The following is a 72,089-nucleotide window of genomic DNA, read 5'->3' as shown; positions in this document are numbered from 1 at the left end:
GCCTAGTAAAAGTAAAGAGCCACTTAATCAGATTACTCTTTAAACTGCAGTTACGTAGGCCTGTAGGTTTAAAGATCATTGTGTCTAATACACTTCAGCAAGTCTTGTGTTCTGACTAATATATCAAGATGAAAGTTTAATGGAATTAACTGCAGCATTTTCTGATCTGAAACTGCAGTTTTTTATCAAGTGCCCTCCCCATTGCACTGCCTTCACTGGCCAATTTGTGCCGATTAGCCTGCTCATATTTACATTTTATAGCAGAATTTAGCTTTATCGTGAGTTTCAACAGACAAAATGAATATTTAATCAGCTGGACTGTTCAGATTGAGATGCTATAAAATCTACTAACTAAATACCATCTCATGTTTGGAATATTATTAAAGTGGTAGTAGAGAGTAGATTGTACATTGAAATTCTGAATTGTGTGTCCAACCGACATGTGACCTCACAGAAGAACATAACAAGCTAGACAATGCACATATGGGATAACATTCAGGAGTCTTCACCGATTAAGTTAATGGATATGAAAGTTGGAGAATTTCACAATATTTTTATTTCATCCAAAGTCAGTTATCACATTTCTACTTATGAGATAGTTTTGCAATAATGAGTCATATTCAAAAGTAATAGCAATAACATAATGCAATTACATGTGTTAGTAGACTACTGTATATTACACAGCTTTAAATTTGAACAGCTCTGCGTAGCAATTAAAATAACTAAAGAGATTATCTATTTCAAAATGAGAAGGGCATACATGTAGTTATACATTATGAAGTTAATCTGGGTAATGGTACCCTTACTGATCACAGCAGGGGGTCACTCAAGACCCATCCTGTTGCAGGGTTTGAGGTTTCCTGGGCCACTGGAGTGTAACATGTTGTGGCTTCACAATGGTACTGGCAAGGACAACCAATCTGGCCCTCTCCAGTATACCTCTGCAGTGAGACTAACTTGTAATGACACCTGGTGCCACTAGGGGTGTTCTACCATTACAACACTAGAGATCGATGTCAGCTGAGATCCTGGAAGTGCTTACAGAGGTATTCTGGGCCTTGATTCCTTTGGTCTATGGAGCACAGAGGTGGGAGGCAGCTGGTGACAAGGGATCAGCTGACCAAAGGGAGGAAAGAACGAGAGATAGAGAGTGTGTTGGACATTAGAAACATTACAAAAAGTACCCAAGAACAGGCCGTTCAGCCCAACAAAGCTCACCAGTCCTATTCACTTAATTTCTCCAAAATAACATTAAGTCTAGTTTGGAGGGTCCCTAAAGAACTCCTGCTGTCTACCCCACTACTTGGTGGTAGCTTATTCCATGTGTCTGTTGTTTCCTATCCTATCCTATTTTTCACATCCATGAGTCCGTTATTACATTTCTGTTTATAAAATAATTTTGTAACAATGAGTCATAATCAAAATAATCTATACTAATAAAAGGCAAAGCCCTCACTGACTGACTGACTCATTCATCACTAATTATCCAACTTCCCGTGTAGGTAGAAGGCTGAAATTTGGCAGGCTCCTTCCTTACAGCTTACTTACAAAAGTTAAGCAGGTTTCATTTCGAAATTCTATGTGTAACTATCATAACAGTCGACAATGTCTTCCATTTTAAACTTTCTTATTTATGACCCCATCTTCACGAAATTTGGTAGGCGGCTTCCCTGCGCTAACCGAAACCGACGTACGTACTTATTTTGGTGGTATGACTCCACTGTCGGCTGCCATATTGAACTTTTCAACGGTCTTTGTTACCTATGGGCCCATCTTCAAGAAATTTGGTACGCGGGTTCCTAACGCTAACTGAATCCTACTTACATACATATATACGTCCATAGCCTGCAGCTCCGTTGCCGTGTGAGGTGGCGTTGGGTTCCCCATCCCAACGCCTCCCCCGTTGTTGGCTGCCTGCCTAAATAAGGCCGTCCGTCGCTCCGGTCTCTACATTCCCTTCCTTGCTTCGCCACGGGATTCACGTCTCCCTGCTGATAACTACAGCCTTTTTATTTAATCCACGGCTTCTCCTTTATTTAATCCAGGTTCAAGGTGTGGACTGATGACGGTACAGGAGATAATTCTACTACACAGGAGCACTAGAAGAGTGAAATGCTTAAGCCCTTCACCTATGGTTCTGCATGTGAGTTGATGGCTGCCGCTGAATTTTTCGGTTGTCGCTTTCAAGTGTACCGAAATGGTCAAATATTTTACACCTTTGGACAACCGCCAATGCCTCTTAAACATCTTAGACTCACAGGTGACGATTTCAGTAGTGGACACTTTGATGTTTATGAATGTTTGAACTCTCAAAAGCTAGATGTGAAGTTATCAATGAAACTGGTTGTATACTTACAACGCTTGACAGATGCCGAATGTCACTTCAACACAAGTCCTACAAATACTGTCGTAATTGAAACAAACCATGAAACTCAAACCGATTATGACAGCAGCAATCCAAGCTGTGAGATTTGAAACAAGATTACTGTTCACATGGCCAACTGTAAGTTGCATGCTCAAGAGTAAGCTCAGCGCACAGCTTGGTCATATTACAACCGGAGGGCCGAACTGACAATGTGGTATACAAAGAGATCCTTAACAAATAATTATTGGTATATTTTCCCTCAGTTTAAAAAGGTTTACTTTTCTTCTTAATAAAAATTTTAAGGCAGTACTTTGCCGCTGCGAAGCGCGGGTATTTTGCTAGTAGTCATAATAAAACACAATTACATGTGTTAGTAGCCTACATTAAACATGTGCTTTTTAACAGCACTTTACAATGGCATTAAAAATGAAACATAAATAGGCTTGTAGAGGCTAAACAGATTTCATACACAGCAGATTTCCAGTTCTAGTAAGGTGAAAATATTATCGACTTATGTGTGTTAGTGATGTAGTGTCTTGTGACTAATTGTACAGTTTTCTTAAACATAAGATTTTAAAAAGTATACCCTGTTAATAAAACTATTAATACAAAATTACCAATATTGATGTAAAATTTATATCAATATTACACTATGGACAAAAGGAATTAAAATAAGTTAATAACTTAAAACATAATAATTCATTAAAATTCTATAAATACAGTATGTAAGAACTTGGAAAGGAACCAATTTTTTGTAAACTGTGAATACCAAGTCTTTAGAGTTCTGGTGCTTCCTGTCTTGCTATGTGGTTAGGAGACATGGACGCTATCCAGTGACTTGAGATGAAGACTGGACTCCTTTGGTACTGTGTCTCTCCAGAAAATCCTTGGGTACCGTTGGTTTGACTTTGTGTCGAATGAGCAGTTGCTCATGGAGTCCCAAATGAGGCACATTACCTGCATTGTGAGGGAGCGTCAGTTATGGCACTACTACTATGTGGTGCATTTCCCAAAGGGTGATCCAGCTCGTAAGATCCTCATTGTTGGGGACCCAAGTGGTTGGATCAGGCCAAGGGGTCACCCACATAACACCTGGCTTTGGCAGATGGAAGGTCATTTCTGGCATCCTAAGTTGTTTCGCCGTGTAGTGGGTGTGGCAGCGCACTGTACCAGTCCATGCTCCCCAACTTGACTTGTGAATACGAATGGCACACAAGCATTCAGGTCTAGGACTTGCTTTGATTGTTTTTGTATATCTGGGACTGTGTGATCCAGAAGCTTCTGTAGCTTTCCACCTCCGAACACCACCGTCAATCTTTAAACCCATCCTATGTTTATATCACTTAGGGCTGCTGTGCCTTTCCCGTGTTGTTAATTAGTTTAAACACCATTTAGCAATAGTTTAACAATGTTGGCTCTTTATAATAATAATCTGCAGATAATACTAATCAATCAACTCAGTCTTCTGTATCTTTACATAGTTGCTTTCTCCTTCTATTTATTTGCAGGAAAGTGACTTTTTTATGTTCTTGTTAGTTAACTTACAGGAGCGGCACGGTGGCGCAGTAGTAGCGCTGCTGCCTCGCAGTTAGGAGACCCGGGTTCGCTTCCCGGGTCCTCCCTGTGTGGAGTTTGCATGTTCTCCCCGTGTCTGCGTGGGTATCCTCCGGGCGCTCCGGTTTCCTCCCACAATCCAAAGACATGCAGGTTAGGTGGATTGGTGATTCTAAATTGGCCCTAGTGTGTGCTGTGTGTGTCCTGCGGTGGGTTGGCACCCTGCCCAGGATTGATTCCTGCCTTGTGCCCTGTGTTGGCTGGGATTGGCTCCAGCAGACCCCCGTGACCCTGTGTTCGGATTCAGAGGGTTAGAAAATGGATGGATATATATATATTGTGATAATAATACACAAAAGACATCATCAAGATTTGGGGCAGCCACCCATATATTGTGTTTCCCGGTGGCAAAAGTTTAAAGTTTTTGAAGCACGATGTGCATAAAACAGAGTCCACAACAAACCTCACTATAGTAGCCCAAGATGGAGGCTTTAAAGGCCCGTAGAGGAACTGATGTGACGTCATCAAAGGGCCCGGCTCTGGAAGCAACGTCATCAAAGGGCCCGGCTCCGGAAGTGATGTCTTCTGAGGCGCCGGAACCTTGCAGGATTTCCTGGGAAAGGTCTGTAGGGAACTGAGAAAGACAGTCAGTGCACTCCGCCGCCCCCTGGTCGGATGTTCTATTACACTTACTCAGGCCCTTTAGCTGTCTCCTACTCGCATGTGTGTGACAATATATATATATATATATATACAGTGGAACCTTGAGATACGATCACCTCTGTATACGAGAAATTCAAGATAAGAGGAAAGTATGAGCGAAAAATTGGGATCTAAATATGAGCATTGGCTCACGTAAAGAGCCACGAGCCAGGCTGTGGGTGTGCGTGACACGTTTCCCGATCCGCCTCGACTCAGGGATTCATCCAAGCTGACGCTGCCCGCATTTAACGTGAAAATAATTATTCCACGATGCCTCTCAAGAAGATTGTTGCCTCAAAGAAAAAAAGGAAGCCATGGCCGTTGAAATTAAGAAAGAAACCATAGATAAACATGAGCGTGGTGTAAGAGTGACGGAACTGCCGAAGACTTACGGCCGTTCGACATCGACGATCTGCACTATTCTGAAGAAGAAGGAAGAAATTAAGAAACTTGATGTGGCCAAAGGAGTCACTTCCAAGCACCGTCCAAAACTCCTAGAAGATGTTGAGAAGCTGTTGTTGGTGTGGATTAACGAGAAGTAGTTAAAAGGTGATTCGGTGTCGGAAGCTATCACTTGCGCTAAGGCTAAGAAGCTGTACTTGGACCCTCTCCGAAAAACACCAAGTACGTCGGCTAAAGATGAGGAGGCATTTAAGGCAAGCCATGGATGGTTTGCAAAATTTAAAAAGAGAACCGGTATTCACAGTGTTGTGCGACATGGGGAGGCTGCCAGCTCTGATACAGCTGCTGCTGATAAATTTGGGCAAGAGTTCCAACAATTTATTACTAGTGAGGGGTTTATTCCCCAGCAAGTGTTTAATTTTGATGAAACAGGTCTTTTTTGGAAGAAAATGCCTAAGAGGACCTACATCACGCTAGAGGAGAAATCTTTGCCTGGCCACAAGCCAATGAAAGATAGGCTTACCCTCTTGTTCTGCGCCAATGCAAGTGGAGACTGTAAAATCAAGCCATTGCTCGTCTACGAGTTTTCAAGAGGGGGAAGGTGTAGAAAAAACAACTGAATGTGATGTGGCGGGCCAACAGCCCCCCTGGGCAACACGGCAATTTTTCATCGAGTGGGTCAATGAAGTTTTTGGCCCCTCAGTGAAGAAATATCTTCACGAAAATAAGTTGCCACTCAAGGTTTTGCTCGTCTTTGATAATGCTCCTGCACATCCTCCAGGGCTTGAAGACGATTTGCTGGAGGAATTTCAGTTCATCAAAGTCAAGTTTCTTCCTCTCAACACCACTCCACTTCTCCAAACCATGGACCAGCAAGTAATTTCCAACTTTAAAAAAAAAGCTGTACACGAAGACCTTGTTTCAAAGGTGTTTTGAAGTGACCGAAAATACAAGCCTGATCCTCAGAGAATTTTGGAAGGCTCACTTCAACATCTTAAATTGTTTAAACCTTATTGATAAGGCCTGGAAAGAAGTCTCAGTGAGGACCCTGAATTTGGCATGGAAAAAACTGTGGCCTCAGAGTGTTCCTAACTTTGGTTTCCTCAACCTGTGGACAAAACAGTGCAGCTAGTCGAAGCAATTGTAACTCTGGGGAAAACTATGGGTCTGGATATGGATGGTGCTGATCTGGATGAGTTAGTGGAGGAGCATAGTGAAGAACTTACAATGGACGAACTTAAGGAACTTCACAAGGAGCAGCAGCAAGAGGTGGTAGAAGAGCTTTCGTTAGGGGAGGAGGGAGCAGGGGATGAGGCCCTCTCTTCCAGTAAGATTAAAGAAGTGTTGGCAAAGTGGGAAGAAGTAAAAACTTTCTTTGAAGAAAATCACCCTAATAAAGCAGTGTGTGGGCGCACCATGAACTTCTGTAATGACAATGTAGTGTTACATTTTAGAGGCATCTTAAAAAGAAGACAGAAGCAAGTGTCATTAGATAGGTTTTTGGTAAAGCAACCTGCAACTAAAAGAAAGTTAAGTGATTCTGACCCAGAACCTGCTTTCAGTGGGGTAAAATTCCCAAGAAGAGAGAGCCTTCCTGAATCTGAGGGGGACTCTCCTTCCCCACAGTAACCCGTTTTATTTACCAGTGTTATTTCTTAAAGGTAAACTTTAATTACTTTAATTAAAAGTAAACTACAGTATATATTATTTATCAGTATTATTTGTTAGGAAAATTGATTTTTATGTTGATATTTTTGGGGTGCGGAACGGATTAACTGGATTTCCATTATTTTCAATGGGGAAGTTTTGTTCTAGATACAAGAAATTCGCTATACGAGTTCAGAGCTGGAACGAATTAAACTCGTAGAGGTTTCTAGAGGTTCTAGAGGTTCCACTGTATATATATATATATATATATATATATTTATATATATATTTTATATATATAGACCGAAACACATTTATACTTGTTGCAGCCTGTTCGATCAGTGCTTTGATATTCTCCTAGTTTGCTCGATGTTGCATAGCTAATAATGTCATAGCAGATGACGTGAGACTCTATCGACAGAAGAAGTGCTATTACTGAATTAAAGGGAAAGAAAAGAAGAAGGGGGAGTGTCAGACCTATAGACCAAAAGCGGTGAGGGAAAGGCAAGTGAAACATTCTCATGACTGGTGTGACCTACAGTACATGATGAACAGATGCACTTCAAATGTTTTTGCACGTCTTCCTCACATTTTGCTGACCTGTTGTATCTTATTCAGCACTTCCTTCACCATTCTGGCACCTACGTAACCAACTTCTCCTTGAAATTCACTATTTTACTTAGGAACAGCGGCATGCACTGAAAACACTCCACACAGATCTGTGTCTCCAAATCTGACGTCAGTTTTTCTGCGTGGCCCTTGCACCTTTACAGATGCGGCAAGTATAAACTAAGTTTAAGATGACTTGTGGTATTAAAATCGACATGAAAGTGATACTGGCTAGTGCGGGCATCACGTTTTGTTTTGGAGGACAGCAAACAGTTCATCAGCTGTACACGATTAGGTCAAGAAGGTGAAAAAAAACAGACGATTGACTAGCTTTTGTTGTTTTCATGCTGGCACTGCTACACCAAGAGATGTGTGGATACTAGAGAGGAGCACACAATGGTGGGAGCGTGACTGTTGTCACAGCTGTAGCTCTCCTTCACTGGGGTGTTGCTATGCTGCCGGTGCTGGTTGATGACAGCAGCACTAAGCTCATGCTTACCGGCAAACACACATGAATTCCAATCTGATTGTTGTCATTCAAGTTGCATGGCTGCAAATCGGATACATATCTCATCTAGGACCACTGTAATGAAACAAGAATCTTCCACGACGAGAAAAACACTTTGGGCTCATCCCTGTATAATGTCCAATGGACAATGAATGCAAAGAAGGCAAAAAAAAGTGATCAAAGTACTTTACAGCAATCGACAAATGTACATGACAAATGGCATTTTTATACAGTGAAAAATGGCTGGTGGAAGTGAGTTGGCAGGAGATGATGTCATAACTGTCAAACGGATGTGACGTCATCAGAGGGAGCCAGAAGTGACGTCACTGAGATGGAGCCGGAAGTGACTTCATGGTGAGGGGACCGGAAATGATGTCATCATTGGGAGTCAGAAACGGAAGTGACGTTTGGAAGCCATCTTGGGAACCCAGAAGTGTAGAAGGTGAGTTACTTTTCTTCTTTTTGTCTGATGAAAGAGAGAGAGAGGCATTGGTACCACATATCAACCCCTTGTCTTGCGATATTTCACTCACCTCAGGGCTTGTTGACTGCCTCCTAAACGCACGTGTGTGACATCACATGTGAAGGCGACTCAAGTCTGATTTGAAAAGATCACATTTTTGTGTCCAAACAGCCCTGAAAACATCAGATTTGGGGCACATTGAGGCAAAAAATTGGATTTGAGTCACTTCAGCTTGGTAATGTGAACGTAGCCTTAGTGTATTGTTATATATGGATTTTTGGTAAACTTATTCTGTGGGCGTAAACCCTTAGGCTTCTTTGTTTAGCTGGGAAATGTTCAGTGTTAACCTGAACCAGTTTTTTTTTATGTGACTGTAAGATAAGGTTAGTGTTTTATTGTGGTATTAGATCCCATGTGATGTACACCTCTGAAATTTCTTTCATAATGGAGGAAGAAATGTCAGAACCAGCTATGTAACTCACCTGTAACTACTTACCTGTCTCACTGTCCTTATTGTACCCTCTGTATTCAACCCTAGGGCTCTCTAATGGCAGGCTTCTCCCTGAGTGGGACTGTCTTTAAATTTCATTGCTCTGCTTCAACACAGTTTACCACCAATCGAGGACTTCACAAAGTATCCTTCATCTGAGGACTGGTCAATCGTAGCCCCAAGCTGGTAAGCTGGTCCACCTTAATACAAGGAAGCGTGTCTCTGTGTTTCCATGTCTGTCTGTCTGGTTGCTGTGTCTCTGTCATTTGAAAAGAAAGCACATCACAAACATTACCACTGCTTTTACAAATCCCATACCAAATGGTTTATTTTGGAAAAGAGGATGGTGACAAAATTGGAGGACATAATGAAAAAGCTCCTCTATCACCCCCAGGAGGCTCTCTCTTGAAGCACTTATAGCCATGGACTTACTCCACTACGGTGTTCTAAGAAGCACCACTGGGGGTCTTTTTGCCCACTGCTATCAGGCAAGTCAGTGTTTCATCGGAATGTACTCTTTAAGTTCAATCTGAAATATCTGCAAAAATACATTTATTGATTGATTGGCTGTATTATTTTGAGACCGTGTCCTTGTTTTTATGTTCCTGCTGCTGTATGCATCTGATTTTCCTCTTGGAATTAATAAAGTTTATCTAATCTAATCTAACAGAGACATATGCATTGCGTGGTTGTGACGATGTGGGTTCTGGCTCCACACTCCCATTGCTATACAGGAGCACTTGAACCCACCACCGTCGATAACGTAACCGAGTGAGCTAGTCAGTGAAGGCAATAATTGAGCATCTGAGCAAGGGGATGGTTAAAAGTGAAACAGTGCTTTTATTAAAAACAATCCATCAAAACAAAAGTGTCCACAAATAAATAGTGCAGTGCTTTCAAGTTCAAATAAATAAATAATCCTTAAAATGAAAACGTGGAGGTTAAAACACTAGAAAAAAAACACAATCCTTTAAAACCAGAGGTTAAAATCTTCTTTAGGAAGCAGCCTTTTAAAAAACCAACAAATCCGGTGCTCTTCTATGTTAGCGTCTCACCTGCTTCTCCCAATTGGGTTTTGCAGCAGGCGAGATGCTCTCTGCAGCTGCCCTCCTGTAACACTCACATGAGACTGGAGACCTCCTGATCCCTGGCTTCAGCTGGCACTCATTCCAGTCTCGGAGAACTTGGTTTCCCACAACGGCCAGGTCGCCCACGTTGGGGATTCCAGCACCAAGTCTCCTGACTTCCGCTGCCTTTCCATGGCCTCTCTGCGGCCAGTCGCCTTCCCTTGGTCACTCCCGCTACCTGATCGCTCAGCGGGAGCGACATCTAACTCAACCGCCTGGGTGTAGGCCCAACACCCCAGGCCCTCGCAGCTGCCCGTGAGCGCTCGTTCGCTTGCTCGCCCTTCGCGGCTCTCTCTCTCACCGACCTGCTTCCTCGATCGCTCCCAGTAACCTCCGTCCTCTTTCCTTTCGTTCTTTCCAATCTCCTGATCTCTGATTCTTTGATCTCCCTTTTTCCCCCACAACCGACTCGCGCTTCTTTTAAAATGACGAGGGCCACAGTAGCTGCAGCATTAGCCACGGGACAATCACGAATGTGGGCAGTTCCTCACCTGTGCACTCGGTGAGAAACGCCCACCCTATGGATCGCCCCGCGGCCCACTATGGCCCAACGTCTCCCTCGCTAAGCGCGCGAGCGCGGCAATCATTTATTTAAAACGAATGGCTTTTGCTCAACAAGCTGTGGACCCATAACACCACATTCCACCCCCCATAAAACTCCGGTTGCATGGGAAGGCTCCACACCACTGCCAACCCAATGCAACTGGAGCTCCACAGCTCGGCCTCTCTGCGGCCAGTCGCCTTCCCTTGGTCACTCCCGCTACCTGATCGCTCAGCGGGAGCGACATCCAACTCAACCACCTGGGTGTAGGCCCAACACCCCAGGCCCTCGCAGCTGCCCGGAGCGCCATTCGCCGCCGCCTTCGCTCTCTCTCTCACCGACCTGCTTCCTCGATCGCTCCCAGTAACCTCTGTACTCTTTCCTTTCGTTCTTTTCTTTCGATCCCCCTTTTTTTCCCACAACCGACTTGCGCTTCTTTTAAATAACGTGAGGGGCCATCACAGCTGTAGCATTAGCCACGGGAGCAATCACGGATGTGGGCAGTTCCTCACCTGTGCACTCGGTGAGAAACGGCCACATTGCCGACTTCCCCGCGGCCCGCTATAACAACGCCTCACGGCCGCTCGGTGCGGTGATTATTTATTTAAAATGGCCTTTACTCAATGAGCTGTGGACCCATAACACCACAGTGGTGCACTGTAAACGTTAATGCTGAGGTCTACGTTGATTACTTGGATCAAGTAGCACAGCAGGTAACTTATAATCGGACTGAGACTTAAAATGATGTTTATTAGTATAATAACCTATAGCAGCAAATATAAGCAATTTAAAGAATTATACAACCTGGATGGGTTCATGCAGTCTTCATTCAGTTCCAGATGGCCCAGTTCCTTAGTTACAAATGATATATGCTTAACTGAAAATTGAAAAAGGAAAAAAAAAAAAGATTTCTTGCAGAAGACAGAGCTCCTTGAAAAGTGTCCTGCAGCTAAGCAGATAGCAAGCACCGTTTAAATGTTGGTGGCTCCTGTTAGAAAGGCAGCAAATGAATCAAACACTAAACTTTCTATTATTGCAACAAAGTGCAAAATGAAACTAAAACCAAATTCAAAAATGAACTGAACGCTGAACTGAGACTATTTTCAATTTTTTTTCATAAAAGGCAGCCACTCTCTCCTCCTTTTCGTTCTCATTAAGCACACACACTTGGCTTGTGCGATCTGTGAGCTTGTGCAATAACTTTTCTGTGTTTTGAGAAAATGAAACAATGTCAGCCGCTGTGCTAACTTTGGAACTTGGAAACATCTAATAACTGTCAACTGCATTGATACAAAATGGCACCTGTGATATCAGGCTGTCGCCTGTGTGTGCATTATTGTGCATGTTGGCAACACAGCACAGCAACGCCAAGATGTGTGGCATGCTCGGTAATGCCATCCACACACAAAAGCAAACAAAAGCAAAGGGAAACAAATGAACAAAAAAAAAAAAAACAACCTCACCCAGGCGAAAAGCCCACCCAATCTAATTTTAAATGAGCATGTGACATGAGGATTAAGATTTACAACATGCTCACAATAAAGAGAAATCAATTATATGCTTTGTCTATAAAATATATTCATTCCCTTGAAAGTTTCCACATTTTATTGTTATGTAAAGTTTGAATTGCAGTTTGTCTGGCATTTTTGACACTTAACGTCAAAGTGAAAACAGACCTCTGCCAAGTGGTCCAAATTAATTTCAAAAATAAAACACATCCTAATTGATTGTATAAGTATTCAAGTCAGTATTTAGTGGAGGCACCTTTGAGTCCATGTTAGATCTCCATCAGCTTTGCACATCTGGACACAGCAATGTTCCTTATTCTTCTTAATAAAACTGCTCACCTCTGTCAGGTCGCATGGCAATTGTGAGCGAACAGCACTTCTTAAGTCCAGCTATAAATATCCATTTGGACTCTGACTTGGCATTTACATTGTTGTTTTTAAGCCATTCCTGTCTAGCTTTGGCTTTATCCTTGGGGTCATTGTCTTCCTGGAAAACAAATCTACTAGAATGCAGATTTCTTACACACCGCATGAGATTTTCCTCCAGGGCTATGCCTTATTCATTTTCCCCTCTGCCCTAACAAGTCTTCTAAGGCCTGCTGCTGAGAAGCATCCCCAGAGCATGACACTGCCACTGCCATACTTCACTGTGGGCGATGAAATGTTGTAATAATATGCGGTGCTCAGTCTGATGGCCAAAATGCTCGATTTTGGAATCATCAGACCACAGAACCTTCTTCCAGCTGACTTTAGAGTCTCCTGGGTACCTTCTGGCAAACTGTAGCTGAGATGTCATGTGCTTCTCTTTGAAGCTTTCCCATAAAGCTGCTGGTGAAGTGCCCGGGGAACAGTTGTTGTCTGTGTAGTCTCTCCTCCAATCTGAACCCCTATAGTTTGTAACTCCCTCAGAGTTCTCATAGGTCTTTTGATGGCCTACCTCATCTTTTTGCATAATTACTCAGTTTTAGTTGACAGTCTGCCCAAGTCAGGTTTATGGCTGTGCCAAACTCTTAAAATGTCTTAATGACTGATTTAGCTGAACTCCAAGGCATATTTAATTACTTGGACATTTTCTCCATCATCCCAATTTGATTGGAATGTTCTTTTTCTTCTTTGTGTAAGTTAGGCCACCACACTGACACACCACAAGCTGGCTCTTCTGTTTTCACTTTGACATTAGAGTGTTTTGTTTTTTTTGTTACTCATTGTCAAAAAAGCCAAATTAAATATTCACTTTGCAAATACTTTTTATAGGCACTGTGAGCCCAACACTTTTTAAAATCATATTACTTTTATAAGCAATATTAGAGGGTTCCCCCCTGCTTGCTCCTCTCGCCAACCTAAACCAGCATGTGCTATGCGCCAGCCACTTCGCGTGTCTGCCACTCGTGTTGTGAAGAGGGGGGCTGAACGCACCCTAAGGAGATGTGGTCGCTCCTCCGAAACCCCCTGCTAAATGGTGATACAATGGGAATCAAATTGTTTTTTTTTTATCCTCCTCTTTGCTCAGTCAGCTGCTGGTTGGCTTGCTGCTGCTGCCCTTTGAACATTTAAAAGCCTGTACAGTAGCTGTCCTACTCTTTGTCTTTTATTTCTGTGGTTACATCTCTTGGCACAAAGTCTTCTCTAGCGGGAAGCGAGTTATTGATATTTTTTAGTTTATAATTTAAAAACGGAATAAGAATCTGAAAATCTAACAACATCACATTAAATTTCAATAAACTCTGAAGAGAATGATACCCAACATATACGGTGATCCCTGCTATATCGCGGTTCAGCTATCGCGCCCCCGATACATCGCAGATTTATTAATACTATTAATATTACTAGGGGGCTACGCCTCTTGATTGCTTCGCTCACCCACCCCCGGGTTTGGTTTACCGGATAAACAATTTAAAAAGATTGTTATTTTCATGGGAATTGTTACATATGCATTTTTTTCATTTTTAATTTAAAACTATCGCTGCTGCTGGCAAGCTGTGTGTTCTGCTTCTCGTTGTTTTAAGAGCTGGGAGCACCTGAAGTTTTTCTGTCAAAAGCATTTTACCGACTGCTAGGTTAGATGTCAGTGAACTTGTTTTACATTGTTTGTAAGCAGGGTGTGATGTGCAAAAGTCACCGTATCACAGGTTTTGCTTCCTAAGGTTGTAATGTCTAGTATTGCGTGTTGTCAAAGCATCTCTCTGAGATGATCTGGTCTCGATCGCTCCGCTCAAACCCCATGGAGATGCGCTACGCTCCTGCTACTTCGCGTTGTGAGGGGGGGAGCTGAATGCACGCTAAGGAGAAGAGGACTTTGTGCTGGCTTTGTGTTGCTTCTGCCAAGATGCCTGTTCTGCTTGTCGCTCATTTAAAAGCCTGTACAGCAGCTGTCCTTCTGTCACACTGCCTTGTCTTACGTGACGTTAAAATGTTTTATAACAGAGAGATGTTACTCATATCCTTAGCCCGACATCCACATATCATATCATATGTGTTTAAAGTGTGTGGGATGGGTATTTTAAGGCTTAAACTATAAAAAAAATGTTTATTGTTAATGTATATGGTCTTTCTATAATGCGGATTTTCACTTATCGCTGATGGGTCTGGAACGTAACTTCCGTGATAGGCGGGGGATCACTGTATACGTAATATATGTAAAATAAGCCCAATTTAAAGTGTGACAAAAAATGTAAATCATTGCACTTTTAGGCTTAGAATTTTATATATACAGAGTAGATGTCATACATTAACAACAAATATTTCCAGCTCTTTTAATTCATGAGAAGATCTGCCTGCTATACAAACATGAGTAGCACTGGATGTTGGGGACAACTGTACTTCATGCCATGGATGGGTAGTCTTAGAATTTATTATGCAGTCTGAGAGTAGTCACCCCCTTCTAATGGGCATGCTGGGTTGTCGTTTACCCACATTGCTTCACCTTTTTTGTAGAAGTAAAATTCTCTCCAGCTGATTTTCTTAGATAAAATTTTGCTTACTGTGTTTAACACAATGTCTTGAAAAAGTATTATCATCTTACTTATTTGCTCTTTTGTTGCACATATTTGAATGGCTTCAACAAACATATAGCATTAGGTAATAGACACTTGATTAAACAAATATTTTTTTAGTTTCATATAATGAATGAAGAAAGTTTTATAGCACCAACTGGCACTTTCACATCTAAATAAACCAAACCATTAAAGAGAGTCAGCCAGCCCTGCTGAATGTAAACTTCAGTGAAACTTTCTGTCCAAATCAAGTTGCTAGCATATAATGCCACCATCCAAGGAAAGTCCTGAGGAGATCAGATCTGTCTGGAAAGTGTCATTTGTGAGACTCTGGGACCCCAATAGTCCAGAACCAGTCAAGGAAAGCACTTGGCACAGCAGTAACAATTCCTGGCGAAGGCTAGCCTCCCAATATCACTCTAATCATCCAGGAAGTCACAAAGGATACTACCAACATCCAAAGAACTATAGGCCTCTCTTGTCTTATAGGAAACGACAGAGATATGGCTACTCAGTTAGAAAGACACTGGCCATAAATAGGTTTGATCCGGAAAGAAACATAGCAGAGACAGCCCCTAACCAAGAAGGATACAAAACAGACCACAAGGCGCTGCAGAGAGTTGTGAGCTCAGCTGAGCACATCATGGACATATCACTACCATCCTTACAGGACCCAGAGCCGGACGAAGTTCATTTGGATCCCTACGAGGTGGTCAGTATTATTACACTTTGATGAAGTGTTGGCCTCAACTTCTGATTTCCCCCTTGGTGTCCGGAGTGTGTGCCTGTTCAATAGCACAAACTGTGCTCCTTTGTGTAAATACCATGGAGCATGCAGCCCTGGGTGTACAAAGAGTGTGCACTGTCACTTTCATAAACGGCACCCATTCAGTATCATCAGAGTTTGACAACCGGGTTGATATGTGTCGTTGGTGTCTGAGGTGCACGCCCCTTCTTTCATAAATGCTGTGCCTTCAGAGACATAGATGGTGTCCATACCACAGGTATTATTATCATACTTTGAGGGTCCCCCATGGTGTCGGGAGTGGATGACCACTTTAACTTTCATACAGGTGGCCATGTCACCTAATGGATTGACCAGCTCTGATAGGACCTACATACATAAAGGTGCACTACCAAAAGAACCAGGATCATGAAGGACTCCTCTCACCCTTTCTACAGCCAGTTTTGATGGTTAAGATCTAGCAGGCACCTGCATTGCCTCATATCAAGAACAGAAAGACTGAGAAAGAGATTAATTTCATTTAAAAATAGCAAATGGTTATCTTGCCAGGCATTTATCAATATTAAAGAAATAGTAAATTAAAGTTACAGGCTCGACTAGTCGAAGACCAGACCTAAACCCAACAATGGTGCTATAGTGGGACCTGAGACAGTCTGGCTAGCCTCAAAAATCTACCAATGTTTCTGAATTAACGGTAGAGTGGCCATGTGGAAGACAGATATTGAGTTATGAGTATATATTGAGTATGTGTATGTGAATTATGAGCAAATATTGAGCATTTGGTTGCACATTGCAGTTAAACGTGGACAAGCAGTAAGAGTACAAAGCTGTATACTGGAGTTGAAAGTAAAGCTCTGCATTTCTTCAATTTTTTCCTAAAATTTTTACTTCGTAATCACAACCTTTTTTATTTGCAATTACAGAATTATTACAGTATTCCATTATTAGTATATAATGTTTGCTATAAATTTAGAATAAAAAAACGTGTATATTGTAAAAAGTGCCGAATATGAACAAAGGGGCGTTATGCTCAGATTATATAATGCAGTAGTAGTGAGGCCACATCTGCAGTATTGTGTGCAGCTCTGGGCGCCACGCTAGAAGAAAGACACAGCAGCACTTGAAGCTGTGCAGAGAAGAGCAACCAGGTGCATCTTCGGACTTAAGGACATGTCCTACTCATGACAGACTCTGAGAATTAAACCAATTTAGTCGTGAGCAGAAGAGACTCTGTGGGGACCTCATCCAGGTCTTCCAAATCCTGAAAGGCGTTCATAAAGTAAACTCAAGTTCTTTCAGCTCAATTTATAATTGCATACTCAAGGACACCAGTGGAAATTAAGCAGAATCGCATTTCAGACTGAAGCCAGGAAGTACTTCTTTGTACAAAGTGTTGAAGGACTCTGGAACAAATTACGGAGACAACTTCTGGTTTGAGTGAACACTGGCGGGACTGGACGCTGCTGCTCATCGGTAACTAGACAATTGATTTTTGCTATGACTGGCGATTTTGATGGTATTTTTGCCGTTATTGCTGATATATCTGCGTGGCTATGTATGCTGTGTATGCATTAGCTTCAGCCTAACTCCTGTTTCGTTTCGAAACTTACCAGGCTTGTTCTCTGGACGCCTAAGCTGCCTGTGGCCTCACCTACAATGTGGACTGGTAGGATATTCACCTGGTTAATGTTTGTTTGGTGTCTTCTGTCACTCGCTATCCAACCTGTGATGGGCCTCCTCCAGTACTTAGCTGCTGAGTTTCTTCGATTGCGTCTCCTCCAGTCTGTGCCGCATTTTGACCCAGATGTCATATTTCTCTCTCATCGGAGACACATCCATCGTGGGTCCAGCCGGAGATTCTGAATGGACGCCTCAAAAGGAATTAACTCTTTCTGGTCCAACTCTCGGCACCCTCCACGTAACACAGATAGGAATGCTGACCACAGCGTGTTGGCCAGCTTGGCTAAGTCGACTACCACCACTGTCAAATGCGACAGCAACATTGTCAGTTTCGGTCTACTGAACATCTGCTCACTCACGAGCAAGTAACATCTCATTCAGGATCTCCTCATTGACCGTAAATTTGACTTCTCCATTTAACCGAGACTTGGCAGCAACCTCAAGACTTTTCTCAACCTAATGAATCCACCCCTCCGGGGTTTGTTTACACTTGTCAACCCCGTGCCTCTGGCCGTAGAGGAGGTGTCACAATAATTTATCACGAGAAGTGAAAAGTTCTGCCGTTGCCTGCTCCTGCTGTTCGCTCTTTTGAATCAACTGTGTGTCAATTGTCTCAGCCTATTCCTACCATCATTGCAACTGTTTACCGCCCTCCTAAATTAAACAATGATTTTTTGAACAATCTTGCTACCTTTCTTGCCTATTTATCTACAATTACTTCAAATATAATTCTGCTGTGGGATTTTACTATACATCTGGACAATATCAATATCCCTCTCACTAGAGACTTTTTATCTTGCCTGGAGAGTTTTGGATACCAGCAGCACACTGATTTTCCTACCCACTGTAAAGGACATATCTTGGACCTGATCTGCTGCTCTGGTGTTGTTCCTCTCGATTTTACAGCAGATGAACTCACCATAACCGATAATTTTTTCTTTCATTCAATGCTAAACCTAGTTTTTCTATTACTAAACTTCCCCATCTCATAACTTTTCGTAATATTAAGAATATTAACTTGAATTTTCTGTTTTCTAGAATTGATTCCCAAATAGACTTTTATAATTTATCCACTCCAGTAGAATTGGTCTCATATTATAACACTTGTCTCAATGGTATTCTTAATTCTCTTGCTCCGCTAAAAGCCAGATGTTTCTTTTTCCTTTTTTGCCCCCTGGTTTACGCCTGAACTTCGGCTTCTGAAAGCTAAGGGCAGGCAACTTGAAAGGTTATATAAAAAATCTGGACTCTTTGTCCACAAAGAGAAGCATAAAAATCATGTACTCTATTACAAGGATTATATAGCTCAAACCAAATCTATTACACTCAGTTAATTACTTGTAATACAGGTAACACCAAGTCTTTGTTTTCATTACTTAATAATGTTACACAACCTCCAGACTCTTTGCCATCTCACCTTTACTCAACTGCTTTCTGTAATTCTCTTATATCTTTTTAATGAGAAAATCCAGACGATACATTGGCACCTCGGTCCAGATCCTCTCTGTATTTTTTCTGAACTATACTCGCCTATTCACTCTTTTTCTTCTTTCCAGCTTCCCACTTCCTCAGAAATCTCAGATCTCATCTGCAAATCTAAGTCATCTACTTGTCAACTGGACCCCCTGCCTACAGTTCTAGTTAAAGCCTGCCTCCCCTCTTTGGTCCCTCTCATTTCTGCCATAATTCACTCTTCTCTTACTACTGGTATTATTCCCTCATCTTTTAAAACAGCTGCAATAACCCCAATACTGAAAAACCCTGGTGCCTACTACTACCTACTAACGTCAATAATTTTGCCCTATTTCTAATTTGCCCTTTATCTCCAAACTTCTTGAAAAAATAGTAGCTATCCAAACAAATGGGAATTCAGATCAACAGTGCAAAATACCAACAGATATTAGCAGTACAGACTTTATGAACTTCAATGAGAAAATTAAAAATATAAGATCCCAGATCTCTGCATCACAGTACAAACCAAATACTAGCTTAGCAGGCCCTGTCTCACATTGCATTCAGCACTTTAGTAATTTTAATCCTGTAACTGAGCAGGAAGTCTTAACTTTAATTTCTAAAATGAAGCCCGCTACTTGTTCCCTAGATCCAGTTCCAACAAAACTAGTAAAACGTGCAATGGATGTTCTTGTAGCGTCTGTTCTAAACATTATCAATAGTTCATTACTGCATGGCACCGTACCTGATGCACTAAAAGTCATTAAATCATTACTTAAAAAGTCAGACCTAGACACACACATACTAAATAACTATAGGCCTATTTCAAATTTACGGTTTCTCTCTAAAATACTAGAGAAAGTAGTCGCCAGTCAGCTTCAGTCACACCTTACGCATTACAATTTATTTGAGAAATTCCAGTCTGGTTTTGGCACTGGTCATAGTACAGAAACAGCACTAACACGGGTTGTAAATGATATTCTGATATCCTCGGATGAAGGAAACTCCACTGTAATTATGTTGTTGGACTTAAGTGCAGCATTTGACACCATTTACCATTCTATTTTACTGCACAGGCTAGAAAATGATGTTGGGCTTACAGGTACCATGCTCGCTTGGTTTAGTTCTTATTTATCAAATCGATTCCAATATGTACAGAAATGTGCTGACAGTACTCCTTCATTATACACAGAAGTTCAATATGGTGTCCCGCAGGGCCTCAGTACTGGGACCTTTACTGTTTTCACTTTACATGCTTCCACTGGGATCTGTCATTGGAAAACATAATGTTAATTTTCACTCGTATGCAGATGACACCCAGTTATACCTTTCATTTAAATCAAATGAAGTTTCTCAAATGTCGTCTTTAATTGTGTTAGTGAATTAAAGGTGTGGATGGATGAGAACTACTTGTCTTTAAATACCGATAAAAAAGAGATGTTAATTGTTGGAGGGAATGACGCTGATCACAACAATATTTTGTCATTATTTAGTTCAGTTGGAATCCCAATTAATTTTACTGAATCAGCCCGCAATCTAGGAGTTATTTTTGACTCTAGCAGGTCATTTAAAGCGCATATTACAAAGTCGTCCAAAACATGTTTTTTCCATCTTAAAAATGTTAGGGAAATTAAGGTGCTTTCTAAATAAACAGGATTCTGAGAAATTAATTCATGCATTTATCTCTAGTAGGATTGACTACTGCAATGCGGTGTTCACTGGCTGTTCAAACTGTTCTTTATACAGCCTCCAGTTAATCCAAAATGTGGCTGCAAGAATTATTACAAGAACAAGAAAATATGAACACATACCTCCAGTTCTTAAATTCTTACACTGGCTCCCGGTTAAGTTCAGGGCAGATTTCAAAATCCTCCTTTTAACATATAAAGCATTAAATGGCCAAGGTCTGGCTTACTTGTCTGAACTTATCATGACTTACAAACCTGAGCGCACATTAAGATCTCAAGATGCCGGTCTGCTTAGGATTCCAAGGATTAATAAAATAACAGTGGGGGGTCGAGCTTTTAGTTACGGGGCCCCTAAACTGTGAAATGGTCTTCCTGCTTTTATAAGAGATGTCCCTTCGGTCTCAGTTTTTAAATCCCGGCTGAAGACTCACTACTTCAGTTTAGCATATCCTGACTAGAGCTGCTGATTAACTGTACAGACTGCATCTCTATTGTCAGTCATTAGCACTAAAACATAAGTAACATGATAATTATATTTGAATACTAACCCTCACCTATTCTGTTTCTGTTCTTGGTACTCAAATGTGGCAATTGGTGCCACGGCCCACCTGCCAAGTTGTTTTGCCTGCCTATAATAAAGTCATCCCTGATGGAGGATCGCAGGAATCGTGGGGTAGAGGGGTCCTTTCATCGGATTGGCTGGCCCAGCACTGTTTCAGCCATGGAATGGCCAAATTGGGGGGGGGGCAGCTTGATGGATGAAGTCTCCAGGGCTCTTTATGATTACGGTGGCTTTGTTTGGTTTTAATTTTTATATTTTCTGATGTTTGCCTTGTACAAATAAAATGTATTATTATTATTATGTAACTGAAGTAGAAACTTTGACAAGCTTTAAGAAGTATCTGGATGTGAACTGGGACAGCTTAGCTGTTAGCTAAACAAATGAGACTGATGGCATTGTTTGAGTATGTTCACATGCACAAACTTAATCAGGTTAAGGTGAATAACCCAGTTATGGCATCTGGTTTCTTAAAAATTTACATTTACAAGGGCAAGTAATTCTCTGGGGTTCTCCTTTGTCAGAATGCTCCATTACTAAACTGCACAAAAAAAAAAAAGAGTAAAACATCATCATCGGCCAACCGTGAATCTGAAATTAATCCTGACACCTAATTTACTTGTGCTTTATAAATAAGTTTAGTCAAATTGATGCTTTTTTTATAGGTTTCTATTACCAGATTGCATACAGTGAACTCTTTTCTGCTTGGCTGTTTATTTGAGTCCTGCGAAGGACTGTCATACCGGTATGTGGGCTTCTTGCCTTACACTCTGTTGGAATAATAATTACCAGGTATTTTTATTTCAGTGAGGTAAGTATTGTGTTAGGTTACTCGTTACTTAAAATGTAATCAGACTACATAATGCAATTTACTTTTACCTTGTTTCCCTTCTGTTCTCACGATTGTGTTGCTAAGTTTAGCACTGCACATTCAGCTCATCAACACAAACTTAGCCATTTCTGAAATAGTGAAATATTTCAGACAGAAGGAATAATGTGAACATGAAGGAAAAATGTCCCCTGAACATTTGCTTCTAGAAATGTATTTTGTGGACGCTTCTACCCTTTTCTGCTGAAAGTGAGTGTGAAGCAAACACATGTGCAGCTGATAGAGTGTAACAGACATGTGTAGACTACAAGAACCTTAACAGTAACCCCGTCATGGGTTTACATGGCCATATAATCGGATTATTCACGGAGAAATCTACCTCTGGTAATCAGGGTTTCTCAGAGGTCAATCACCCAAATTCTCTAACAAGAATAAGGGGTTAGATGGCATTTTAGAAATTAAGCTTATGTGAATATCCATGTTATTGAAGCACATGTAAACCCACCGTTTGTCAGATTCTTATGATCTTAAGCCTATGAAGGCACAAATTTGATATAAAGTTGAACACCTTACTGCCACGATGAACTTGAAAAAAATGTATAACCAGTAACAAAATATGTTCATCTTGAATCTATAATCTTTACCCAAAATAAAACAATAACAAAAAATAGGCAAACCAGGCATGCATTATATTGTGCTATTAGTGTATTATTGCATTGTTGTAGCCATCACACATTTAATTTCCCATTAACAGTACAGAATATAAAATGAGTCTCTGAGGATAAGAGAAAATAAAACAAAACACCCATATATTAAGTCAAACATATTTTTGTTGGATTCGGATACCTGCATATTTTGGAATTGTGACATTTTAGAGCACTGACATGTGCTGTGAAGTTCAATCTGCTCACCTTTGCCGTTCCTTCCTTTTCTGCATGCTAACATTGCAACTGCAAAACTGTAAAGATACACAAGGCATACATACAGAGCAGACATAAAAAAGGCAGTTGCTTCTTCAAGACCCTCAAAATGCAGGAAACCAACAGCAATGAAGCTTTTCTTTCGTTTATAAATGATCTTTTAATTTCTTTGAAGTTTCAGTGCTTCAGCAAAGCACAGTATTCATTCAATGGAAATATAAAACATGATAAGTATTGGGCAGCGCTTAGGCATGGGCATTCAGAAAATAAACATGCACAAAAAACTGCTTCACCTCATTATGAAAACAACTTATGGGTGGAAAATCTTGACTAATATACCTGGCATGGTTCTGTATTAGAAAAGCTATTGCTGTTTCTGTCAATTGTATTGTATTGCAAAAATTTTAACTGTTGACGAAAGCTCCTTTTTTAAGTTCTTCCTCAATATTTCATAAATACAAGATGAATAGTTAAGATTTTCCAGAACTATAGACTACTGTGATGTTGCATGTTGCATGTTTTATATCCACACACGAATATAAAGTTGTATGTATATATGTCCATGTCTAATATCTCTGCATCACTCTTTATATATCAGTCACAGCTTGCTCAGGCTCACCTGCCTCCTACTAAACATTCAGAGAGCACTGGGAGAACCACGGAAAAGGGTCTGAGAACCCTGTGTGCCTCAGAGCCTGGGCTGCTTTCTTTTCAGGAAGGAACTGGAAGCATACAACTGAGAACAAGCCCTGGTAGGGAGACTGGAAGCCCAGAAAGTCCAACATGGCACAGGAAGGCCAGACAGGAGGCTGGCTAACTTCCCTTTTCATATATGCCCCCAAAGAGTGGGAATATAAAATGAGGGGAGACAAAGATAATTGAAGGATTGGGTTTATGTTCTTCAGAGTAGGAACTGCTGTTGAGAGGCTCCTCCAGGAATACCATAAGGGACCTCAAACTGGGCACATTGCTTACTTAAGGGTGCACCTCTCTTGCCTACCAAGCATTAACAAACACAACCACCATGTCTAGATTAAACAATCTTTTCTGTTGTCTCATATATTAGGTTGCCGGTGCCCCTAGGCTCGTAGCAATACATAATATTGTGTGTATATTGAGTATATGCCTTTTCTATGTATGTGTGTGTGTAAGTGCATAAAAAAGCTAAACAGAGTGCTATATTGCCTACTGTACACTTTGCAGACATTCACAAAAAACATTACATGCAATTTATGAATGAATTTTACACAGCCAATATATCATTGAAATCATACTGAATACAAAAAATAGTGTAGGAATGAAGTCACCTTCATACTAAGTGAGAACAAGAAAAAGAGAAATCCGTCCAGCCAATATACCTGAACAATGTTCTCTCAGTTTTCACAGTAAGAAGATGAACACATGATTTCTTTATGTCAAAATATGGATATTTTTAAAACCAGTAAAATCCTAATATAAGTCTGAATGAAAATATGTAGTTATCTTGAGGTTCTGCTAAACATCATCATAAATACACAGAACATTCTCTTTGAAGTCTCTCATGATTTTTTCCCTTCCTTATTCACTATATTCATTTGTAAAAAGAGTTCAGTGTTTGCATGTTTGGCAGTCTTCCACTATTGCTGGCAAACCCGGGATTGCATGTAGAGGCCTTGAGGACAATTGTTCTGCACTCTGACTCCCACACGTTCTTCTACTGTCTTCTGTGCTAATACTAGTTAAAATGATTTCTCCTCCAGTGTTTTCCAGGTTTTCTGCTCCCTCCGTGTCTTGAATGTGACTCTGTGGATTGGTCAATTTAAATGAAATACCTGGACCTCGTTTGATGACCTCCACGTTAGCTCTACTGGTTTCCCAGGTACGAGCCTCGAGTCCTTCAGCAACACTTACATCTTCAGGTGCTAAAATATCATTTCCTGGATTGGAATAGTCTTTATTGGGAATAGTGAGGTCTACAGTTTCTTGCAGATCTTCAATGCCGTGAACTCCTTGTGCCATTTGTTGAGGCTCTTCACCTTGGCTGTGACAATTTGTATTGGGCATCACACTCATCACAGTGTCTTCTGATATCATAATTTCAATGAAATTAGTTACTTGTTGATGTTTAGGCTCAAGTTCTTGGGGCCCCACTCCACTTACTGACAATGCCCTTTGGATTACACTTTGTGTAGATTCTACTGTTTGCTTTTCTTGCTCTGCATCTTTTGGTCTAGATTTCCTGGGCCTTCCTCTCTTCCTTTTTGTGGTAGTAGTTTCAGATGTGGGCTCTGCATGTCGTTTGGAATTATTGTTGTTTCGTGGAAACGCTACTGATGATGCAGAAGGATTTGTATTTTTTTCATTGGATGCAGCAGATACAGAATTTTCTGGAAAAGGGACACTTACATTGCCTGTGGGCATGATTACTTTGATGACTGAAAACTGCCCTTGCTGTTGAGTGCCTACTCCTGGAGAAATAGTGAGGGGTGCGGTTGTAACAGGAATGGGCAGAGTTATTTTGACACTTGCATCCTTTGGCGCTAGAACAGGTGGAGAAGAGCAGAGGGAACCATGTGGATCCACCCGAGGCATTAATGGAGGGTAGCGTTTCAAAACCGCTTCTACCTTTTCTTCTGCATTGTCCATGGACTTCTGAGATTTATCAGGGAATGTCTGCTTCCCTGTTATCATTCTTTCTTTTTCAGTCTTATTTTGGGAGACAAGAAAAGAAAAACAAATTACAAAACCTTTAGCAATTTTCATTGTCTTTTTGGCAATGCTGAGAATGCATTCTTAGGGCTGGTTTGTACTTCACACTCAGAATGCGTATGCACATGCATCATGGCTGCCACGCGTTCCCAGCTTTCACTTGACATGTCCTCTGGGAACATCCTCAGAAATTAACAAGACACATGCATGAGTTGCAGTACCAGCAGAAAGTTGGGGGATATGCAGTGTGATCAAACCGGAACTTGACGTCAGAGTCTCTGTTTACTATCTACATGTGATAGAAAGCCACTCTGCAGATCCTACAGCATCGATGTGCATGCTTCGATGTTTGATGAATGGTTCAATGTGGTGAAGGAAAATGCCAACATACAAATGCATTTGTGGTGCTTTTATATTCAAGTTCGCATATTCCCCATCTTAATGACACAACACATTTTAAAGGTCTCACATACCATCTTCTGTGCTGTCTCTTTTTTTCTTTCGACCTTCACAACAGCATCAGAATGTACGGCAGCGTATTTGAGCCGCAGAGAAACAAATTAGGAACGCAGTGAAAAGGTCTATTTTGTGATTAAAGTGGAAATTTTGGCTTTAATCTCGAAATGTCCACTTTAATCTCATAGTTTATTTTATCATTACTGTAGGCAGTCGTAAATGTCATCTTAAAATCGACTCAGTTGTTAATCGCTATGTGCTTCTGGGGTTTCCTCCTGAACTCACAGGAGCGGCAAGCAGCAATTGCCACACAGAACATATTAAATTTATGATATTTCAGCTCTCCGCACATTTAGAATCCTTAGATTTATACTTGATATCACTTTCATGATGAAATTCATTAAATTAAGTATATTATATTTTACAGTTAAATCGTTAATTTCAATTAAATAATGAATACTGTTATAATAATAATTGTAATAATAATACTGTAATAATAATAATTACACATGTGGGGGCAGCATGGTGGTGGAGTGGTAGCACTGCTGCCTCACAGGGAATCATGTCCCTGGTGTTGCCTGCCTGGAGTTTGCATGCTTTCCTGGTGGGTTTCCACAGTGTGCTCTGGTTTCCTTCCAAAGACATGAAGGTTTGGGGATTTGGTGATGCTAAAATGACACTAGTTTATGTGTGTGCTTGTATTTTTTGAGTGTTTTTGCATCCTGCCTGATGTTTGCTGGAATGAGAACATCCTTGCATTGATGAGTGTAATCATTAAACATTCATCCTTTTCAAAGATATTCTTGCAAGGTGTTCTCGGAATCTAATGGATGTTTCAGGCAATTCACAACACTGCAAAGTCAACGTTTTCTCACCGTGATGATATCTTACACTGCCACCTGCTGGAATCTTCCAGATTTACGTAAAGTATGCACGTAAGTATAAACAGTACACCGCTTGCATAGCAGTAGCGTCTGCAGGAGCATGCGTCGCGTTGCGTGAAGTATGAAAACCAGCCTTAAAAGTGCATAATGTTCATTGCATTTGCTATAATAAACTCAACCATAAATTCCAAAACAATACCTATGAGCCTTGTGTATGATGCAGGACCAACTCTCTATAAACTGCTTTGTTAAAGCAAAAAATTCAGCAAACATCCATCTGTCCCTGCATTACTTCTATATAGTAGTTGTAAGCACACCAGACAAAAAAAATAGTCACCTCTGACTAAATTTAAATCTTATCTAACATCATGTAACTTCTCCATGAGACTAAAGAACAGCTGCAATTCTGCCTGGCATGGATGTCATCAGTTTGCGGATGCAGACAACATTATTTTTATCCACTCTTCCAGTTTTAAATGAGTCCATCACTCTACAAGCTCCATTCAGGTACTGTTCCTGCCTTGTGCCCAATGCTTGCTTGGATGGGTCCCAGCTTCCCTGCTCTGGTCAAGCAAGTTTGAAAAATGGATAGATGGATTACATTAAGCTTGACAATATATTGATAGGATATAAAAATTAAAATCAAATTGTAATGATTTAGTTATGATATGAATTTATGGTTGCTTTCTGTCATTTATGAATTGGTTTACATTTTATTCCTTGATTTTTCTCATTATTCATTTTTAATATTTTGTTGGGTCCTCACAGATGGCGCAGTGGTAGTGCTGCTGCTTTGTAGTAAGGAGACTGTGGACGATTGTGGGTTCGCTTACCGGTTCCTCTCTGTGTGGATAGCGCTTTGAGTACTGAGAAAAGCGTTATATAAATTTAATGAATTATTATGGTGCGGTGGCGCAGTGGGTAGCGCTGCTGCCTCGCAGTTAGTTCGCTTCCTGGGTCCTCCCTGCGTGGAGTTTGCATGTTCTCCCCGTGTCTGTGTGGGTTTCCTCCGGGTACTCCGGTTTCCTCCCACAGTCCAAAGACATGCAGATTAGGTGCATTGGTGATCCTAAATTGTCCCAAGTGTGTGCTTGGTGTGTGTGTGTGTGTGGTGCCCTGCCCGGGGTTTGTTTCCTGCCTTGCGCCCTGTGTTGGCTGGGATTGGCTCCAGCAGACTCCCGTGACCCTGTAGTTAGGATATAGCGGGTTAGATAATGGATGGATGGATGGATATTTTGATGGTGATGTTATTGCATCACCACATTGCAATGAGTTTTATTTGTGAAAACCTGCAGTTGATACATCTTTTGCCCAACCAGTGAGTATAGCAACTGCATATCAAACTACTGCATGAGGTTTTACGAGTTACCATTCTTGAATTAAATACCTGTGTTACTGGAGTGCATTCCTCTTCATCTTTGGTTGAATTTCTCTGATATGGTGGAGTCTTCTTTATAACCCTATGTGATTTTGCAGGGCCTGCTGTATTGAAAAAAAAAAAAAACAGACACATGTTTTGAGTCTTTTCTAAACAGCAAAATATGACTTGTATATTAAAAATACTAATACATATTTTTTAAATTTCAGAATAAATAAAACTCAATAAAACAATAAGAGAAGCAAAATCAGTGAAGAAATGTAAAAAAAAATTACTAATGACAATTTGTTGCATCTGGGCTTTGTGCCCTTATGAAGAACAGATACTCAGCTATTATATACTCTAAATATAAAAGTCTGAACCCTAGTTCTCAGAAGATAACTAAAGATGAGCAGTAAATGCATGTTCTTAAATTAAGGTAGCAATAAACCTACATTGTATGGTAAAGGTACAGGTTTTACTGGTTTTCTTTGACCTTCTTTAAGTTTGAGTGCTCTCTCAAGACCCTTTACTTTACTGACATATAAAAATGTACAAACATATTTCAGAGGTACTAAGTGGGCAGCTGAGTCATCTGGATTTTAGAAACGAGAGTAAGGAAAAAACAATGTAACAAAGCTGGGTCCAAAAATGGATTAGCCCTAGCCTAATAATCGATGTCTAAAATTGTAGTCAACCTGTGATCCTACTTAAAATGTCTACACTTTAACAAGAAGAATGCAGCCATTTGCTGGAAAAAGTGTACACAATTCAGAGTATAAAAATGTGTAAAATGCACATGCAAAAGAGGCTAATATTGTTGTAAATATGTAATGTAGAAATGTCAAAATTGGTGGTGTATATCTTTTGCAAACAGCAGTGTGTTCAAGAGAAAAGGAGTGAACATGAAAGAACAGAGAAGGATCAGGAAAAATCTTAGCCAAGGAACAGACGAGAAGTCAAAATACCAATAGACAGAAAGGGAGTGAAAACTACATTAGCATGTCATTTCCAGGCTTCACTTGTAGATGAGGATGGCCACTGTGGCATCAGATGATGAGGCCCATATCCACAAACACTGCGTTACATGATTACAGATAACTGTGTGTGTCACAACACCCTAACTGTCTTTAAATCAGTGATACTAAATATCATAGCATGGATAATAAGTAGAATTATGAAGTACAACTAACTCTTTAAAAAAGATTATTTTTCTACAGTGAAAAAAATCCAAGGGAGCTTTACACCTACAGTGCTATAGTACAATTATTTGAGTACAGTTTTTACAGTTGGCGTGCAGGTGGGTTAAATGACTTATTCAATGTTAGACAATGAGTTAAAAACAGACTGAATGAGGAACCTTCTGGTTTACGGTCCAATGCACTTGAGAAAATTGTAACAGGGTAGTTACAGTTCTTAAATTACTATACTGGCTTCCAGATAAATTTAGACATGATTCAAAATTCTTCCTTCTAACAAAGAAAGTTTTTAATGGCTTAGCCTTACTTTGCCTTAAAGAAGTTATCAGTGCCTGTACAGCAAATCACATTCTATAGTCACAAAGTGCAAGTCTTCTTAAAATACCTGGGATAAACCAAAATGCTGTGTGGTATACTGCAGAATGGCAAAAGCAAATGTCATCTGCATAAACTGAATTTTTTTTTGGTCTTCTCTGTAGTTAGCTGATCTTACCAAAACTACTTTGTTAATATTTATTCTCTTTAAGAACCTAGCTAAAATATATGGATGAATTAGTGCATCTTTCTGTATACATTTTGAATGCCACTAACATTTTCAGTACTGCATATTATTTTCAGTTCCATTTAACTTTATTATAAATTAATACAATTAGGGGTGGAAGGGGGGTTCCCAGACTAAAAGTTTTGCTTGGGCCCACCTAGCTGTGCCTAGGGAACTACAGAAAAACTAGCAGGTAATGTCAAAGCTTTGGAGTCACCTAAACTTGAATAGCCACTACAATGGCAATAGGTAAATGAACAGATACAAAAAGATGACAAGCAATATATAAAGAGAACAAGAGTATAAAATGTCAGAGCTTAAAATGATACTTGATAGGCTTAGAACACAACACATAAACAGCAAGTGATCCCTCAGATGAGACAGTATACTGTGTCAGGTACAGTATTAAAAAAGTCTGATCCTTCAACTATCAGATTTAAGAGAGAGTGAAAGAGACAAGAGGGAGGAAAAATTTTTAACAGCATTATTCGGGCAACAAATTCTTTTCACTAAATCACATTATTTCAGCAGTGAAGGTGAAACTAAGTTCAGTAATTATAAGAGGCTTATATTACTTCATTGCCCAATAAGTTTAAGTTACTATTTATTCATTACATATTTTTATAATCTTCTTACATAATATGCAACTGTGGCTGTCCATTTGTCTGTCCAGGATTTTAAATCACCTGTAGCTTGCAAACCGTTTGACCTATTGACCTGAAATTTGGTACACATATACTACGTGACATCTAATATTCGTGACATCTACTATTCGCTTTTGGGGTGTTGATTGACCTCCAAGGTTTTTGCTCTTTTTATTTTATTTTATTTTACTGTAGAATCAACTCATGGCAGTGACCAGCATGACGGCCGTGCGGCGCATCCGTATGGGCGCTATTCTCATTCCCTACAACCTTTGCCATCACATCCCTACCCCTTCATATCTTAAATCGTTCTTGAGGCAAATTAAAGACTTACTAAGTAATTGCAACACAAACACTGGCTTAATCAGTTTTATCGAGAAAAGATGTTGACGAAAGAAGAAAAGAAGCAGGCCGCTAGGGTGGAGTACAGAAGAGCTGCTCAGGAAGCGCATGAACCTCTGAGCAAACGAATTCTAAATGTACAGAGAAGGAATATGAAAACTATGAATACTCAAGTCAAGTTTATTCACTGCACGTTATTGTACAGTGCGCCATTACTGGTTTTAATATAATTCACACTATTACTAATCATTTTCATTGTTATTTAGAACTGGTTGTTATGTGCATGTTACAGAGAGTTTAGCAGTCTTATTTCCTGTAGAAATAAGCTATTGCACACTATGGCTGTTCTTGATTTTATGGAGCAATATCTCTTACCAGATGGCAAGAGATTGAACAGTCCATGACAGGGATGTAAGGAGTCAATCACAATGCAGATGGCTTTCTTCTTGCATCCTCTCAGCCATCCTCAACACATGCTGCAGAGTCTTCCTGTCAGACACATTAAAGTTTCTAAACCAAGATGTGACGCAGCTCATCAGGCCACTCTCAATAGTGCCCCAATAGAAAGTGGTGAGGATGGAAGGAGGAATTCTTACTTGCTTCAGCCTCCTAAGGAAGTGCAACCTTTGCTGAGCTTTCTTGACCTGGTGTGTGGTATTAAGAGTCCAGGGTTCCTCATGTATAATGGGGTGCGTAGAATTCACACTCACGCTATAACATGGCGTACGGACAAAAGCAGAAATGTGCTTACGCACAAAAAAATCCAGATGCATAAATCTGTGCAAACAGCTAACTTCCACGTTCTCCCGCTACATAAATCCCGGTCAGCGTGAAAAGTAACGTACGTGCACGCGCCTTCTGTCCCACCCCAACTCCTCCCAGAATTACACCTCTTTGAATATGCAACTCAACATAAATAGCCCTTAAGCTCAGTGTTCTGTGAAAAGGCAACGGCAAAAACAAAAATAGAAGAATTTCAGCGAATACCAAGTGGAGGCAAAGATATTTGTTGGTTTAAACAGTGGTATAAACAACAAAAGGAGGTTGATTGAGTGACATAGAGTGTCGAAGAAACTCGAAAGCTCAAGTTCATAAAGTCGCACAGTGCCCGAAATAAAAAAGAAGTTGTCAGATATCAAAGTCGCCGTGAAAAGGCGAGTCGTGGCCCACCGTCTGAGTGTCATATGAAAGCTTATTAGGGTACAGAGAAAAAAAATAGGCACACAGTGGGAAAAAAGCACGAAATGTCAACTTTAATTTTGAAATTTCCACTTTAATCACATAGTTTATTTTGTCATTAAAGTAGAACATCATAAACTTCATCTTTAAATCGTTTAATGTACTAGTTTCTGAAATCTCATCATAATTAAAGTAATATGTTAAATGCTTTGTTTTGTATATGTTTTTCTATGCGCTCAATGTGTGTGAATCACTATGTACTTCTTAAACAGGCTTTCTCTTCCTCCGACAGAGAACAGAATCCATTACATTCATGATATTACAGCTCTCTGAATAATTAAAATACTGAGATGTATATTTGATTTTTTCATGATAATAGGAGTTAAAGCATGTTATTAAACATGAAAACACGGTGGCGCAATGATTCTTCACGCCTCATGCAAGATGCCTGCTGCGCCGTGTACAACCTTCAATGAAATAACTTATTGTAGCAGTACTGTCTCTTTTCAAACGTACTAACTCCCAATTCCTGTCCTTACTTTTCTTTCTCCAAGTAACCAATCACCACACAATCAGCTCTGTAAGCCATCTGTAAGCTTAGAACGCAGATTCTTCAAAACTTTTAAGGAACATTGAAATATCTTCGTAGTACATGTTTAATTATTCCATCCAGCTATCCTACCAGTGTCGCGCCAGCCCCAGCAAGAATACAGCGTGAGGCAGGAACAAACCGTGAACAGAGCATCAGTTCCTAGCTAGTGCTGCGGCACCGTGTCCTCAAATGTTTAATTATTAACAATATACATTATTTAAATGAAGTTAAAGTTTTATCTGTATAATATGATAAACATAGTTTGCTGCATTTTATTATAAAAATGATATCGTCATCATATGTAAATACGCGCTTTATAAAGTGGCTCAGGTTGCACAATATTATAACTGTATCGCAAGTTTACAGTGAGGTAATTGTACTTATAAGTTAAAGCGTTCTACAAGGAGCACTTGATGGACTGATTGAGTGTGTTTATAGTTCTTGGGATGAAACTGTTTCTGAACTGCGAGGTCCGTACAGGAAAGGCTCTGAAGCGTTTGCCATATGAGAGCAGTTCAACAGACAGCATGGCTGAGGCAGCATGTGCTTGATGCTGTTTACCGATAATTCTCTTTCCGATCAGCTGCTGTGCAGCTGTGATTCCCCACTCAGATACAGTGATATAAATACTCTGAGTGGTGCAGTGAGAGTAATATGGAAAAAGATGATCCGCTTTGGCAATCCCTAGCGGGAGCAGCTGAAAGAAAAAGAAGAAGGTGCAGTGAGAGTAACAACGCTACAGCAGCTTTGGTATTTAGAATAGTTTGACCATTCTGTGGACCATTATGTTGTTACAGGTTAATTACAATCAGATGCATTAAACTAATAAACAATATGCAGTTAATTTCAGTGTATTTATAAAGCCGCATCAGGAATGTGGATCTAAAAAAGAAAGAGAAACCACACTGGCATAGCACTGCTTTGACGCTGGGTGCCGCCAGTTTGCAAAACCAACGCCAGGGTTGGAGCTACTGTGAAAATGTGCGCGGCTTTACGCAAAGTTTAGGTTTTTTTACATTGCGATTTGAATGTGGAAACAGGCTTATGCCACATTTTTGTGTGTACGCACCATTTATACATGAGGCCCCAGGAGAGATCCTCAGTGTAGATGTCCAAGAACTTTGTACTGCTGACCCTCTTCACAGGAAAGCCACTGATATGCAGTGGGGAGATGTTCAGCCTTTGTTCTGAAGTCCAAAATCAACTCTTTTGTCTTATTGACATTAAGGGACAAATTGTTGTCCCCACACGAGCTCACTGACTGTTCCAACTCTGCTCTGTATGATGTTTCATCTTTATTACTGATGAGTCCTAGTACTGCTGTATCATCAGTAAACGTAATGAGCTGATTTGTGCTGGATTTGGCAGTACAGTACAGCTATGTGTTAGCAGAGTAAAGAGCAAATGATCCTCTCACCTCGTTCTCAGTTTGATGATGGGCAATGTCTTTATGCCGATACGTACTGCTTGTTGTCTTTCTGACAAGAAGTCCAAGATCCAGTTACAAACTTAGATGTTCAATCCAAGCAGAGAAAGTTCCACTATTAGCTTCTATGGGATCATTGTATTAAAGGCAGAAATGAAGTCAATAAACAAAATCCTAGCATAGTTATTCGTTTCCTCCAGGTGGGATAATATGGTGTGTAGGACAAATGTGATTGCGTTATAGTCTAGTTCATACTATAGTATAACAGTACTGAACCAGGCTGCTCTAGAATGCTTTCCACATTGATCAGATCAGAACAGCATTGCATCTGGCCCCATACATACATGAATATATTTAATACTACAAAATATGTACAATCCCTTGAACAGTGTTTAGATGTGTTGCCTTGTAGCAGGTAATATAGTTACAACAATTTAAAAATACATTTCAATATTTTGTTTTTAGATAAATAATTACATATACAGACTAAAATAACTTGGAAAAAAACCTAGATGTATGTACTGTATGTATTAACATACTGTAACTGAATATTCCCTGGCTTACTGTGAGAAAATCTATTTTCACATCTAAAGTGAAAAAAATGAAGTGGTATGGATTGAATCAAGAGTTCCTGATTATATCAACATTTTTATTTTGTGCCTTTTAACTTTAACTTCAGATTAAAAAAAAAGAAATAAACTGCAATATACGTATATCAGTATCGAATCATAATACCTAATAATTTGTAAAAAATCTAAACAAAATATGTATTATATATATTTGTGTTTAAGTTGCTAAGTAGATGTCTATCTTACAGTTATAAATGCTTCCAGAACTGTTTTAACTAGTATTATTTCAACACAAACACTGTACATATTTCTCTTTACTCAATTTATCCAAGATGCATCCTGGGTCAGAGCTCTAATTGAGAGCACTACCATCAGGCACCTGCTCCAGTGAGACACATGGCTTGAGAATGGCATGTGCTTAGACCTCTTTGGAGTAAAATGTTACTTATCTAACAGTCACAATAATCCTTAACCCTCTAACACCACTGATCCAGTAACATCTGCCAGGACACTACTGCTTAGTGAACAATCTATTGTGGTAACTTGCACTATATTACTTACACTATATTATTAACATGGCATCTTATCTTTTGCAACTGGCAGAACAATAACCCACCTACCATAACACAACAGGTAAAAGAGGCCCTCTTTTAATTAAAATTTTAAGAAATCTACTTTACAAAGAACTGTCCAAAAATTCTTAAAAGCCTTGCAAACATTTATTAATGTCCTTAACTAATTAAGAATGCTTAACATTTTAACCATTTGGATACCTCAATATCTTTGAGCAGTGGCTTCAAATAAATCCTTTAGACTTCTTGCTCTCTAGAGAGGTAAGAGAATGAAGTAGCATTTGGTTTGAAGAAGATGTAGCACTGTATGTCTGACTGACTTATAAGTCATTCATATTATTGGTTTTGTAAATCACTAATTATTAAAAAAGGAAAATAAAGTAAATGGGATTAAATTTATTAGACAATCATAAATATGTTGCTGTCTTAAAATCTCTGAAAATAGAAAATTAAATTACTATTGTCAAGATATCATTCTGCCGAATTTACAGGGATTGATTTTAAAGAGTGCATAGGTGGGGACAACGGCTAAAATCAGACGAGAGATACATCTGTCTGTTATGCCCACAGTCTAGAAGACTCTGTCCCAGCCTGACTCCTCGCACCAGTGCTACCATAAGTAGCCCGGTTGTTCACAGAGCTGAATGGGAATGACACATCTCTCTACTATCTCATTTTTAATGGTGCGTATATCAAAGGACAAAAATCAACAGTTTTAAAAATGTCTGGTGTGGCAAATAAGCAAATAATTTCCTCAAAGTACTGTTTGTTTCAGTTACACATTAATCCTTTCATCTGCCTCAGACTGGGTGGTGATCACAGAGCTTAGAGACCCACCATCTACTTTGAGATGGGCATTATACTACTGAAGAGGGAAAACAAAAATATTCAGGATTTGGCTAATATTTGTCATATTAGTTTACAATGCTGTTTGGAAATTTATAAAAAATCATGCATACCCTTACAAAAAAAGCAACGTAGGCTGTAACTAAAGCCCTTTCCAAAAAAATAATTAGAAGTACTAATGAGACTATACTACAATCACATAAACATAAAACAATTACCATTTAAAATCATTAGTTTAAAAAGATAAGCAAGTGACAGAGTTGAAATAAAACATAAGGTATGCATGTCAGAAAATATATTTTGCTTTTCCCCTTTGCAATGGCATGAGACCCCTTATAAGAAGGCCACAAAGAGCAGTTCAACAACATAATTTGTTAAATTACAGTATGTGGTAAATATGTGACAAATGTATGGAGCAGAGAATCCTAGTTTACACACTGTTGTAACACACACTTACCAGCTAAGGTGGCTGACATGATAATATGGGCAGAACTGGAGCGTGGGTTGACAATGTGTTCTTGGACCAGGAAGCGGGCAATCTCCACCACAGAGTCAAAGGAACGTTTCAAGATCTTCTCGGCCCAGTCGCAGATGAGAGTGCATGCAGCATCTGTCACTTCATTATTGTATGTCTGAACGAGTTCTGTTAACTCTGACTATAAAGGAAATAAGAGATAAAGTTATTGGGTGGAATTGTAAAAAGCTGCATTAAACATCTACTAAACATCTAAACATGTAAAGCTGCTGTAGCAGAAAATTTTGCAATGCGATTCTCTGTTATTTTCCAGTAATAAATGATAGTATTTATTATTTTAATTATATCAAAGTTAAAACTTATACATCACTTGCTTTACAAAATACTGTAATTTTGTCTTTTATCGAAAAAATACAATAAATAACTGGTTTTAAAAATTATTAGGTATAGCATTTGTTTGCACAAATATTGACCATGCCCTTTTATTTCCTCTGTTGTATGAATTTAAAATGCAATTTATCAAAATGCTGTCTTTAATAACAGTAATATACTTTTTTATTGAATATTTGGTAAATACCATTACTTAAGACAAAATATAAGATCAGGATGCAATTATTCAAATACTTTTATTTGTTTTTGAAACAATTGCTGCACAGGCAGGTTAAACTTCTCAAAGTCACATAGCTAATCTGTGTTTGTCAGAAAAGTAAATGCTAGTACCTCACCTCTGGTTTGGACAATAACTACTAACCCAAATTTCAAGAAAATCTATATATATAATTCACTAAGGCAAGACACCCATGGAAAGCACACCGGAAGGGGCGTGGATTCACTAAGCCGCCGACAAGTAAGACACTTATGGCACACGCAGGAAGGAACCATGCCGGAGGTGAATCGTCATATGCAGCATGTAAAACGGTTTGCGAGGGGTATCTCATGGGATCCTTAAAACAATCCTTTACAACTGAGGTTAAAACACAATCAAGTAAGCAGTCTTTAAAAACCGAGTTTTCGGTTAAGACGCACGACCGTGTGCACCATAGCAAACTGTTTTACACGCTACATACAGCAATTCGCATCCGCAACAAACGTGCGTCTTCTTAGATGCTCCTGCAGGAACACGGAAAGTCTACGTGAGTCACAGGTGCATCTGGACTGTGCAAAGACTACAACGACTCAAGTGACAAGTTGGAGGTGGGCACATGAGGGATGGCGGTCTGCCAGTTTTCAGTCACGGACGATTGTGTTACAATGTTGCTTTTTTTGCTGATTTATTACATTACCAATTTTTCAAATGGTAATTTTCTCCCTGTGCTTAAAAATCATTAAAAAATTGGCCTGATTATGTGGCGTATGGTACCCCGCGGGTTGGCTAGTCTGCAATAAAACTATAAAGTGTCAAAGAAGGGGTATGCAGTAAACAGCAAGAGTACAGATAACTCAACAATTCATCCACCCATCCATTCACTTACTTAACTCATAAAGTCCAGTGCAGAACCGTAAGGAGGTAGAACCTAGACTACAATGTGCGTTTTTCTGTAAAATATAAAGGTCCCTGCCCAAATACTAACGTCCTTGTTTGTACTTTCAACCACAAATTGAGCATATTAATTAAGCTCAATCCATTCTGCTCTCTGCCTGTACTAAAGCATTTTGCTGACTTTATATAAAAAATGTTTATCTGCTGCATATCTTAGCAGCCACTAAGATCATTCTTCCATGTCTTATGAGAGGCAGCAAAAAAAGCTGTTTCAGCAATATAAAAAGTAATATACTGCATACTTTCAGATTTCTAATGTTATTTTACTAGTAAGATTCACATTTTAAGCACTGTGTTTTTAGATAATTCAGCATGCTGACAACAAACCTTAATTCATGAAATGAGTACTGATTGTTTAAATTAAGTCTTACTGGGTCATTCCTTAGGTCCAAACTTGGAAGCAGAGGCATATTTAGCACCGTCTTTCTCCTGATGCCACTGTAGCAGTATGTAAGATGAATAAGTTAAAGAACACATCATCTTCTCAAATGTAAAACTAACACTTTTGTAACTTTACTCTTTTAAATGTGATACTGATGCCTTATCAATCACTTTACTCAGTGATAGAAGAAGGGTAGCCATTCATCCATTTCCAAACTGCTTTTTAGTTAATATTACAAGGAGCCAGGGTTTGTGCAGTTCTCATCAGATATATGACAGAACCTTGCTTGAGTTAGATTTCACACCATGGCAGGGTATTACCACACTCACACACACATACATACCTATCTTTAATCATAACAACATTTAGAATCAATCCAATGTGCATATTTTAAGATTTCAGAGAAAGGTGAAGTGCATATACAAGTACAATTACTGTATATCAGCACAATGACCAGCCTGTGAACAAGACATGTCTTTTTTTAGCTGTGAAGCAGCAGTGCCAAACACTTTATCACCATGCTTCCTTTAAGAGCTGTACCATTTACCTTACCACTTAACTTCAACATTTTTCATATAATTATTTGCATTATTTACCCTACCTTTTAATGACCATCTTTTAATCTAGTCATTTATACAATTTCTGGCAGACTTTTCTGTATCACTCAACATAAATTTTTCTGAAATTTTATTTACTGATTTACAGAAGGAGAGTAAAGTGAAGTGTATTTAATGAGACAAGCATATTTTGTAAAAGTTGACAGGGGAGAGGGACACTTTTTGCTATCCATACAACTGTATGGAGTTGTATTTAAATATTAATGTAATTGTATGTTTGGTTATAAACCTTCAAGGAGCTTGAGGCAAGTAGCAGGAGCCAAACAAACAAGTGGTGCCACTAAAAAAAAATCCTACCCACACCCACAATCACTCATACCAGGTTGTATTAGCATCATCAATAAATTGAAAAAAAAAAAGAATCGAAAATAAATCGCAAATGAAAAACACTCGTACCAATCTTAGATCTAGTTTAGACTTACATTGTAAAACAATCAAAGGTCCCAGTCAGAAACTTGTTATATTTGTGCTATGTGTATAATCCTGTTCATTGCTCTACATTTACATTAGGCAGTATTTTGTTAAAGTGAGTGTTATGGTCAATGTCTGCTGTAGCAATAAAGACTCTGGTCCATGCATGCACAGTGGACTGAACTGTGTAGAGGAGTAAGGAATATTTTGTAAACATGTTGAATATTTGTCATTGTTGACAAGGAAAGGCTTAAATCATTTTTTATAATATATACTTCAAGCTTCCTTATTATTCACACTTTCTGTTTAATCAATACTTGGGTCTTTTTCTCTGTCAGATAACTTGTGGTTTGCTCCCTGCATCACTTCTATCTGGCCAAAGTACTTAGTAGCCGTTGGCGGTGAACAAGATGACGGATGCAACATCTACAATGATACCTGCTACATCAAGTCTTCTTGGATTTGGCATCATACCTAGATACCACGAATAATTCTGCAACATTTAGAAATTTACATTTACATTTACTGCACCATACTTTTTACTTTTACTTGAGTACATTTGTGAAGAAGAAACGCTACTCTTACTCCGCTACATTGGGCAACACTCGATTCGTTACTTTTTTTCCATTAGATAAAGTCTGACAGACATTTTTTAATCTGCTCTGTGTAGCATATGCTGTCAAGTTGCACACATGCCTTCCATTGCATCTCCAGCTCTGAAGCGAGATTTTGGATGTTCCCCAAACCAAGGAACTGCAGCTTTTGAGGACGGATGTTGCATTTTTCGTTTGAAAGCATTAACTGAGCTAATCATATTGACTATGGTTTTCTCTTTTCCTTGCAGCTGTAAATTAAGCTCATTCAACATGTTGGTGAGATCAGAAAAAAAATGCCAAGTCTAGCGGCCATTGATTGTTATTAAGTTGCTTGTATTCTGCATGTTGAATGACAAGGAAAAACTCCTTTTTCTCCGGCCAGGGGTCTTGAAATCTCAGCAGGAATTTCTCCCTAGCCATCTGCCTCAACGAAGGCATCTTTTATCATCTCTCCATCTTAGAAGGACTTCTTATGCTTAATGATCGAGTGACTCACCCGGAACAATACTTCGGTGTGTCTGCCTTTGCTTTTGAATTCAGCTGAGTGAAAAATGATGGCTGTCCGATTAACTGCGATTTTACTTCCCTCTCCTTTTTCTTTTTCAGATCACTTTTCGGAAGGAAGTCAGTTTCGTAGTTTTTATGAACAGTTCGAAAGTGCCTTTCCACATTTTCCTTCTTTGGAATAGCAATGATAGATTGGCATATCAGACAAACTCACGTCGATTGTGACATTGTGAGAGAAATAAATCCTCTTCCAATTCCACATCCAGCCCATACCCTCCCCAAGCAATTTTTTTAAAATCCCTTCTTTAGTCGATATAAATTGGAAGGCTAACTAGATCACTTAAATAGCTGGAGTTTTGCAGTAGCTCACACATTTGATCGTGAGTGTAGGATGGCCAGTGTGTGAGAAGAAAAGAGATCTCAGACTGGCCGCCCTGTATGTCAATCAAGTGGCAAATGCCATAGGGAGGATATATGATAGACACATTTTAAAACAAAATTTTTTTTTGAATGCAACACAATCTACCTGCATTACCTTTCCGATCTACCAGTCGATTACGATCGTCGCATTGGGCACCCCTGGTCTATAGGTTTATTTTCTCAAGTATCTGTGCTGTCTGAAGTTTTTATTTTCCTCTCCACCTTGTTCATTTGACATTAGCAAGATTTTCAAATGGGAAACTGACTTAGTCTCTACAAATATTATGTATGTCAACTCATTTTGTTTTGATAGATTAAAGTAAATCCTGAAGGAAAAATAACATTTATTTTATATTATAAATATCTGTGTTAATTATGCTTATGCAAAATGACACAATATGCAAGCTTTCGAGGCAACTCAGGCCCCTTCTTCAGGCAAGATGTAAACATCTTGATTACATCTTTCCTGAAGAAGGGGTCTTAGTTGCCTCAAAAGCTTGTGAGAAAACTGCCTGTTTTTTGTTGTTTACTTCTGGTTTAAGGTGTTAGCACACTGAACTGTGTTAATGTTACCAGAGATCATTTCAGGAAGGATTCTGTCATTGCCCTTCTTTCTACATGTATTAAGTTAATTGCATTCCTTCTTTATAGCATGATAAGAAAAGTCTGAATACAAATAATTTTAAAAGTAACTGTTCTAAGCTTTTTTTCCTCATTTGTGTAGTTAAGAATTCCTTTTCTACATTTTTAACCTGCTGTCTATGTTTTCTAAGCTACTGTATATTCCATTTTATTTCATGATCAATTTTTCCAGTATTTTTAAAATTGAATCTTAACTCCAGAATGAATCCATGTAATCAGTGATAGTAACAGGCCAATGTCCATCTGCACAACATCAGCTAAACTGTTTAACTAATACATGCTTAGTCTTCACACAAACAGAATGCAATCTTTTTTGTCATAATAAAAAGTCAAAACAAGTATTCTTAAACAAATATATTTCAAATTACACTTAATTGCCAAGACCACTATTATATTATACTGTATGTTAACAAAGTTTTTTTTATAGAATTCTCTTTTGTTATATTTGTCCAGTGTTACCTGTGTCGCACTTGCAACCAACTATAAATGACAAACAAAACCCCTGCCTCTATACTGAAAAAGGATATTTGGATTGTCCTCTGCCACCAAGTCTCCTGGCTTTGATGTTGGGAAAAACATCCCTGATGATCTTTCCAAAGTTAGCTGCACTCATAGCACGGTACTGCAGGTCATCACAGTACCTCCTACAAAACAGAGAAGATTATTTAAATTTAATTCAAATATTCCCACACAACTAAACTTGAACACACACACGCTCACACACACACAATCACTACTTGGTTAATTTACAGTTTTCAACTAAACTATCATGCATGTCTATGTAAGTATGAAAAATCAGGAATATCCAGATAAAAATAACAAGCCTTGGAATCAAGTCTGGGTTTCTGGAGCTGTGAGGCAGCATTGCTAGTCCATACTAAAGCCCATGTAACATACATGTATCAGGATTTTGAGAGTTTCCAGGCACATTTTTATGCAATTTCCACCATTTTATGCTGGTTTCTTTTGCTTGTTTACTGTATATATTCTGTTGGTTTCTTCTCTTATTTGTGCTTTAGCACTTGCCACATGGCATATACGTGAGATACTGCAATGCTTGTGTCACTGCTATGTCCATTGATTTTCAATGTTCCTTGCTGGAGCTTTCAGTTGTAACAGCAAGATACTGCTTCTTAGATTAGAAGATCTTAATTGTTTAATTCAAATTGTTCTTAAAAACACAGAAGGAAGAAAATATGTAGTTTTACATATAAATATATGTTTTTACATTTTGTGCTCTGGAACTGAGGGCACTGAATTAAGTAGGGGTCCTGAAATAAGAAAAAAAAAGATTTTTATTTAGTTATTTGCCTTGCGTAAGGTGATAAGGCTGAAATCGTCAAAAGTAAAGTATTAGCCTTTTCTTTTCTTAGTTTAGTTCTTTGTTTTCATTCTTACTTCAATCCGAATGACTAACCCACAAAAGGGAGTCACTGTCTTGTTTCAACCCTTTCTTTTTGGTCCAGCTGGCTGACCCACAAAAGCTAGGGGCTCTCCTGTCTGTCCAGCTGGCTAATTCACAAAAGGCAGCGTCTTCTTTAGTGACAGGAACTTCTAGTCCTTTCTTTCCCTGATTTTCATTTATTGTTGCTCCACTGGTAAATACTTTTGTATGATTTTGAAAGATTTTCTATTTTTCACATTTACTTAATTTTTGTATGAGCTCAGCGCCTAGATGATTATTACCTATAACAACTTAATGTACGTATAAAACACAGTATTTATGTAGATGCCATGTGAAGCTGAAATCATTGAATCTGTAAGGAATTTAGAAAAACAGAAGGAGCAAAGAAAAACTTATTTAGAAATAACTTAAGAGAGTTGATCCATATAATAGTGCATTGTTTCAAAATGATGCCAGAATGATGTATTTGCTTGATATCTTCTTATACTAAATAATATTATTTAATGAATGCAATACATGTGAAAATTTGATCACTGGGTCGAAACACAAGTGATTTTACATTCCTGCCCTTCCCACATAACTGGCTGCTCATTCACTGACAGCAGCACACAGGTAGAATAGGGCTACACCTTCTACAATGTGCCAGCATCAATGAAAGGTTCAGGACTCTCAAGGTAGTAACATACTGGGATTACACTCCCCAAGATGTGCAAATTTCTTTAATAATCCTGTGACAGCTAGATCAGTAATTCTCCTTTTAAATTGCGAATTTCATTTGTAGTACTACCTAGTGGTACTTTTAAGGAACAAGAAATACACATGTTGTTCAAGCAGGGTAATATTTATTATTATTATTATTAATAATAATCCTCTTTAATAAAACCCCTGTGTGCGTACATGAGTCCCCGTGTGTGTCTTCTGGTGAAGTGCGCATGCGCGAGACCGCACGTGTTTACTCTCCCTGTGCATTCCCTGTGCAGAGAGAGAGAGAGAGAGAGACACACACACACACAGGCGTGCGAGAGAGACACACACAGGCGTGCGAGAGAGACTCACACACACACACATACAGGCACGAGAAACACACACACACAGGCGCGCGAGAAACACACACACACAGGCGCGCGCGTGGATTGTTGCAATGTTACTTTTCTTGGTTGCTTAAATTACGGAATTTTCAAATATTCATTTTTTTTTCCCTGTGCTTAAAACTCATTAAAAAAAGTGTTTTTAGCGAGCGGTTCATAGCGCTATAGCGTGAACTCTTGCAGTGTTAGTTTTCTCTGTTGTTCAAGGCTTTCTCAGTGTTATTCAATGTTTTTTCATTTAGTTTACTATTACGCTGTGCATTCTATGGTATGATTAAATATATTTGTGCTTAAAAACTTAAAAAAATATATATTTACATACAGTTCGTATGGTCTGGAACAGATTAATTGTATTTACATACAATCCTATGGGGGAAATTACTTCGGTTCACGACCAAATCGGGTTTCGACCAGGGTCTTGGAACGAATTATGGTCGTGAACCGAGGTTCCACTGTATTACTGTCACAGAAAATTACAGGCATTTTATGTAAATACAAACCAGTATTACTGCAAGAGAAAATTAAAGGCACACAATAGAGAGACACATATTACACCCACATATAAGGTCCCTTGCCATTTAATATAGACTGTTCCTACTAATTTTTATGCACTACTATTCTAGCGCCCGTTATTGTAACGGGCTTAATGTCTAGTAATAATAATAATAATAATCATTATCATCATCATCATAATAATCATAATTAATTACCAGATAATTCCAACATAAGCAGTTTATATTGGATGCATACAAAAGTACTGGTCTAATTCTATTCTGAAACATTCTATGTAATTTTTGCTTTTTTATACTTTTTTACACTTTTTTTTTTTCAACTCCACTGAGCAGATGAAATGAGGATGGAATCATGAGACAAAATGTGGTGTTATTAACAGGTAAAGGCCATTACGAGGAGGGCAATGCTCTAATAAATAAGCCTATAACATGCAACCAAAATTGTATTTCAAAGAACATAGCGGAGAAGTTGAAAACCAAAATAATTTAACATATCCAGAGCCAAAATGTAACATGAAAGCTGTAGTAAATTAACAAAAGATTTCATTGGCAAAAATCAGCCTGAAGCTATAATAAACTGAAGCCCTTTGAATCCACAAACTTGGACAACTTGCACAATGCTGACCTTTATACCTTTAACCTGGTGATGTCACGCACCATACACTTACAGTTCACCTTGCTTAGCAGCTCCTGCACATGGACAAATGCACAAAATAATGTTCTTCTATCAAAAGCAAAATGGCCCCACAGCAGAATGTATATATTTTTTAACAATTCTAAGAACATGTCTAAATAAAAAATAAATGAACCCATTATGTTATTTGGTCTCCCAAACCCCCTTAACGACGCCTTTGTTATTTTTAAAAGCCAAAGAATGAATATAAAAATATTAAAATACAACTCAGATGATCACACATTTGAGAGAATAACAAATGAATTTCACTCAGCGTTTAGCAGATTTTCCAGAGTAGGGGCCAATTTCATAACAATGGCCTGGGTAGGCACTGTGCTTTGAATGCATAGCTGCGAGAGTGAGCATGTCAGTTCAACCTTCTAACATTCCTGCATACTGTATGCATGGCCTGACAAACTTCAGATGGTCATAATAATTTACAAATGGTTTTATCAAAGATAATCAAATACAGTCATCAGGAATTGGTATAAGTAGAATGTCTCTCAGTAATGGGAAAATGCTATAACAATTAACTTTTCCTTCCCAAACAGCACTAAATTCATTGTTGACCTTACTTACTTGTATGCGTCATAAACATGCTGCTTAGGTAGGCAGGTGTCTGTGTGCTCCTCCAAGTGGCTACGGATCCAGTTACATGCATGAAGCTGATCAGCAGTACTGAAGGAACTCAGGTCATTGCTGTTAAGGAAAATGTATGACTTAAACACATAAAGAAACTAAAGATTGAGAGAGTGAAAAAATTTAAATAGGTATTAAATATGAAAAGTCTTCACTTTCTGGCTTTAGCATTTATCACTATTCATTCAAGAGTTAAAGAATTCAGTGATGTCTCTAACAGAGTACAGGATTACATCCACAACACTATGTTTATATTTAAAAATGGCATTTTAAATGAACTGCGGTGGGTTGGCACCCTGCCCAGGATTGGTTCCTGCCTTGTGCCCTGTGTTGGCTGGGATTGGCTCCAGCAGACCCCCGTGACCCAGTGTTTGGATTCAGCGGGTTGGAAAATGGATGGATGGATTTTAAATGAAAATGATCTATGTTCATATTAGAGGCTTCACATCTTTTACAAAAGCATCTTTGTTGACACTATAACACCCAAAAACACATATGACCTTCAACTATAATGGGCATGTACGCACTGGCAGAAACTCCCAGAGTCCAGTGAAAATCAGTTTATCTTGTGCTTTATGCTTTTTCAAAAGTATCAGTGTGTGCATAACTCTGATAGCTTCTTCACAGCATAGACAAAGAAATAAAATCCTTTAAGAAGCTGCAGCGAATTACCCGTGTGTCCTATTAATGCGCTGATTTCAGTTGAAAGTAATAGTCTTCAGAACTGCCAACAGTAGTCCTCTCATTAAATAACAACACTGCAAATATAAAAGCGGCTCTTAAAAAATATATGTCATCTCTATGTTTATTGACAAGAAGGACTGATTATAAGTAGCAATCGGAGTACATCTTCTACCAAACATTTGTAAAACTAACTAAATAGAGAAAAAAAAATAAATACACGTGTGTCTGTATTTTATGTTTTACCGTATAGTACTTTTGTATTTCTGATCTATACTTCTGGTAAGTGCAACGTTATTTAACATCTGTCCACTTCTTTAAATGACTTCTTATTAATTTTGCTGCAGAAAGCGCCTGTCCTGATCGAATGGCTTACGTTTAAGTAATAAATATTGATAAGAGGCAGTCAACTGAATAAGTTACAATGAATTTACAAAGGGGCTCTGAATTTTTCACTACAACGGTAATGCCGGTGGCAACGGAATTTATTGCACAACTGTCACAACTGGTAAATTATTTATTTTGGCATATGTGTATAGCATTCAAACTGTACAAAATGCAATTTAGATGCATATAGATAAGAAACAGAGCAAAAGGCATAGAAAGGCACGGAATATGTTTCTTTTTCCATTAAGGATGATCAATCAGGGAATGAGACATTATAATGAGCAGGATCTAATCAAAGACTAGCCACATGATAAGCACAAACCAACCAGAGTGCAATGGAGTCAGCATTTTCAAAAATTTTCATTTTCAACCTTCCACAATGAAATGATGTGTTGGCGTTTTTAAAAGTCTTAGGCTCTGGAGATCATTATTAGAATATTTGTTTTCATTGGTTGAAAATGCCAGGGTACTATAGACGAAAAGCCAAAAACGAAAACAAATGTTCACATTTTTAAATGAAACTACTAGTGTGACTGAGGCCTAGGAAGAATAAGTATTCTACTACAAAAAAGTGGAATAGAGTGTAAATTACCTGCATATATATATTGTCCATAATATTGTATATGACGTTGAGAATAATAATAATAATACATTTTATTTATGTAGTGCATTTCAGCATAAACGAAGAAGATTTGCATTGGGTATGACGAGGATAGACAGGATTAGAAATGAGTACATTAGAGGGTCCGCTCAAGTTGGACAGTTGGGAGACAAAGTCAGAGAGGCGAGATTGCGATGGTTTGCAGAGGAGAGATGCTGGGTATATTGGGAAAAGGATGTTAACGAGAGAGCTGCCAGGTAAGAGGAAAAGAGGAAGGCCTACAAGAATGCTTATGGATTTGGTGAAGAGGACATGCAGGTGGTTGGTGGAATAGAGCAAGATGCAGAAGACAGGATGATACGGAAGAAGATGATTCACTGTGGCAACCCCTAACGGGAGCAGCCGAAAGAAGAAGAAGAAGATTTCAGCATAAACCAAATAGCTTATTCTAACATAATAATTAAAATGTATTATGTAACAGGCAATGGTACACCTTTATAGTGTGTTTTAAAAATTCTTAAACTAATAAAGTTTCTCAAAAAATATCCAAACAGCACTGACAGCAAAGCAGGAAGCAACCCTGAATGCTCCATATTAGAGCTGGCAATGAACCTAATAGAATGTAGAAGAAAACCTGAGAATTAACACAGCCAAGGAGAGAATATTGAACAACTCCATCCAGACACTGACTGGGTCAGGACTTCAATCCAGTCTCATGGAGATATGAGGCAGCACCACTAATCACTTTATCACTATACTACCCTTGTATGAAGAATGGGACAATGCCAAACTTCGTCAAAAGTACTAAAACATAACTAAACACAAGACTAAAGGCTTTAATAAAGGCTAGTGGGGCACAGTGCTACAGCACTACTAACATTTAGTGCTTGTTTTTATTTTTTTTCCCCATCTAGCTAGGTTTATTACACTAAATATAAACTACAAATATTATTTGTAATATTTTATCAGTGACAGTTTCATTATACTGTACTTGTTACATACATAAAAATAAATGTGAACAAAAAATGTGGTACCTTTTTTCTCCAGCACAGGGTCCTGCTGGAAGCTGCAAGTACAGGTATAGTTTATCATTGTCTGAAAATCGCTGCACTTCTTGCTGTCAATAAGTTAAAAAAACAGTTTAATCAATAGCCAATTGCACAACAGAAATAAAAAAAACTTTCAGATTTACCCAGAATAGTTATCATACTTACTAAAATTGAGTCCACTTTAGTTTGTATATTCTTGCTGTAAAAATAAAACCAAGGACAAAAATAGATCATGACTGAAACAAATATGTACTAATAACTATGAATTATAATACTTTTAATAAACAATAAAGTGATTTCATTCATGTCTATAAGTACAGTATGTGTTATTGAACATCTTAAACCATTTCCTACATCTCAAAAACCTGAATGTACTTATTAAAGTAATTCATTGAAGTGTGTAATCTTTCCTTTTGTTACTATGAGCTTTTGTTATTATATATTATTAATAATAAAAAGAAAATGATTTCCATCCAACACATTAGAAGCGATATTAAGCATCTTTATGCACACAAATACCAAGCTTGCCTACAAGGACTTCAACGTGCCATCACTTACGAGATGCTGCTCTTTAGTTTCTGCAGCAGCGTGTTTGGCTCTGTCTCCTCCTCGCCTGATGAAAGGCCACTTCTTTTGGCGTTGTGCAATCCGCCCTCAGCCATAGTATTGGCTTGCTGCTTTGCATTCAACTAAGAGAAGCTAGAAAAAAAAATACCAATAGAAATATTTAATAAATTGTTTAAAAGAAATAGCAAAACAGATAAATCATTGAATTTATATATAAAAGTACAGTACATCTAAAAAGAGGATTACTATTACTATAAAATTACCACATCACACCTCTCAGAATGTACTACTGTATTTTGTTTCTGTGTACCAAAACCAGCCCTCAGCATTTCACACAACGCATTATTTTAGCAAAGTATACTCTTGGTGGAGTTGCTGCTGAGCTTCTTTCATATTGCTTTCTTACATTGCCTCTTACTTATCTGAAATCAGTCTTTTCAATTTTCCAGCTCACATCACTCCTCTCCGGACTGTGGTGAAACTTTACTTATGAAGACCCTCTGTTCAGAAGTATGCTATTTGAATGTACAGTAATTGTTCCCCTACAGAATGATCCATTTCATAATGTGGTTGACACTGGACAGCTGGAATTTGTATTTGTACTGATAACCACCCTGTATATACCCTATGTATACATATTTTGTATGTACTGCACAACGTTTTTAAGTTTATACCTGAAGTACTAGGGTGTTGTACTGTGTTAGCCATTATGAATGTAGAGAAAAGCCAAGCAAAATGACGCCTTTTATTGGCTAACTAAAAAGATTACAATATGCATCATAGTAAAGCTCCTCAAATTTCTACTGATACACAATATATCTCTTTTCCTTTATTGCAATCTACATTTCATTTTTCATATGTTTATATTTGTAACTATTGTATTGTGTATTATGTGCTAAATTTAAGTGAGCTTATTAAGCATAAAATGGAAAGTTGAAAATTTAAACAACTAAGTATTACTATTTCTCTTCTGCACGTTGGCTTTAATGTCTGTAGCTTTAAAAAGCAGCAAGTATACTCTATTAAAATGGATCAGATTGCACCCTGATTCACATCATTTTCTATATTGTTCTGTATATTCAGATGTATTCTTCTATCATGCTCCTATACATTGCCAAATGTATTTTTAAATTAAATACTGAATAGTATGTATTGTAATAATATGCCATTTTCAGCTTTAAATATTTTCTATAGTTAAGAGTGTCAGAGCATTACTAGTTGTGTACAAGTGTATATTTTTATTCCAGTGTCTGCTGTAAATCTGCACATATATTATGCTTATCTTTATGTAATATTTTTTATCAATTTGTTTGTGACGCCACTGTGCCAAAATTTTAGTTCATGAATACGTTACTCAGAATGAGGTTTGCAGTGGAACTTCATGTAATGTCATCATAACTGCAATTATTTAAGTAGAAGGTGCAGGTTCATCAGAATCCAAGTTAAAAATGAAAAGAAAAGAGTGGCTCACATTGATCAATTAGGGAAAGATTTAAAAGGCAGCTATGGCTTTGCTGTTTTCATCAGAGGTTTAGTAGAGCTTTTAGACTTTGATGCTTATGCTTTTTTAATTTCCTGCTTCTGACCCTGCCTCTTTTTTGACTACCCTTTGTTTTGCCTCTTCTAGTCTGCCCACTTCCTGGTCCTTAATTCATTCTCTACCTGAGCAAGTTTTTCTTGTTCACAACATCATCTTTATAAATTCCATTCAGGGTTTTGTAGCTTTGGAAAAGAGATATAACAGTAGTCTTGTGTGCTCAAAATGATGCCAGTGGTATTCAGGGCTGTCTTAACAGCATTATAGGCCCCCGGGCAAAGCAGTGCACTGTAGCCCCCTACCTACACAACCACTCAGCAAGTCACAATGTACATAGATTAGCATGGGGCCTCCGGGCAACTGCCCAGCACGCCCATGCGTTAAGACGGTCCTGGTGGTATTTGAAACTTAAAACAATCAACTACATTCCCAATGAAACAGGAATTTTTCTATCAGTTTAAGCTTATGAATATTGCTACTGCATTCAGATCAAAGACAAAAAGTATTCACTAAGTCTGTAAGCTTTTTGTTGGCCTGTACGATTTTCAATTGTGCAATCTTCCTGTTTGAACTCTCTTCATCTTAGGAAAAGCAAAAACGAAAAGAAGTCCTTCCATACCTTGATTTAGTTTTAGATAAAAGTGTGCAATCATCCTTACATTTATACACTGAATATGTGCTTTACTCACTCTAGAAAGCTATTATATTTACGGTACACAAATAATACAGTACTGTAGATAAATGTGGACACTAGATGTGAACTCTTTTGTTTCACTGACAGAGAATATCATCTTTCACTCCCTCTAACAGGCTGACACTTTAGCTCAGCCTACACCTCAGTGCTTAGAAACAGAAAGATAAATACTGTCTCTCAAGTATTACATTTTACGAGTAACTTACAACATGTTAGTGTATAAAGTTCATCAAAGACTTGACAAGATGTTAGAACAATTAAACTGTGCCACTGGGCACTGCACAGAAAATGAAACATGTTTAAGTATTCAGCAATGTCATCTTTAGTTAAATAACAATAAAAGTAACTACTAGTAAGTAGTGGCATGATTCAGCCTGGTTTGCTGTATGACATCTTTTTAATCTGTGTTGTTGTCCTTGGTTTGAGCTGCAAGCTTAATGTTGGACAACTGCCTGTCTCTTTCGATAGAAGTGGAAGATGAAACCTAAAACATTAATTTGACCTTTAACTTTAGGGCCATTATCACAAAACTATATACAGTGCATCCGGAAAGTATTCACAGCGCATCACTTTTTCCACATTTTGTTATGTTACAGCCTTATTCCAAAATTAATTAAATTCATTTTTTTCCTCAGAATTCTACACACAACACCCCATAATGACGTCAAAAAATTTACTTGAGATTTTTGCAAATTTATTAAAAATAAAAAAAATGAGAATGCACATGTACATAAGTATTCATAGCCTTTGCCATGAAGCTCAAAGTTGAGCTCAGGTGCATCCTGTTTCCTCTGATCATCCTTGAGATGTTTCTGCAGCTTAATTGGAGTCCACCTGTGGTAAATTCAGTTGATTGGACATGATTTGGAAAGGCACACACCTGTCTATATAAGGTCCCACAGTTGACAGTTCATGTCAGAGCACAAACCAAGCATGAAGTCAAAGGAATTGTCTGTAGACCTTCGAGATAGAATTGTCTCGAGGCACAAATCTGGGGAAGGTTACAGAAAAATTTCTACTGCTTTGAAGGTCCCAATGAGCACAGTGGCCTCCATCATCTGTAAGTGAAAGAAGTTCAAAACCACCAGGGGCCTCATGTATAACGCCGTGCGTAGAACTCGCACTATAACATGGTGTAAGCACAAAAGCCGAAATGTGCTTACGCACAGAAAAATCCAGATGCAGGAATCTGTGCGTACTCCAACTTTCACGTTCTTCCGCTACATAAATCCCGGTCAGCGTGAAAACTAACGCTCGTGCACGCGCTTTATGTAATGCCCTAACTCCTCCCAGAATTATGCCTCTTTGAATATGCAAATCAATATAAATGCCCTTAAGCTCAGCCTTCTGTGAAAGACAATGGGAAAAGCACGGGGGAAAATATAAGAATTTCAGCGAATACCAAGTGGAGGCAAAGGAAAAACATACTATTTGTTCAAATAAACCGTGGTATAATCAACAAAATGAAGTTGATCGAGTGACATAGCGTGTTGGAGAAACTTGAAAGCTCAGATATCAGTCGCCGTGAAAAGGCGAGTCGTAGCCTACCATCTGAGTGTCATATGAAAGCTTTTTAGGGTACAGAGAAAAAAAAGGCACACAGTGGGGAAAAAAAGCACGAAATGTCAACTTCAATCTCGAAATTTCCACTTTAATCATGTAATTTATTTTGTCATTAAAGTAGAACATCATAAACGTCATCTTAAAATTGTTTAATTAACCAGTTTCTCAAATCACAGCCAGAGTCCAGACTTGAATCCGATTGAACATCTCTGTAAGGCCATCGGACCTTACTCTTATTCTATGTTAATTAATGTTGACTTATGTTTATCTTTTATTGTGTCTTCTATTTCTCTATTCATTTTGTAAAGCACTTTGAGCTACATTTTTTTGTATGAATATGTGCTATATAAATAAATGTTGATTGATTGATTGATCTTAAAATGGCTGTGCACCGACGCTTCCCATCCACCCTGATGGAGCTTGAGAGGGGCTGCAAAGAGGAATGGGCGAAACTGGCCAAGGATAGGTGTGTCAAGCTTGTGGCATCATATTCAAAAAGACTTGAGGCTGTCATTGCTGCCAAAGGTGCATCGACAAAGTATTGAGCAAAGGCTGTGAATACTTATGTACATGTGATTTCTCAGTTTTTTTATTTTTAATAAATTTTCAAAATCCTCAAGTAAACTTTTTTCACGTTGTCATTACGGGGTGTTGTGTGTAGAATTCTGAGGAAAAAAATGAATTTAATCCATTTTAGAATAAGGCTGTAACATAACAAAATGTGAAAAAAGTGATGCGCTGTGAATACTTTCCGGATGCACTATACAACAGCAGCAAGTAATGAAAAAAACATATAAAACACATAAAATAATATGACAATAAAAAGATTGCACTTATGCCCCAAACAATACAAGTCATCAAAAATAAACATAATTTAGGTTAGATGAAGGTGTTTAGAGATCTGGGGAAACAGAGGATAATCAAATGATTTTATTGACGAGAAGAGACAACAAAAGGAAAGAAGCTCTTTACATGCTGAGTGGTTTTTGTCCTAAGTGACCATTAACATTTATGCGATAGTAATAACTGACATATTCGGATTCCTGAGTGAGTTGAACTTTTATTATAATAGCTAAAGGTCGCGCCATTATATGGGAAGTGAAGGAGATCCTCAGACAGTTTCTTTCTGCTACAGTCTTACATTTTAAATATTATGGGTTCAGCGTATACTTTACTGTAAAAAAGCATCATTCTGAATAAGGCTGATCTCACCTTTGCTATTGTTGCCTTAAGAGACAATGAAGAATTATGAAAGGGTTTTGGCTTTCTAATCGGTGCAGGTATTACTTTTTACTTTCCACTGATTAGAACTTCACCTCCACAGGACCTGTAACACAGTCAAGGATAGTTAATCAATGATAAATGCAGTATATTTAAAGTCTCTGAACCTGCTTATTCTAACATAGCATTATACAAAGGCCAGAATCTGGGCACATGGCAGGAACCAATCTGTCACAAGGCACACTCCCATACAAGGCCACAAAAACACTTCTACCTTGTCCAATTTATATCAGCCAGTTTCCTAACCTGAACATTTCTAGCATGTGGGAAGAAAACCCGTGCAACCAAAAGGAGAATGTATAAACTCCATATTGGCAGCAGGTATGGCAGGATTTGAATGCCAGACTCTTGGAGCTTAGAGACAGTTATAAAACAGTGAGCACTGTATTACAGAAAATGACAGTAAAAAAACTGGCAAATTAGACGTTTTATAGATACATACCCACGTTTATGAAGATCTGATTAAATGTTACATCGAAAACTGATACTGTGAGGCCGATGTCACTTGACTTGCCAAGCACAGTTGCCGATCGTGTCTCTAGACCATGTCAATGAAAATCAATGGGCATGTCAAATTTTCCAACCGAGTAATGACCTTCCAGTGCAGTCAGCCAATGGCATGCTGCCTGACAAAGCTGAGGCTGTGTGAAGGGTTCACAGGTATGGCGAGTTCAGCTGCAGGCTCAGACCTTTTTTTTACTTTTCTATTCTGTTGTGGTACATAAAACAAAGGACATCACACACATGAGCGTCTCTTCTATTTGAGAGGTCCAAAACACCCACATTACTTATTCCTCGTTGCTGCATCATAGGCACTGCATTTCTAGATGAGCATTCATAGGTTGTCAGTGCAAACTGAGCCCACCCCTGCGGCTAAAGGTTTGATTCTGCCTGAGCGGGTTGTAGGGCATGTCACATTATACAACTGCTTTAAATATGCTAAGATTATATAAATGAAGGCTACTACTGAAAATCACAGGAAAAGTCACATAATGTGACATGGTTTCAGGGAGTTTCACCTCAGAAAGTCCTTACCAGTTCCACTGAGTATCTTAATGGCATATAGTAATTTATCCATCCTTCATTTTTTATTCATCTTATCCAGTTTAGGATAGTAAATGAATGTGTAAAAATTAATAAAACTGAAGAATTCCCATACAAACAGATATGTTCCAGACATGACCCAAAAGTTAATTATTTAAAAAGACATTTCAAGTGTTTTTCTACTCAGACGAATCTGAGATTACAAGACATTGACTTTTAACAGTTGATCCTCATTATAAATTTTTATAATAATAACATATTTTATTTGAAGAAAGACTTCATCCCGCTCAAGCATTTACAAATCTCTTAATTTTTCCATGGACTATGACCTGCAGAGAATCTGAACATGTTAAGAGCAGGCTTATATTTTTAAAACCTTGATACATTTCAGTTTATGTACCAAAAGTGAACAGATACGGAATGTACTCATAAGAAGAGAACCTACTAACACTGATACTGATTAAAGCGTGTTCATTTTATATGTGACAGTTACTTGACCCCATGGAGGTCGAATTCCATCCAATGTAGCATAACTGGAGAACCAGAGGACATTTGGTGAGGAATTTCTTAGATCTTGATATGGGAATGCGCACTAAGCAGGAGTTCTCAGTCATGGGTGTGGACGGCCAATATGGCCGGTTTTTCAATCCACACATTCAACCATTCTTCTTTTCCTAACTCATTTATGCAGTTCAGGCAGGGCCGGATTTAGATGAAAAGAGGCCCTAGGCTATTCCACTTATGAGGCCCTTTCACCTCCCATTTTTAAGTTTGTTCAAATTGCTAACAATTTGAATGTAGGCCCCTCTTGATCTTGAGGCCCTAGGCTGAAGCCTAGTTAGCCTATAGGAAAATCCGGCCCTGAGTTCAGGGTCTCAGGGCACCAGCATCTATCATAAAGAACTAACCCGGGACCATTCCTCATGCATTCAAATTAAACAGAGTTACCATTTAACTTTTTCAGGATGAGGAAGGAAAACCTACACGTATACAATTAAATTATTTCATTCTATCGCTTGCTTGTGCTGTTATTCTGCCTTGATTTTGACAAAAATATGCATACAAATAAAAATACTGTGAAATGTGACAATAAATGAGTATAACTGTGACATGCATTTTGTTCTGTATTTATGTATTTATTTGGTTGACGTTGGCACTGACCAGAAAGCAGGAGACAGAGCTGGAGGTGGCAGAGTTAAAGATGCTAAGATTTGCATTGGGTGTGATGAGGATGGATAGGAACTGAGTACATTAGAGTGTCAGCTCAAGTTGGACGGTTGGGAGACAAAGTCAGAGAGGCGAGACTGCGTTGGTTTGGACATGTGCAGAGGAGAGATGCTGGGTATATTGGGAGAAGGATGCTAAGGATAGAGCTGCCAGGGAAGGGGAAAAGAGGAAGGTCTAAACGAAGATTTATGGATGTGGTGAGAGAGGACATGCAGGTGATGGGTGTAACAGAACAAGATGCAGAGGACAAAAAGATATGGAAGATGATGATCCGGTATGGCAACCCCTAATCGGTGCAGCCAAAAGAAGAAGAAGATTGATTTATGTATTTATTTAATTGTGTCTTTCAGTGACACTGCACACAACAGGAAACAAGCCCTGAAATAAAACTGTCACTTCCAGTTGAAGGGTGGGCTCTAGCAAGTACCTGTTTTTTGATTGGTGGATCATGTGCATAGTGGAGAGATGTGCTTTGCTTGATTTAAAGTTGTCACTGTGCATGTTGGATACAAGTACAAGACAAAGTTGCCCAAAATACATGTGCAACGCAGTGGGCATATTTCAAGAAACTCCAAATTCATCATTAGGAGCCTGCATCTGTAGTGTCTGCTGGAAATGTGACCCTGGATTGCATGGATTCTCTCTACCTACTGTACAATTTACCAATCAAACCTGGATGGATGAAAATGAGTGTTATGTGAAGAAATACATAAAGACATAGGCAACAAAAATATATTTTGTGACACATCTAGCTATTTATAGTCAAATTTCACGTTGTTATTATTTATTGTCACATTTCACAGTACATTTGCGCATTTATTTATTTAAATTTATCCTAAATATTCATCCGTATTTATCTCCCGATCAACTGGCGCTGACCCACAAAGAAATACAAATATTTTCCCCCGGCCCAGCGTTGGTTCTTGACGGCCCCGCTTCGGAGGACATCATGTTAACAGCTCTACAGACATGGATTGATCACTTTGGCTCCATTTCTCATTTCTTTCCAAATGTATATTACTAAAATATGTCATGAGCTTCCGCCTTGCAGCAGATGCTGCTGGAAAGGGCTTCAGCATTCCTATAACCTGAAATCGATTATGTTGGATTAAGACTCTTTTATTAAAGCAGGCAGTTCTTGATCAACACACGAACTAGTAGCGGGTTAACAAAACAAGACGGTACTAAAATTGTGAATGAATCTGTTTAAGGCAAAAAGATACAATTATGGTTTGTGAACTTTAACAACAGATGACACTGAAATTAATGGTAAAAGTATTTCGAATCCGGAGCAATAACTGTCTTGTTATTAAAATAATAATAATATAAAATAATAACCGCTGCCACTCTGGTATGGGGTTCGAGAAGAACCTGCTATTGACAAAAAAGCACATTCACGTACGTTATAGGAGGCTTTGGCCCCTCCCACTACAGAATAACTGGCTCACCAGACCTGAGCCAACGAACTCAGAGGCAAAGCGATAAACTCGTCCTGCAGGCCACACCATTCGCAGGAACTGTCATTCTCGTGTACATGTAATATTTCTGTAGATTCCGCGAAAACATCTTTACTATTGTATCGAACATGCGGCTTAAAATAGTACGGCATTGCGAAGCACGCATGATCACACTGGGTGCGCCGACTTGCTACAGCACTCCACCCTCGTGATAAACAAAATTAGCGGTCAGTTGTCTCATTTTGCACTCCACTGCGATCTTTAAGACGAGTTATGTTTATTGACCTTCATCAAATCACTACAATCGCGACAGCAGCAGTGAACTGGCATCTTTCTGGATGACAGCGTAGTGGATTGCGCGCGCCTGTCACTCCCACCCAAACACATGAACCGCCTGCTTCTGCGCGGGTTACTTTCCTGCGCCAATAACGTAGTCGCTATGACCCGTTTAGTATTTTATACAAATGTAAGCGTACATTTACAGAATCGTTCGAACACTGGTCAGTTTCATGAAAAAATGTAAGCTTTACTATACGCTAGTTGAACTAGTTACACGTTTCGTTTTACAAATCCCAAACAACCTATTTATCAGATAAACACGAGGTATAAATAGTTTTTGAAAAATCATTCCATACAGTTATTAAAGTTACGCGTTAAACAGTTTTAATAAAAAAAGAAAGTAAGTACCTGACTCTGTCTAGTGAATACTGCGAAAAAAAATCCCCTTTCGCTTTTTTCTGATTGGACAGTCTGGTTTCTATCTGCCTGGCTACGGGGTAAACGCTGTTTTGATTGGTTTCTTATTTGGATTCTGCCCAGATACAAGATAGTTTAAGTTTTTATTGGCTGGCCGTCCATTTCACAAGCTATTTTATTGCGATTGGGTTTACAGTTTGTTGATCAACAAAGGCACTGGCCTGTTCGACTGCACATTATTTTAACGAGCGGCGTTTCTGCTTAGTAACAGAGTTTTGATTGGTGAAAATATATATATATATATATTATATATATTTTTTTTTTTGCAGTATGATGTTCAAGGTAGGTTGGACGTTTACGCTGACTTTGGCAACAGTGAAGAAAACCGGAAATGTTCACACCCAGTGTTATTTTTTGTTCTTTTTTTTACTATACAAGAAGTGAAACACTTTACAAGTTTAAGTGACGACCACCATTGGTTTGTTCTAATGATTTTATTTTTCAGGGACCTTCTTGCTCATTTTGTGAATTAAGAAGTAAGACTCAGTATGTTAAGGTTTTAACCTTCTGCCTAGGATAAGCAAATACTAAAGCAGGGTCACTCCTCGTGTCACCCAGTGACGTACCCTTGCCAAACTGGGGCCCTAAGCGGAATTTTCTTCTTAATACCCCACCCTCTCCCTGAATCCACTGGATTAGTATTTTGTTTAACAACTACAATTTTAACAATGCATGAATAAATAAATAATAAATAAAGATGCTCGCATCACAAACATAACTGGAACTTTTTAACGTCAAATGAAAATACTGTACCTTTTATTTTTTAATAATCAAAACTTTAAAGTGTATGTTTAGAGGTTTCCTCTAATAATAATAATGGTATATAGTGTCAATGTGCTGTTCCTCTGTGTTACATGATATGGCCTGCAGTTTCACTTGTGATGTGACACAACAACAAAGCAATTTTAATACAACTAGAAATATAAATATATAAAATACTACTACTACTAATAATAATATATAAAATAGTACTACTATTAATAATATATAAAATACAAAAACTACAAATTATAATGTAAAATACACCTAATCTTCTTTCGGCTGTTCATGGTAGGGGTTGCCACATCTTCTTCCATACAGTTGGAGGTAATCAGAGCTATTTGCTTTTTTCATATGTTTAGATTGCTTTTGTGGTGCTTTCCCACAATTCAGCCAAAAACTAACTAGTAAGTAAAAGAGCCTGTGGGGTTGGTGAATTTTACAAACACGTCTTCAGTGTAACAACACTCGGAGCACTTCACATGTTGCCTAACATTGGCAGCCTTTAACAACATCTAGAGGCCCTGAGGTCTACAACCATGTGACAGTAAAATCACATCACACCACTGACTTGCCCTTAAAGAAATACTGCCACCAAAATTATATTTTTTATATGTTGCTACTGTGACAGGTGTCTGGTCACACTTACAGGTAGTCTAACTTAGACACCATTAAAATATCCGACTACGCCACCCAGTTTTATTAAGAGACTGGGAACTCTTGAAATCTACTGTTTCTTTAAATTGGGCGGTGAGTAAACACACAATGAAAGACACAACAGTAATTTCAGGAAAAGCAATAGTAACTTCTAATACACAAGACAATATAAAGTACATTAAAAGGACAAATGAGCATTAAAAAAATCTAACAATATCAGGAAGGAAAGCACACAGTCTATACTGTAAAAGTCCATTAAAAACATGAAGTGGAGGATACAACCTTTAGTGGTGCAGAGTCCAGTTTGTACACTGTCTTACCCCAACAATTAATCGTCTAATTGTCCACGGATGTAGTCTGTTCACCGGACACTCGTTTCCCAACAGAGGTTTTGTCAAATTGTTGAAGCCCTGTCATCGTCTCTTCATCATTCCTTTTTTTCCACTCTGGGCTCCTTGTGTTGCTGTGATCTAGGCACGCCTCATTTCTTGTCTGCCAGCTTAGCTCGGTCCTTTCACGCGGCTTCCCTCTCTCGTTGGACCCTCAACCGGCGGCGTCTCCTTGTGGAGCTGTCTCTTCCTCCCTGGAAGTAAGTGTTACCATCCTCGTGCCTCACGTCATTTCGTCTGTCTGTGAGCCCCTGTGCTCTGTGCGAGTGTCTTGGCAGCGTTCTCAATCGACCGTCCCTCACTCTGCCTTCTCCTGCCCAGAAGTTTAAATCTCTTTCAGTCCCTGCCGTTGTCAGTCCTGGACAATTGGTTTAAACAATGGCACATCTAAATTTCCCGGGTTTAACAAATATTGTAAACACAAGTTATCAAAATGTATTGTTAGTAACTATCAATGAGTACAGACATATGCTGATTAAAAACCAAAATTCTCAGACTTGTTCATTTCCAAGTGAGGTAAATACAAACATTTTCCAAGGAAGGAGCAGTTGTTTTATCACAATTTTGTATTGTTTCTATATTTGACCAGTTAAAACTTCAAAGCAGTGATTCTTTTGCAAGACCACAAATACCGATATCCTGTAGACAACCATGACAATAATCAGTAACGGGATTACCCAGGAAATTTGCCTTTTAACTTCTCACCGCAGTCCCAGCAATGGGTGCCTACTGCCTCTTCATCTGCTGTGCTTTCAATGTAATATTTACATGTTCCTTTGCCTAGGAGAGAAATGGAACCACCCAGTGTACAAAACAATGTCCCCTTCTGACACTACTATGCCCAGGAAATTTTCTAAAACAGTAGGCCCCAGTTATAGTGCCGTCAGCTAATCAGGTGTACTATGTAACCGGGTGCTTCTTCTGTACTTTTTAACTTGGGCAGTAACCTCCTTACTGTCCCACGCACCAGACTCTCCACCTTGGGAGGCAGCTCCTTCAGTGCCATGGCCTCTCAACTCTGGAACTCTCTTCCTCAGTCTCTCCGAGATCGCACTTTTAAATCTCAACTGAAAACTTTCCTCTTCTACGGACTTTTGTCATCCGTGTAATTTTGTATGTAAAGCGACCTTGGGTTTGTGAAAGGCTCTCTATAAATGCAACTTTATAATATAACTAATATTATTAGTGCACTGGAGCTCCTCATTCTTGAATAGTCTACAGTACATTGTCAAGATCAATTCTTGCTTACCTCGTGGTTAATCTTGACTTTTGTTGATTGCCACTACAAAGCACAATTTTACAGGAAACTGTATTATTTTGAATTCAAACAGATAATGAGCTTAATAATGGTAACTTTGGGTATAAATATGATTTCACCCTGTTGCGCATCCTGTAAAAATGGTAGCTTCAATCAGATTTGAATGTAATTTGTAATCTTGTACTATTACAACATTTTAGAGAATTTAGATAAAAGAATACACAAATTAAAAGAGGCCTAGCCCAAGGAAGCAAATGTTTACCTCAGAGAAAGTGGAGAAGTAAAAATTGGAACCAGTAAGAACCGAAATAAACTTCAAACAAACTTAGGAAATGGAAAACGATGGAAAGTGAAATAAAATGTAAAGCAAACTGCGAATCTTAACTTACTTACATATCATACAATGGTAGTAAGTAAACTTAAGTAAACTCACCTTCAAATATGGGTCTTTACTTTGTTTCCTCAAGAATTTGTTTTTAAGTTGACCACCTGTTAATGGGGGATGAGTAGTGCAGTACTACATTATTATTATTATTTTGTAAAACTTTCCCGTGAAGTCATAGCCAGGCAATAAAGTTCTAACCCGGAACCGTGTTTTACTTGAACTAATCGCAAACAGTAAAGATATTTACAGACTGCACATTTACACTGTCCCTGCAATGAAGTGAATGTTTTAAGCATTGTATGGAAACGAATGGGTGAAAAGAATAATGTGATGGAACTGCAGAAAGCATTTACTGTGGGGGTGCTGAAGGTGTGGCGTATAAATGGTGCTGGTGGGAAACAGACTGCAGTAGAACTGTGTATTTGTTACAGGACATCACCAATAGCTGTGATCGGTAATGTTGTGAAGGGGTTTTAAAATGGGTTCACTCACAGCTAAAAACTGCTAAAAACAAATCTCTCCCTTGTATCAAAACCTAAAATTAGTGCGGCCTCAGTATATAGGGAGTCTGAATAAATATCTGCCAACGAAAAAAAGGAAAAGTTACTAATTACTTTTACTCACTCAAAAACACTGTCCTGTTCTCTTTCTATCACATTCTGAGAAGTCAAGCGAAATGACACCTTTTATTGGCTAACTAAAAAGATTACGATATGCAGGCTTTAGAAGCAACTCAGGCCCCTTCTTGTCTTGCCTGAAGAAGAGTTGCCAATAAAAGGTGTCATTTCGCTTGACTTCTCATTACATCCATAATGGCTAACAACCTAGTACTATCACATTCTGAAAAACAGCATTTCCATCAGATGTACAGTAGAAGCCATAACCACCTGTTCATTTTTTTTCTTTCCTCTGTCATTTTTTATTGTTGATTGGTAAGGCAAACTTAATGACAATGTATGTAATAATTTATTTTTCTATAACCACCAAATTTTAATTAAATCAGTCAAAGCAATGTTGAAATTTTGTGGTAGATTTTCTACTGTTCTTTTGTTACCCTTAAATATTGATATACTCATAATATATAAATTCATAACATATTTAATAAAAAATGTAATAAATTCATAACATATATAATTCTGTCAAATTTCAGTTTTTTAGCTGAACTGGAAGTACTTTTTTTTTTTGCTGATGAGTGAGTGAGTAAGTGAATGAGTTGGTCAACTTTGCATTATAGCAGGCCATTTTTTATATACAGAACTATAACTGTAACAGAACTATAGAAATAATTTTGTTACCCAATGTAGTTTGTAATGGAGGCTAAGAAAAATATTTATGCTCATGTCTATGTGGTGAAAGAAGGCAATAAAGTTTCTGAGAGTCTCCATCTCATTCACTGGCCAAGAGTCCTGTCTACATTTAAAAAGCACAACCCCTTGTGAAAGTGGCCTCCTGTCTGTGAACCAATTTAATTTTGTGGAGTTATTTATTTGACAATATTTTATCTAAAAATACATGGGTTTTGTACAATGTCAGCACACATCTGGATGATTTGTGTGAATTATGTGACACGAGTAACCCATCATTTTTTTCATGGATGTTTTTGATATCGTTTGCTATTGTCCTTTGCTGATCACCCTTGGGTCCCGTTATATCGGTAACTTTGTCATTTCTCCACAAAAATGTGACATTAAAAATGTTTCTTTTTCCATGACTGCAAACTACACGGGGAAAATAACATACAAAAAATATCACTTTTGGGTGGATGTGAGGCTAAGGATCTGCACTGGTATCTGAAAGGCTGCCGGTTCAAATCCCGTTACTGCTAGGAGAGTTCCTATCCCGCTGGGCCCTTGAACAAGGCTGTTAACCTGAAAATTGCTCCAGCGGCACTGAACAATGGTTGACCATGTGCTCTGAACAGCAAAGGTCATGTAAAAAGACAATATTCCCCCAGGGATTAATACAATGTATCAAATACCAAAAAATATTCCTTTAACCTTCCTGTACTCCATTTTCTAAATATTCTTTTTGAACCATCCACCTTTATTCTGAACAGGATTCTGGGGAACCCACTTATTCAATTTGGGTTCACAGGAATGCTCCAGTTGTTAAAAAAGGTAAGCAGTTATTATTTATTCTGGGCTTGTAAGTCAGCATGATTAAAAATGTCTGCTAATTATGTGATGGTGTAGTAGTTAGTACTGTTGCCTCGCAGCACCAAAATCCCGGATTTGTGTGGAGTGTCCAATTTCTTGCAATGCTTACCCTAAGTTTTCCTCTAAGACCCTCCACTCTTACCTGGGCCCAATGTGATTGCTGGTCTGGGTATCACTGAACCATGGGAGCAGCTTTGTCTGGGTGGGTTCCTTGTGTATTTTTGTGCAGGTACTGGTGTTCTATGACCCAGAATTGGATAAGGAAGTTAGAAAATGGATGCATGGATTTGGGTTTAATTCCTAGCCCAGTCACCGTTTGTATGCTATTTGTATATTTATCTCGTGCCAATGTGAGTTTGCTCCGATATCTCCTAAAAAGTATGCATTAGGTTAACTGAGACCCCTAGGTTGCCCCTGTGTCATTGTGTGCGAACGGGTCTTGTGTTAGGCTGACACCCTGATTGAAATGAAATGCTACTAAGATCAGGTCTTTCTGTGCTTGACTAACATAAAGTAGTATTCAGTTAACCCTTGTTTAGAACTTATATCCATTTTTAAGACTCCACATGTCCCATAGAAGTTTCTGTACCATTTTGCTGGTATGTTATACCTCTACTAATGATATTGTCACTGGTGACATGTTGCTCACAGGCATTCCCAGAGAATCTTTTCTGGCCCTGCTCGACTACTTTGAAGTAAGTTATAAATATGTTTAAGGTTCTGTTAGGGTTACCCTTTCCAAATTAGGGAGGGAGCAGACCAAGTGACCTCAAAACCATCTCCCTGGAGAATTAATATTAAAGTCACATGACTGTTCTCCTTGCTTGGAATACAGGCACCCAATCCTAGAGAAAGGTTAAAGTTCCTAGTAGCAAGGTGTTTAGTGTAATCTGAAGCACAATCGACCCGTGGTGTGGACTTGTTACCTTTAATTCAAAGTGAAGGCCAGGTGGATTGCATACACAGTGCAGAAGTGTAAAAATGACCTAGTCAACGTCAGATTTACATATGTCATTAGAAAGGGGGTCATATTTCTTCATAAAGTTGCCCAAAACAAAAAAAAAAAAAAAACCTGAGGTAGAGGTGAAGATAGAAGATCCCCAAAAGGCAGCTTGTACTAGTACATGCCAGGTCAATTCAATATAATTTAGATTTTTGGAAAGAAAAAGTGTTATTTGTGTGCATGAGCCTAAATTATTCAAGAGTATTCATCCTTCTTCAAGATAATAATTTCATTACTCTGCAGTGTATGGCCTAATGACTCCATAGTTTAATTAGGAGACTTCAATTGGTAGTTGGAAAGATCAGTCTGTCAGATCTGAATCCGAATGCCAGCCGTAAAATGCTTTTAGATTATTTTGTATTTAAAGGTTGTCTATGGCATCATAGTCTAAGTGCACCTTGTATCAGAGCATTTTGGCCAAGGCTGAGCATGGACTTTGGCTATATCATTTAGGCTCTGTTTTCCCAGCTTGTCATCACATTGTGGCAAGGTAATTCACATAAATCTGTTTGGTGGATAGGCCTGGGAGAAGAAACTGTGTATTAAGCATATCCTGGGAAAGCCAGATAGATGCTTATGTTCAGGTTACTTCAAATTTCAAGTATGTAACAGCTTCACCTACAATCTTAGTAAATGTGAAGTACATGAAGTCTGTATGGAGCTCGTTCAAGGCTAGGGCTGCAGCTAATGATTATTTTGGTAGTCGACTAATCGTTCAATTTTTTTTTCGATTAGTCATGATTATTTCATGCCTGACTATTTTGATGCCTGCGACCTGTGGTTGCACATCCTGTTCTGGGCTCCAGTGCATGTCTTGCCTCATCTGCTCACATCTGTCCACCTGTGAATGTCACCCTGATGTCTCTGCATTAACATGATTAAAATTAATAATAATCAAATTAAAATAACAACCAGTGAAACATATGAATTTGAAAATAATCAGATGTTTTATATTAGTGTGTGACCATTACAATAAAAAAGAAATACATTAAACAATACAAACTAAAGTGCACATAGTCTTTAAAAAAAAAGTGCATTTAACTTAACCAAAAATGGCCACTGGTGTGTCTTAAAGTGCAAAAGTTTAAGTAAAGCTTCAATTCAAATAAAGTAAAACAATAATGTACAGTTTATAAAAGATTCAGTTCATATATTCCTGATTGCAATGCAGGAACGTGAGCATTTCGACATGCTCTTGTGTGAGGTCGACTCTCTTCTTTGAGACAATGTTTCCAGCTGCTGAGAAGAGACGCTCAGAGGGAGCAGAGGTAGCGGAAATACACAAGAATGATTTTTCAGACAGAGAAAGATGTTTTAATCATCACACTCTGAAAGAAAAGTGTTGTAGTTTATCACATCATGTACTATATTATGCCAAAATAAAGGACTAAAATATGTAACATGGTAATTACTGCCAGCACACCGGAGCCAAGTATATTTGGAGAAGTACATTTGTTGAACGCCGCAACCAGCTAGAGTCAGTTTCCAGTGCAATATGGAAGCACGCCGAAGCCGAGTATGTGCGGCGACATACATTCATTGAACTCCACAACTGGCTAAAGTTGTTTCTCAGTTTAATTTGCCAGCATGCCGGAGCTGATCAGTCAGTGCCGTATATTTGATCAGAAGCCAGCTCATGACCACTGCCGTCCCCGGCAGAACCGCAGCAACACTTTCTTTGGGATTCAGCCGCTGCACTAGATGAGCCTGCAGTCATCAGCGTTTACCTCTGTGTGTTTGCATGCAGCCAGTTCAAGCGCAGTTGGCTCGGTGATATACTGAATTTCACCAATGACTTCAGTTGCATATTGAACATATAGTAATGGATTGTTGCAATAGTTTTTTTTTTTTATAGTTTTTACAGTTTATTTGAAAAAAAAATATATATTCCGATAAAATGTTACATTTGTGAATTGTGATGTTTACTTAAAAAGTGCGGATAAAAAGTATTTGGTGTCCATGGGTGCATTAACTCCCAAGTATGTGTCGGTTTAAGGGTTAACTATCATTGTTGAAACCTTGATGTACACATTATAGTACAAACATCAGTGTTAACACGTGACACTAACTTTACTCACTAAAACTTACCTCTCGAGAGATGGTGGTATCACAGCTCCAGGATGCTTGCGTTGGTAGGACTGTATGCGTCTTGACAAACAATAACAAACGATACGGCCTCCAGACGTTCATGTAGTGCACTGCAGTTACAAAAACCAATGTAGTTCTTTGGGACTGGAGCCTCTATTGAAGGTTCCGTTTTTGACGTCTTGACAATAAAAAATCTGCGTTGACGATTTTTTGTAGTCGATGTCGTCGATTACATCGACTAATCGTTGCAGCCCTATTCAAGGCCTCTATAATAAAGGCAAACTACAAAAACCAGTGCCTGCATAGGGTCTGTAGAGATGTGAGTAATCAGAATTTGCTAATCCTGTTTACTTGTTTGTGAACTTACCTTATGAGAGGCAGTGCAGGAATATTTGGTTTTAAGGCTGCTTCTATGTGTCATTCAGTCCCTGTTATTGTGGAGTAATATTGTAGTATTAAGTTGATTTTGGCTAAAGTATACACACAATTCCATCAAGTTTGCATCTTCTTTGCTCTATTTTTCATGATTTTAATGGAAAACATTCAATGGTGCAGCTAAGGTTGAAGAACATCCAATTGTTACAGCTCCATCATTTGATAAGTTTGTTCTTCTATCCCCTGTGCACTGGGACAGTTTGCAGCAGCGTACTGTCTGATCAGGGTGAGAACTGGCACCTCCAAATCTGTGGTAATGGACATGAAAAATATGGGCTTACACTCTGCTTGTGTTGTGAAAGCAGCAGACCCCTAGTGGGTCTCTGTGATTCAGAGGGTTTCATGCAGCAGAACTGTGCAGTGGTGGTGGACATTGTACTGGACACTGAGACTGAAGGGGAAGCTCAGTCATTGGGCAAATGTTTTAATACAGGTCTCTAGTCTCACCTTTGGCCTCAAGCTGAGACCTCTGATACAAACAGCTGAAATGACATTCCTTGCTGTGCTGATTTTCTACACCAGTCTATGACTAAGATCATTGAGACACTGCTGCTTTGGATCAGGAGGAGCCAGTAGAGGTGGTTTGGAAAGCCTCTGAACTTTACAATTTCCTGAATATCTTAGTAATGTCTTTTTTTTTTAAAACAAAAAAACAAAACACAACACACACGTGCAAAAACACATTATTTTCTCTATCTTTTCAATAACACGGTCATAAAATGATTCATTTGGTTTAAAAATACTGTAAGCTCAAACACAGATACAAAGGGTGGATTGACATGATAATACCACAGGCCCATTTTTCAGGCAAAGATGCTTAAAATGTTCTACAGCATCAAAGTTAAATCATTGTTCCTATACAGAAAAACTGAGATATTTTGTTTATATAAGCCTCTTAAGTCATTTTAAACTGAGCTTGGGTACATTTTAAATTTTGTAAACCAAAATGGAGTGAAACTGTCATTTTTAATAGGCTACAGGACTTTGTCATTCAGTCAGTCAGTTAGTCATTTTCCAACCTGCTATATCCTAAAACAGGGACACGGGGGTCTGCTGGGGCCAATCCCAGCCAACACAGGGTGCAAGGCAGGAACAAATCCCGGGCAGGGCGCCAGCCCACCGCAGGGCTACAGGACTTTGGAGCAAACAAATTCATCATTAAAGTACATCTACATTAGGAACAAATGACATATTTTAGCAGTCGAGTTTAGAGATGCCAGTTAACCTCACCTGTTTTTGGGATGCAAGAGGAAACCTGAGCACACAGCAGATATGGGGAGAACATAATCCACAAAAAGAGTGACTGGGCTGTCTAAGGAAGAAATTATGGTTGACAGTGAATGCCTGAGGAGAAAATGAAAACCATGTTGTTTGGTGTGTTACTGTATTTTAAAGATGCTGTGTTCTTATATACAGTAAAATGTCCACTAATAATATCAAAATTCAATCCCATTTTATTAGTTCTGTATCATGAGAGATTCACATTTCCAAGAAAAAGAACAAACACATCTTTTTCTATGAAGATCCTTTAGCCTCAATTCATTTTTTTAACTTTATTGTGATTAATGAGGTTTATCCATGTATTCAGGGTTTAACCAGTTGCACAATCAGTAAGCTAAGAGACTCTGATCTGGTCTTTTTGTGCCTTCTACATCAGATTAATTTTCTTTTCACTGCCATCAGCTATCCACAAAGACAGTGAATTAACACGCACACAGATCAACAGTACACATACTGGACTATTTAGTCGAAATTTACATTCACCAACGATTGTTCCAAAAGCTTGGATTTGTATAACTACAAAGTGTATAAAACAGTTACAAAAAAGTTGTAAAAAATCTGATTTTTGAAATCATTCACTATTCACTGTTCACTGAACTTCATTCACTGTATATATATTTCAATACAGATCACACACTGTAATATTCATATATAGTATTTCTTTTAGAATCTAGGGGATATCTTTAATTTCTACTGCTCTGTATTCCAAATATACTTGCCTTCATATTTCTCTCAAGTGAGTATTTAGATGTGGTGTTTAAGCTTCTTATAGATTGTTTTACTGGAAAGAAAATCTTTAAAATATGAGCAAGGAAAATACATAGAAAAAGCTTTGAAGCTCGTTAGCTTGTTATATTTGTTTAAAATTCATTCACATTACATTTTTGATTAAAAGCTTATATTTGAGTAGCAGTTATGCAAGCAGGGAGGGAAACGGCACAGAGCAAATCGTGGATTTCCTTGTCTTTATATTCTTCACACCCAGATATCGGAGCTGCAGTCTCCACCAGGGTATCGTACTTCATGAGCCAGAACTGGACCACCAGGCTCTTTGCCGAAGTCAACTAGGAAATTCTCATTGAGACGCAAACCTCCATTCTCTGTGTCTACGTCAACTTGTAGCATAACAGAGCCCTCTCTGAAAAACAGCATAATAAATTAGTATAAGAGGTACTGATTTTGCATTTCTAATTTGGACTAAACTAATACAAGAGGAACTTTAAAACACTATCCATGCAATTTGGATTAACAAGAGCCTCTATTACCTTTTGAGTTGGTTCATACCTGTAGAGTGTAAAATAAGTTTGTTTCTTACTTAAGAGCATCTGTAGGTCATAATAATAATAATAATAATGAATAATAAATTATATTTATTTGTAGGCACCTTTCCAAACACTCAAGGACACCGAACAATCGACAAAACACAGATTATAAACACAAGTAAAATACAGAAGTTAAAATCAGACAGAGCAATTGTAATCAAAGAAAAAAAGCAGTCTTAAACAAATGAGTTTTAAGTTTAGATTTGAAAAGTGAAAATGATTCAATATTTCTAAGCTCAGGTGGTAGTGAGTTCCAAAGCTGGGGAGCAGAGCAACTGAATGCTCTGCTCCCCATAGTGGTAAGATGGATGAAGGGGACAGTCAAGTGGATGGAGGAAGAGGACCTAAGGGTACGGGAGGGAATGGCAACATGGAGGAGGTCAGACAGATATGGAGGGGCAAGGTTGTGGATAGCCTTAAAAGTTAGTAGGAGAATTTTGAATTGAATTTGGAACTGAACTGGAAGCCAATGAAGCTGCTGCAAAACAGGAGTGATATGGTGAATAGAGGGGTCTAGTAATGATGCGGCAGCTGAATTCTGGACCAGTTTAAGCGTATAAAGAGGTTTGTCAGAAAGACCAAAAAAAAGGGAATTGCAATAATCCAGACAAGAAGTGACAAGGCTATGAGCAAGGAAAGCAGTGGTGTGGGGAGTGAGGGAGGGGCAAATACAAATAATGTTATGCAAGTGAAAATATGCAGACCGGGAGATGTTATTGATGTGGGACTGAAAGAATAAAGTACTGTCAAGGATGACACCCGGACTCTTAACCTGTGCGGAAGGGGAGACAGAGGAATTATCAATAACAAATGAAAAGTGATCAGTTTTGGATAATGTTGATTTTGTACCAATGAGGAGAACCTCAGTTTTGTCACTATTTAATTTAAGAAAATTTGAAGAAAACCAGGATTTGATTTCTGCTATGCAATCAGTAAGTGAGGAGGGTGGAGAGGAAGCAGTAGGTTTGCTAGTGAGATAGAGCTGGGTGTCATCAGCATAACAGTGGAAGCTAATATTATATTTACGAAAGATATTGCCAAGGGGAAGGAGGTAAATAATGAAAATGAGGGGCCCCAGGACAGAGCCCTGGGGCACACCTGAGGTAACAGCGTGGGTTGGGATGTGAAAGTTTTAAGCTGAACAAACTGAGTGCGGCCTGAGAGGTAGGATCTGAACCAATCTAGTGGTGTGTGGGTAATGCCAATCGAAGACAAGCTATTGAGAAGAGTAGTGTGACCAATAGTGTCAAATGCTGCACTCAGATCAAGTAGGATGAGAATAGTAATTAAACCAGAATCAGCTGCCATAAGGAGGTCATTAGTAATTTTTATAAGTGCCTATTCTGTACTGTGGAGGGGATGAAAACCAGACTGAACTGTTCATACAGATTATTTTGAGATAAATGAGAATGAAGTTGAATAATTCAATAATTTTGGAAATGAAGGGTAGATTAGAAATAGGACGAAAATTACTGACTTTGGTCGGATCGGTACCAGGTTTTTTCAGTATTGGGGTTATTGCAGCAGT

The 72,089-nt window shown here is 38.6% G+C and overlaps 2 protein-coding genes across 5 annotated transcripts in view; both read right to left on the bottom strand.

The window, feature by feature from the left end:
* Window positions 1–22,547: 22,547 nt before the first annotated feature.
* rfx5 (regulatory factor X, 5) lies at window positions 22,548–58,807 on the bottom strand. Of its 3 annotated transcripts, none has more exons than XM_039750330.1 (11): window positions 58,760–58,807; window positions 54,276–54,390; window positions 49,261–49,401; window positions 48,868–48,901; window positions 48,688–48,770; window positions 45,925–46,044; window positions 42,195–42,311; window positions 38,464–38,542; window positions 36,535–36,733; window positions 28,198–28,292; window positions 22,548–25,467 (listed from the first exon to the last, which is right to left on the bottom strand). In XM_039750330.1, exons 3-11 carry the CDS (start codon window positions 49,362–49,364, stop codon window positions 24,370–24,372), a joined length of 1,929 nt encoding a protein of 642 aa, XP_039606264.1. In that variant the 5' UTR covers window positions 49,365–49,401; window positions 54,276–54,390; window positions 58,760–58,807; the 3' UTR covers window positions 22,548–24,369. The 3 variants fall into 3 exon arrangements, with proteins under 3 accessions (XP_039606264.1, XP_039606279.1, XP_039606272.1); XM_039750345.1 differs by having other exon boundaries at window positions 48,688–48,719; XM_039750338.1 differs by lacking the exon at window positions 54,276–54,390 and having other exon boundaries at window positions 58,760–58,804.
* Window positions 58,808–69,394: 10,587 nt separating this feature from the next.
* The window catches only part of selenbp1 (selenium binding protein 1), a 68,916-nt gene continuing 66,221 nt past the window's right edge, over window positions 69,395–72,089 (bottom strand). For both annotated transcript variants that reach the window (XM_039750286.1, XM_039750293.1), the window contains exon 12: window positions 69,395–70,377. In XM_039750286.1, coding sequence (XP_039606220.1) covers window positions 70,215–70,377 — 163 coding nt within the window. In that variant the 3' untranslated portion in view covers window positions 69,395–70,214. The remainder of the gene's footprint in view (window positions 70,378–72,089) is intronic.

This window comes from Polypterus senegalus, chromosome 1 (assembly GCF_016835505.1).
Source record: "Polypterus senegalus isolate Bchr_013 chromosome 1, ASM1683550v1, whole genome shotgun sequence".
NCBI lineage: Eukaryota > Metazoa > Chordata > Cladistia > Polypteriformes > Polypteridae > Polypterus > Polypterus senegalus.
This window is presented reverse-complemented; position numbering and strand designations above follow the sequence as displayed.

What these genes read in the sequence shown, in the direction of transcription:
- rfx5 (XM_039750330.1), bottom strand. Translation starts at nt 49,364, where the DNA reads ATGGCTGAGGGCGGATTGCACAACGCCAAAAGAAGTGGCCTTTCATCA. An exon ending in CCCTGTGCTGGAGAAAAAAG is followed by an intron (nt 46,045 to 48,687) that starts GTACCACATTTT and finishes TTTCCTTAACAG; the next exon opens with CAATGACCTGAGTTCCTTCA. An exon ending in TGGACCTAAGGAATGACCCA is followed by an intron (nt 36,734 to 38,463) that starts GTAAGACTTAAT and finishes TTTCCTTTATAG; the next exon opens with TCAGAGTTAACAGAACTCGT.